At 42.8% G+C, this 60,948-nt stretch overlaps 2 protein-coding genes across 2 annotated transcripts; one reads left to right on the top strand and one right to left on the bottom strand.

Annotated features, from left to right (window-relative positions):
• Window positions 1-1,289: 1,289 nt before the first annotated feature.
• ABCC6 (ATP binding cassette subfamily C member 6) lies at window positions 1,290-21,754 on the bottom strand. Its single transcript, XM_058035823.1, is given in 32 exon segments — window positions 1,290-1,398; window positions 1,936-2,130; window positions 2,599-2,765; window positions 3,001-3,159; window positions 3,614-3,760; window positions 4,530-4,631; window positions 5,190-5,316; window positions 5,414-5,613; window positions 6,286-6,596; window positions 7,300-7,507; window positions 8,086-8,203; window positions 8,673-8,753; window positions 8,755-8,791; window positions 9,112-9,298; window positions 10,236-10,403; window positions 10,863-11,039; window positions 11,508-11,634; window positions 12,313-12,382; window positions 12,680-12,767; window positions 13,463-13,609; window positions 13,939-14,142; window positions 14,537-14,629; window positions 16,124-16,285; window positions 16,727-16,904; window positions 17,702-17,914; window positions 18,232-18,363; window positions 19,030-19,091; window positions 19,667-19,792; window positions 20,041-20,178; window positions 20,767-20,892; window positions 21,252-21,428; window positions 21,656-21,754. Coding segments are annotated over 32 exon segments (4,635 nt in total).
• Window positions 21,755-22,599: 845 nt separating this feature from the next.
• LOC131090106 (BOS complex subunit NOMO1) lies at window positions 22,600-46,602 on the top strand. Its single transcript, XM_058035235.1, has 31 exons — window positions 22,600-22,751; window positions 23,016-23,105; window positions 24,380-24,425; window positions 24,861-24,961; window positions 25,085-25,191; window positions 25,382-25,454; window positions 25,984-26,136; window positions 26,774-26,911; window positions 27,431-27,520; window positions 28,127-28,232; window positions 28,638-28,788; window positions 29,914-30,091; window positions 30,313-30,454; window positions 31,297-31,428; window positions 32,193-32,329; window positions 32,602-32,689; window positions 33,112-33,175; window positions 33,954-34,049; window positions 36,059-36,268; window positions 36,404-36,486; window positions 37,072-37,231; window positions 37,354-37,480; window positions 38,047-38,160; window positions 38,806-38,933; window positions 39,534-39,675; window positions 40,494-40,577; window positions 41,499-41,609; window positions 42,959-43,060; window positions 43,272-43,391; window positions 43,955-44,047; window positions 44,780-46,602. Exons 1-31 carry the CDS (start codon window positions 22,620-22,622, stop codon window positions 44,909-44,911), a joined length of 3,630 nt encoding a protein of 1,209 aa, XP_057891218.1. The 5' UTR covers window positions 22,600-22,619; the 3' UTR covers window positions 44,912-46,602.
• The last annotated feature ends 14,346 nt before the right edge of the window (window positions 46,603-60,948 follow it).

The following is a 60,948-nucleotide window of genomic DNA, read 5'->3' as shown; positions in this document are numbered from 1 at the left end:
ACTGAGCAGCTGCTGGAGAAGGAACTGCTGGGTTTTGCCAGTCTGGGTTGATTCTTGCAGCTAGATCTCTCCCATCCCCTCCCCACTGCCCCTTTCTGTGTTATATTTGCTTTAGTTTACTGAAGAGACACATTTAAATACTTGATTCTGTTTTTATTTCAGCTCTCTAGAAAATGGGTGCTTTAACAAGTCACAGTAAAGAGCAGTATCTGTGTGTTCATTGGACTGTCACATTGTCATCCTGTGATTCCTGAGGAGAGACCTGGGCACAGCTCTGCCACAGACACTGTGGGAAGCCCAGGAAGCTTTTGCTTCTGTTTTGGTTTGCTAAAGCAGCACCTGACTGGTGACCATGCCAGAGGCTCTGCAGCACCAGGGTGGCACATGCAGGACTTGCACTCAAGAGGAAAACCAGGAATGAACCATCAGGTCAACAGGTGAGATCCTGCTGCTTTCATCATGTGCTGCAGGGATCAGAGAGGTGAGCACTTCCAACCTTGCAAATTCCTCATGGCCAAATTCAGTTTGGAAATGCTGGTGTCAATGTTTGGACATGCCCTGCTGTGAGCACCTGTTCAGGAGTGATGGATGCTCTGCTGCCATTCCCAGCCAGGGTCCTGTCCTGTCCTGCAGTGCTGAGCCCCTGCTGGAGCTGGCTCTGCTCTGCAGAGGGAGGGGTGGATCTGATCCCCAGGGTGACAAAGGCAGCCTGTGCTCTCCTGCCCCAGTGTTTGTGCACTTTGGATGATGAGCTCCAGCTGCCTTGGAGTCCACAGCTGTGTAGGAACAGTGCCTGGCTGAGCAGTCCTTAAGACATTGGCAAAACACAACACTTGTTCTGCCTGGAGCTTAGCATCAACTGCAAACAGTTAAGTTTCCTTGCTACCAGTTAAATTCTTCCTTGCTGTCCATAAAATCTTTTTGGCTTTTAAAAATAATCTGTGTAATCTTGAAGTATGATAGATATTTGGGCTCCATTTACAGTATAAATCAGGAATGCTGTGGTCTTTCTCTTTTGACTTGTTTGCTTTTATACCAGAAAAGTATTTAAGTCCTGACTGGCTTGTTTTCAGCAATCAAGTGAGGTTTTGGTATCTGGAAACATAATGGAAGTGGAATTGCTGAGTTTCCTATGGAAATTAAATGTGTCCCAAGTTACCCCTTTCCATCTACTCACTGCAGTTCTGGCTCAAACAAGCTCTGGTTGAATGTCAGGCATTTTTGAGAGAAACCAAAATAACTCAATTATGAGGTCAATTATTCCTGCTGGTGGTGGTGCTATGGGTGAGTCATGCAAGGCCTGATTCTTCCATCAGTCTGTAGAACAGTCCCTTCTGAGCTATTAAGTGTTCTGGAGTATCAAATTCTGCTATCCGGCCATTTTCCAAGACTAAAATCCTGTGAACATTAAAAGAAGTGTAAGTTTGGGATTACACCAGCACCTATAATAAATTTACTAATTTCTACTTAGTTTTAAAATAAATTCCAGTACTTGCTGGTTATTCAGCCAAGCTTTCCAACAGCTTTTCTAGCTGGGAAACAGTGCTGGAATGGAAAGGGTTTCTCATGAGTGACTGTTCAAGTGCTGAGTTTGGGAGGAGGGGTTTTTGCAGCTGAGACTGGAGTGAGATTTGTGAAGGGGTATTGGGTGTTTTAGTGTCACATCTTTCAGGTGACCAAGGAGCTGCAGTCATGGTTTTGCTGTCAGTGGGGGGAGAGGGCTGTGACACAGCAGGAAAGGCTCTGTGTGGGAGTAAAGGATCTCTGATTGACCTGCTGCTGCCCTGCTGGTTTAACAGAGATCCTCCAAATGCCAAAGCAAAGCTTGGAGGTTTAAACACCAAGAGGACAGAAATGGAGTTGCTGTTCAGCAGCACGGTAGGGTGTCAGTCACAGCAGCTGCCCAAGGGCTCCCCTGCTCAGAGGTGTCCTCACCTGTCACAGTCCAGGACAGTGTTCACCCTGTGAGCCACTGTCAGCACGGTGCTGTCCCTGAGCTGAGCCCTCAGCATGGACTGAATCTGGGCATCAGTCTCTACATCCACTGCTGCTGTGGCCTCATCCAGAACCAGGATTTTGGCTTTCTGCAGGAGTGCTCTGGCCAGGCAAAGCAGCTGTTTCTGACCAGTGCTGCAAGTAGGAAGAGAGATGGTAAACTGAGGCCAGTAGTCACTTTTCCTTGGGATCAGAACAGATGATTCATTTGAAATCAGCAATGAAAAGGTGATTGTTCCCTTTCTCTGAAAGGGTGATTGAGCTGGTGGCACTGCAGGTAGGGAACAGCATGAAAGAGCCTCAGGGAGGGAGGGGAAGGTATTGCTATGGCACCCAGAAGAGCTGCACTTGGAACAGATTGTAGGGTTTTAGATACTGCACAAATGCAAACCAGCACAATTACTGGGTCTGAAAGGTCTTCCTAAGTGTCTTAGGATTTGATTTCATGCTGCTAAACAGGACAGTAAAGCAGCAGTTTTCAGTCTGGACATCGTTAATGATTTTTTTTTTTTTTAGGAATTAGCCTCCTTATCCAACCAGCTCTGTTCTCCTAGCCCAGGGGCTGGCACTGCCCTGCCACTGTCCTTCTGCAGAGAAAGGTACCTTAGGTTTTCCCCTTGGTCAGTGCACTTATATTCCAGCTGCTCTGGCAAATCTGCAACAAAGTTCTTGAGCTGAGTCAGTTCCAAAGCTGTCCAGATGTCTGCATCAGTGTATTGGTTTAATGGGTCAAGATTCATTCTTAGGGAGCCAGAAAACAAAACTGGATCCTGAGCACAGAGACAGTACAAACAACTCCTGAAATGAATTATAAAAATGAGCTTTTGGGTCCTGCCTCCTGGGTGGGAATCTGTGGCTGATGTTATATTGAATAGCAGATGAACATGGCATAGAGGTTATTTCCAACTTGGGAATTGCTCAATGTCCCTCTTCTCACAGAATCTTTATAAACCCTCCCCAGGTGTTCAAGACACTGTTCAAATATTTTGGAAATGAGTTTCATACCTGAGGAATGACAGTGATCTTGGTCCTGAGGTCATGCAGACCTAGCTGGGCAATGTCCTGTCCATCAATGAGGATGGCTCCTTCTGCAGCTTCCACCAACCTCAGCAAGCCCACAGCAAGGCTGGATTTCCCTGCTCCTGTTCTGCCAGTGATGCCAATCTGAAAGTGCAATGGGAGGACTTTGGTTTGGATGTTGATTGCTTTCTCACAGGTGGACAGATATGTTGTGTAGCTCCTCTTCGCCTTCTGATGGGAGAGAGCTTTGCACAGATCAGATCTTTAGGGCTGTTTGTGATTCACAATCTGGCAATACTTTCTTTAAATGGAATCATTTATAGCTCACAATTGTTTGGTAAGAAAAGGAATCACAAAAGCCTTTGAAGGGAAGAATAATTACAAGACTTAGCAGTTTGAACAGGGTCTTGATGTGGAACTAGACTGAAAAAGTAGAATTCCTTTGCTGTAATAAGCTGGACCAGGTGTGCAGTGTGGGAGATGGGCTCCTGCTTCCCTGCAGCTGGCAGGCTGCTGTAGCTGGGTGCAGGCAGGGGCTGGATGCCTGGATCTGGTCAGAGCCCAGCTCTGCTCACACTGCTCCAGGAGTGGTTTTTACCTTCTCGTGCCCGTTGATGGTCACACTGACATGCCTCAGTGCTAACTCCAAACCTGGCCTGTAGCACAGGCTGTAGTTCCTAAATTCAATCCTCCCCTCAGTGGGCCAATCTTGCCCTTGAAGTTTGCCATTCCGAGTCCAGGGTGCCTGAAGAGATGGAAGAAAACAGCAGTGTTGAAGGCTGATTTAAATTACCCCATCAAGGTGTCTTCATGAACTTCCCATTCCAGCATTGCCCATCAAGTGTCAATATTGGAATGGGAAGTTCATGAAGACACCTGTGCCAACTGCCCCCCAATCTCTTTGCAGCTTCCAAACCAAAAAAAGGCCTCTAACTTTCATCCTGCAGATGTTGTTTGTACTTTATACCAAGTTGCTGGTTGGATTTTCTTTACTGAAAATGGGGATGAACGTTTGCTTGCATGTCAGAGTTCTGAAACTGAGTGGTTCAATAAAAAAAATTTATATGCCCCTATAAACAGGGCTGTGGAAGCCTCCTCTCTCAGGGCAGCATATGGAGATATAATTTTAATGATTACAGAACAAAAATTATTGCACTGGAGACTTTTAGCAGTTAAAAGGCTATCTAGGAGCCATTACTTATCAGTGAGTTGCATCTGAAGTCAATAAATACTCCAAATATGGGCAGGAAATGTCTCATTCCATGAGTGTTAACAAGTGAAGCTATTTTAATGGCAATCCAGTGCATAACTGTCTTAAGGAAATAATGATCTGAGGTTATAAAACAAGTCCAGTCAGTTGGATAAACCCCAAATGCTGCAGTTCTCCAAAGGAAACATGACTGGCCTTTTAGAAGGGGAAAACTGGAGGTTTTTCAGGTGGAACAGAAAAGTTACTCATGAGTTTGCAGAGATTTTTCAGCCCCTTCTGGTAAGGTCAGCAGTGGATTAGGTACCTCCTTAGGAGTCCTCAGGTATTCCCTCACTCTCTCCACAGCAACAGAGTTGTTCTCTACTTCTGTCCAGGAGCGAACCATCCAGTTCAGAACACCAGTTATCTGCCACAGAGGAACACAAGCATTAGGAAGACAAAATGAGCCCTGACCTGTGCTCAGGAGATACCTGGTACTTTGTCTTAGTGTTTATTTCTAAAGATCTCCTCATCAGATAATTATATCAGCAATTAAATTACGTCAGAAAGCCTTAAAATGCTAAAGTGAAAGCCAGGTCCTGCCATAGCCCTTTCAGCATGTTTATAGAGAATGAAATGCTACTGACTTGGATGCTCAAAGATGGTGTAGCTATTTCTTAGGCTCTTGTGCAACTAGTCTGCAAGCAGGTAAGACAGGTTCTGAAGACCTTGCTTCAGCTGCCCAGGGCTTGCTTTGACTTATATTGTGAGTTCAGGTGTAGGAGGAGGAAGATGGCCCATATATGTGTGTATGAGGTTCTTTCCCTAAGGGGCCATGTGCTCCAGATGCTCTGGATTTCAGCTATGACAGCAGGATTTGGTAGGAAAAGGCATCTAAAAAGGCACAGAAATAGTTCATAACAGAAATTAAAATGCAGTTGCTTTTGATAAAGGCAAGCAGGGTATTATTTCCCCACTGGGTTACCTGGAGAGCAGAGGAAAGGGAGAAGCCAGCAGTTCCTGGGCTGAGCTGTGTCCTGCCCATGGCTGCAAACAGGGCTGCAAACAGCACAATGCCATTGCCCAGGAACTCCAGGTTTGTAGCAAGCCACCTGCAGGAGGAGGGAGCACAGAGCTGTTGCTGGGTGCCCTCTCCCTTTCTCCCAAAACAGGATTTCTTTACAGAATACTCACAGAGCAGATTTGTACCTGTCAGCAACAGCTCCAGGGAAGCAAATTCGCTGGCTCTCATCCACTAGGAAATTGCTCTTTGAAATAAACCTGTGCTGGTCTCTGTGAGCACGGATCACACTGCTGCCTTGGAAGGTTTCTGAGATGTGGGAGTAGATGGGTGACCTGCTGGCAGCCTCCAGGCGCCTCAGCTGGCAGGAGGTGCTGACATAGAAGTGCTGGGACAAGGGGAAAGGAAGGGACAGTCATTAGAAGGTTTGTGTTTCTATGGAGGTACTCCAGAGGAAATTTGGGAAGGCCTCAACAAGTGCAATAGTACTGTCCTTGTGTTACAAAACCTTATGTGCATGCAGGATGTGCCCCTAAAAGATGAGTCAGTGTTCCTACCTCTGTTATGTCCTGCCTTTATTAGGAATAATCCTAACTATTCCTAATTCCTAATATTCCTAATCTGGTTGGGGCAAAGGAGCCCCAGGGCTCCCACAAAACCTCTACTCTGAGTTCCTCCTGCAGCTGAGCCCTTTGCCCCATGGAGAACAGAGATGCACTTGCCCTTCCCTAATGCTCAGTCTTGGCTGGCAAATGTGGATATATTCAAAAGTAGTGTAAGAATTCTGCAGGAAAGGAAGAATGCTTTTGGTCTTCATGTGATTCATATTAATGGAGATGAGGGATATAGCCTAGGTAGGATTTGTTTTAGACATCAGAAAAGCACAAGCCTGTTTTTGAGGGCTCTGAGGTGATGTGGGAAAGGGACTGACATTAATCTTGTTCAGATGCAACTTGAGACTATGAAACTGATTTCTGCATGCCTTCCCTCCTAAGAAAAGGAGGCTTTCTGCAGGGCTGTGCTGCTTCAGCCTCTCCTGTGTGTACCTGTGAGCTCCTACCTGGAATGCTGCATAAAGAACAGTCAAGGCTACTATGGCCATTGCTGCCCATGGTGTAGCCACCACAATCACCAGGTAGATCTCCAATAAGTTGAACAAGAATCCCAGCACAGACTTGAGCTTGTCAGGGATGACAGAATCAACAGCATCCATGTCCCTGGAGAAGCGGTTCAGCAGCTGTCCAGTGGGTGTTTGCTCAAAGAAGAGCATTGGGGATCTCATGACATTGCTCAGCAGCTGCAGGAAGAGCTGGTGTGAGGCCAGCACACCCCCCAGCAGCACTGCTGCTGTGCAGGCAAACCTGCCAAGGGCTGTAAGAGAAAAGAAATTATTATTACTAGGTCTGAACAAACCCACCTTGGAGTTCTTAGAAGGATGGTGATTTCCCATTACTCCTGTGAGTGTGCATTCAGGAAGGTGCAACAGGAATGAAACCTCTCTTTAGCAGGAATTAAACCAAGCCTCAGAGTTGCAGGGTAAGCTGCCCTTTCTGTAGGGTAGTTACAGAGTGGCCTTCTAAGACCTTCAAAGACCTTCTAAGCCAGCTTGATGGGGGGCATGGATTCAGGAACTTAAAACATGCAGGACAAATTATTCATTCATCACAAAATAAGCTTGACTGGGATTACTTTAAATTACTCAGTGATATTTTTTTCTTTGTAAATAGAGTGACCAAAAGAATGGTGGCTATTTAAAAAGAAAAAGATAAATGTAGAAGTCCAGAAGTTTCTCTTCTCTCTCTTTTATGTGACCTAAGCCAAGATTTATTTTATTCAGCTTAGCAGTGTGAGGGGCAACAATTCAGCATGAAGAAGAGCCCCACTTGAACTTTGATATTATTAATTTATGCTGGAAGGATGAAAAGAGATAAAAAAGAAAAACCTTTAGGGTTGGGACTAAAAGCCCAGGAAGCTGAAAGCCCAAGGGTATGCACTTGTTTATATTCTGAGAACACATCCTGGATATGGGACAGGGAGCTGGGAATACAGAATTAGCTGAGCAACTTCAACACACCTTGAACCACTCCTAAAGCACCAAAGACTCCAAGTCTGAGCTCTGTGAGCTGCTGTGTCCCATTGTGCACGGGGTCATCTGCCCAGAGGCTGAGCCAGTAGCCCCTGGAGAAGGCCACAGCCTGCTGGCAGGTGAAGGACAGCAGCACATACACACACAGCACCCGGCCTGCTGCCTGCAGGTAGGCTCCATACACCCCAGCCCTGACCTGCAGAGACACGTGGGCAGACAGAGGAGAGGAGGTTGTTAGCTAAAATAGCAGCTCTGAAGCAAGGAGTGATTTATAATGGGATTTCTCAGTGATATGTCACAGTCACAGCAACCGTGTTGATTCTTGTTTTGTTTTCCTCATGGATGAGTAATGAAGGCATAAAGAAATCACTGATGAATGATTGTTATCAACTGATCAATGTTATGCAATGGGCTCATGTTACTTCTGGAGTACATGCAAGGCTTTCTTTATGTCAGGCAGTGGTTTTCCTGTGTGCTGGTGTGAGAGAGAACTGCCATGTTCACACTGGGTGCTGGTGTGGGGAGAGGAGATCCCAGACTGGCTAGTGCTGGGGCTCCCTGAAAAAAAACTGCCTACTTTGGGGTTTCTGAATTCTTGCTCTCATTTCTTCTCAGTATGATATGTCCTTGTCTCCATTACAGGGCACTCTGGAACAGCCCAGCTGCCTGCCCTGGCTGTGTTTAGCTGAGGCAGGGAGCTGGCCTGCCTGCCCTGGGTGTGTTATCCCCATGGAATGTGTCCTTGCCTCTGCAGGAAGGTGCTGCTGTGCTTACCCTGCCGTGCTGAGTTCTCTCTGCCTTGGTTAATCCTCCACTGCTGGCTGCAGCACTGGTGCAGGCTGAGCTCACAGGAGTGCTCTCCCTTCCCACAGCAGATTTTACTGAATCACCACTTGATGAAGAAAACAAAAATCCTTTTATATTTTAGCCACCCATCCACCCTTAAATCCATGCCTATTTTGAGGGCTGCAGTTTTCAGGCTCCTCCAGAGTGTCCCCAGCCACGGTCCATGTTTGTCACAAGGACTGGGCTCTGTCAAGCCACTGAGGAGCAGAAAAAAGCATTCACTCTGAGGCTGGTGTGGGATCAGTCTGGCCTTACAGCCCCACAGGGAACCAAATGTATCAAGGAGCCTGTACCTGAGCTCTGTTGTGCCTCCTTGTGAAATACAGAAGAAATGTCAGTCAACTCCTACACTCAAGAGCAGGTTTTTAGCTATTCTTGAGTTTTGCTTGTTTGCTCTTGTTATTTATTTACAGATCAATCCCAAACCTCTATCATACTCAGTAAGACCCTCCTATGTAGGCTTTTATGGGCTTTTGGAGTAAGTTCTTCAGTATCTGAGATTGCTTTAAGCTTACCTGAGGGGTTTCTGCTGAGATGGACCATTCCCAGTGGTGACAGTGCCTTTGGTGTCTCCCACAGCTGTGAAATAAATGTATTTCTAAATGCTTTATAATCCTGTTTTGTCCTCTACAGCCTTTGAAAGACTCATAATATATGGAGGAAAGATTCATTTAAAAATTGTTTCTAAAGGTAGAAATATCAAGGTGAGGCTCAAAGAATAGCACACACAGTGGGTAATAGTTTACTGCTTAATTATTGTCTACTAATATGGATTCATAATCAATTTTGAGGTGATGAGTCAGCTGATTTGACAGGCATGTTTTTCCCCACACAAAGCAAAACCTTACTGTGATTGGATCTCTGTTTTAAATGTCCATAATAAAACAGATGTGATATGAAGGGAACAATTGATTGATAGACCTAGGAAGAATGATTCCAACCCATCTGGGTTACCTGGAAAACCAGCAGGTGCCTTCTCTTCTGCAGTAATGTGTGAACGAAGAAAATCTGCAAAGGCTCCATTTTTCTGTAGAAGTTCTTGGTAGGAACCAGATTCTGAGATCATTCCATCCACCAGAAAAACAATATTGTCCACTTGAGGCAAAATGTTAATTGTGTGAGTCACCAGCACACGAGTCTGCTTGGATAAAGAGGAAGCAGTTACAATTGTTCTGCTGTCAGTACTGGTATTAGTATTTCAGGATCAAATTTAGGCCTCAAAAATTCATCAGCCTGAATGGATTTAAAGGGTATTTCCTTTTGTTTACATTTCTGAGCATATTTGCACACATAATTGGAGGAAAGGATATAAGAAAAGTAATTTTTTCCTAGATAAATTGGCATATTTTGCATTTCTAATATACAGTCAAACCCTTTGAGTACACCTTATGTCTGCTACATTGTTCTTAGAAAGTCATTCTGTTTCAATACAATAATTATTTTCTGATACTTGCAACTAATCTCATGGAGAGAAAGGTATTTATAATTATATATGTTTGTTTTAATTGGACTTTGTAATGCCATAAATTGCCTTCTTCCTGTTTCCCTTCCATAATAAGCACTGAATCAAGTGTTTCTAGGCAATTTATAGTATGAATCCAAAAGAGCTGCCCTAGCATTCCTTCTCAAGTAACCATGTTTTGTTTTCCAGATACTTTGACAGCAGAGGAATACCAAGGAAAAACAAAACACAACCAGTGCAAAAAGAACGTAGAAGTGTTTAAGTGATGAGAACTGTAAAGGTGCCACTGAACTATTCAAAAATAATGAGATTAGACATGATGGTGATAGAACTTGGAAGAGATCAGGTACTCCTCTAAACTGTGCTAGAGGTAAATCTCATAAAGGAGGGAGGATGTGGACAGAAGACCAAAGAACTGTAAACCTGCAGTGAAAGTAAGGCTGGCACTAGGCATGTGGTTTGCATGAGGATAAAGACAGCCTTCCTCCTCCTAGATGAGATTGCCTGCAGAGAGGTTCCCCAGTCCCCTACAAAACAGTGTTTGTGAGCCTTGATAACCTGGAAACATTTTATGAGAGACACTGTGCAAGTGTTTACAGTTCAGGTTCATACACACCTTGTCCTTCAGTAAGCCATTGGGTCCAAGAACGTGTTCAAAAATGTGCTGCCCAACGTGGGCATCCACAGCTGCCAGGGGATCATCGAGCAGGTAAATGGCAGCCTGCTGGTACACGGCCCGAGCAAGGCTCACTCTCTGCTTCTGCCCCCCAGACAGATTGATTCCCTGGAAAAGACATTGACTCTGCTCATTTCAAAGCTACAGCATGTTTCCCAACTGCTGACTTCCTTTTACACTGATGTTTTATGACTTATTTTTAAATCAGTGCACCTCCCTCCCTCTCTCCCTCCTTCCCTCCCAACAGGGCTCTTGCAGAGGCAGAGTCTCTTGAACAACTCTTTCCTGCAAAACAGCACCCAAGAATGACCTGGATGTGTTGATTTTTCTCTTAAACATCTCTTATGTCTCTTCCTAGGCTGTCAGAAGGTGGGCTTAAATTAAATTAAATCATGGCCTAATTTTCCAGAAATTCCTGGGCACCTGCCTCTTGTGAGTTGAGGTTTTTTGTGCTTTCATCACAGCTCCCAAAGTTGTAGCTACTCAGGGGTAGATGTTTTAAGCAGGACACCTGAAGTTGTAGCTACTCAGGGAAAAGTTGGCCAAAACATAAAGCCAAGGCAGTACCTTTTCTCCTATTTCACTCTTCTGCCCTGCAGGGAAGGTCTCCAAATCAGGGTGCAGTGCACAAGCCTCTGTCACTCTACTGAACCAGGTTTCATCCATCTCTTTCCCAAACAGAATGTTATCTTCCACTGAAGCATTTAGAACCCAAGCTTGCTGGGGCACATAAGCTGCAGTGTCCTATAAAAGTGGAAGAATGTTAAGCAAACTTTTCCATAAGCTCAACTTGACACTGTGAGAACCCATCTTTGAAGAAAAGCTCTCTCAGTTGTGAAATCTGGAATGATCATCAGCACTGACAATTCTCAGAAGGCTTTGCAAAATATGAGTCTGCACTGTTATTACCTTACAGGGGAGGGAACAGAGGTGCAAGTACAGGATGCAATTTACCAGGATGACACTTCAGCTCACTGTCAGAGGGAGAAATAGAACTGGATCTTTGAAGTGTTGTTCCAGTTCCTATTCACAAAGTTCAGGCTCATCTGAGAAGTCTGAAGTGCGTTCAGATAACTAAATGTGGACTGATACATACAGCCTGTGTTAAAATTCAGCAGTAAATGGGTTTTCCTGGTAAGTGATGCTGTGGTTCACACCTTCCACTTCCTGAGAACAGCCTGATTAGAAGCAAATGCTGAGGGGAAAATTCACCTTGATGGTCACGCAGCCCTCGGTGGCCTCCAGCTCGCCCAGCAGCGCTGCCAGCAGGGAGGATTTGCCAGCACCCACCTGGCCAACCACAGCCAGCAGAGAGCCCTGGGGCACACTCAGCTCTATGCTGGGGGAAAAGATAATCTCTTACCACATTAAAGATACACTTTCTGAAAGCAAATAATTATCAAAATTCGTGCTGTTGTCAGGTATGTATCGAGTAAATCCCCTGATTTCATCCCTTCAGACACCTCCAACCACAAAGTCTTCATCCACATCCCCATCTGAGTTTCATACCCGGATCCTCACTCTGGAGACAGGCTAGCCCAAAGCCCTGGATGTAGAACACTCCTGAACATCAGAACATTTCAAAGCTTTTCTTTCACAAAATATCAATGCCTTTAGAAATAAGCATGTAGTGATGTCATATACATCTGCATTCCATTTGTTCACTAAGCATGTAGTGATGTCATATATAATATCTGCATTCCATCTGTTCTACTTTTTTTGCCTTAAATCACTGTAATTGCATATTTGGACAAGAAAGCTGTATAAAGAAAACAGTCTCCATAAAAATAAGGCAACAGCCACATACAGGTACTTTCCCATTTATGTGCTCCTCAACATAAAAGCAAAATTATGTTTTATCTGATTTTATAATTTTCAGAATTCAACACTGAATGTGAAGCAAACTCAGAAGCCTCTGGATATTCCACCCTGGTTTCACTTAGGCCCTGAGGACTTAGTTCATCCAGGATCCACCCTGACCTACAGTATTGAGGGATGACTAAGGGTAAGTCTGTACCTTCTAAGACAAGGAGAAGTTTCTTTGCTCCAGGAAAAAGTTCCATTTCTTATGGTGATACTTGCCTGTACTAAAACATGAAGAGAGATAGACCACTTGTAAATGCAGAGATAGCTACAGAAATGTCCCAATTTATGTGATTTTATGTTTCAGTGTGTATTTATGTTACAGAAAATCAACTTTTATTATGAAAAGAAGGGGTAAATCACCAGATTACATTTCATTGTTAGAAATAATGAGGCCAGAGAGATAAAGTGATAGTAAAGGGCAAATATTTTTCTCTTGACTATGGTAGACACCCTGAGTAGAAGCTGAATAATGGAAATTACTCCTCTTATAAGACAAAAGTGCTAACATAAAAGCTCACCACAGCCAGAAGTGTTTCTGCTTGAGCTCTCAGGATTCAGTTCTTCCAGATTCAGAAAAGCTGCTAAACGGTTTAACGAAACTTTGGCCTGAAATGAAGCAGCACACAGAAGAAAATAAGATTTAAAGTAGAAAGGGAGCAAAAACCCAAAGTAAAGACTCAGTCTGAAGACCCACTTAGAATATTGACTAGTGCTATGCTGCAGATGGCCAAAGGCAGCTCTTCCTGTTACGTGCCTTTATTTCCACTTAGTTTAGCAAAACCTCCATACCTTTCCCTGTGCTTCTGGTTCAGTGAAATTGGCACTTTTTCTTCCAATTCTTCCTGCAATCTTTCCAGTGATTGCTTTTGTACATGAAAATCTGTGACAGTCTTAGAGTGTAAGAGGGAAATGAATTTCCTAATTTCTTACTGAACAGTGAATTGCTTTTCTCTCTGGCCTGGACTAGCAGGGTCTCCCCTATGGAGATTTTGTTCCACCTGTTCTGATTTCTGTGATTAAAAACAGAACTGGAAGCCCCTCTGAGATCTAATGGTGCTTGTGCTGAACTACTAAAGACGTAGGAATAATTCTTGTTGACTATTTTGTCAATATAAAGGAGACTTTCTGAAAAGCAATGCTACAAAGTACCTTTAGCTGCAAGCCCTTGCACATCACTGTTTCACAGTGGCAATTACACAGCTGATGTGCAGAGCCCTAAGAAATCCCTACCTTTACCTGATAAGGGGGATATGTAAAAACCCCTTATGGCCAAAGGAAGAGGAACAGGGCCTGCAGTTAACCTGGACAGCAGCGTTGATGGAGAAGGGCAGGAAGGAGTGGGCAGTGTTGAGGATGTTGATCAGTGTCAAGGACACAAAGGCCTTCTCAGCATCCAGCACGTGTGTGTTGTCCACCAGGGTGTAGACAGCAAACATGACAAATGTGATCTGAAAGGGAGCAAAGGACAAGCAAAGCATTTGCTTCAGAATGGTTCAGGGGTGACAGGCCCTTCAAGACTCTGGGACCCATCTGGTTAAATCCAGGTTATCCCCTCGAGGGATAAGGTGTGGTCTGGTGTGTTGGTGACAGAGCCAAGTTGGATCACTGGATGTTTGTTCTGCTTTAAGGAGGTTTTGGTGCAGCAGCCACAGCAACTCCTGTGACCTCCAGGCAGATATAATCTTTAGCTGTCCATAGGAAAAGTCTGTCCAGGCAGGAGTACAAAGGAAAAGGGAAGTTACAGCATATGTTTTATGTAGGAAGGTGATTCACTCACCAGGAAAGTTGATGAATGGAAAGAAACTAGGGATGCTGAGAAGAGAATCTGAGATCTTTTTAAGGCCTGAAGTTCTTGCTTTCGGATTCCAAATAATTTCTCCATGAAGGTTTTCTCCCAACCATACAGTTTGATTACTTTAATGTTACTGAGAATTTCATTGGTGAGTTTGGCCCTCTCATCTTTATGCTTCATCTGGATTTCCTGTAATAAATGTTTGAGTTTTATCATTTAATAGGTTAAATGTTTAATGGTGCAATTATTCTGAAAAAAATACCTTATTCCTGCCTCCAAGTCCTGAATAAATTTCCCTGCAGTTGAGCTGTGTATGCTGTTTTGCTTATGAGTCTTCTAAGCTGGGAAATATTTTACTTATCATCTTCAGAGCTTTGTTTTTACTGGCAGTACATAAAAACAACAGAAAAGTAGGGCAAACATAGTAAAAAGGCTGAACATGGAGGAGCTTATTTTAAATTTCAAGAAATTTTGCAGGCTTCAAATCCTCCTATGTTACTTCAGGCAGTTGTGGTAAGTGTGAATAAATATAAGTCATCTTATAACTCAGTAAACCACTTCATTTTTATGAAGCAAAATATACCTGAAACTGACTCCTCTTCTTGGTGATCACGAAATTCAGAGGCAAAAGAAAAAGAAATACAGCAATTGCAGTCAAGGCAGATGGCCCTAGAAGCTGCCAGGAGAGAAAAAAGAGAAGGAACTTCTGGTGATGACTAGGCAAGATTGCTTTTTGTTCCCTTGCTTACCTTCCCTCCTATTTGAACTTGTGCATAACATCCCTCTGGCTAAGCCTCGACTGTAACCTTGCCTTTGCCTTTCCAGGGAGTTGTGCTCCTAAGCACTGTGGATTGTTAACTCTCCAAGGCGGATAACTCCTGTCATCAGGCTGTGCTGAATTTATTCGCTCCCTTGTTAGGAGCTGGATCGGTGCTGAAGGCGATCCAGAGGCACGCTGGCAATTCAAGCCATGCCTGGCTCTTCTCGTCCCTCCCTGGATGCGCTCAGAAGGACATCGTGTGGCTGCCCTGAGTAAGTGACCCCACACAACACCAGGTTCTGCTTAAAAACAAACCCAAACCCTCAACCAAGTATTCCTGCAGCATAAATAGCCCAGCTTGTCTGCATGAGATGAAATGGTGGCATTTTGCTGTGCCATTATCTTGGGACAGCTCTTGGATCCCAGGGTTCATAACAATTCTGTATCAGCACTTGTTTTTTATGGGTTAGTTACATCTCCCTAGGGATGGCTGGAGAGGGGAGTAACACACAGAGTTACAAGTATTGTCTGCACCAATGATCTGTGAACACCAGCAAAGAAAGTGTAATTATGCTACAAACACATTCAACTTGGCATTAGAAAAGGGATGATGACTTCACCACAGTCTGTACCAGGGCTACTGACTTTCACATTCACAGCATCCTGCCAGGCATGAGGCACAGTCCAGCCTGGGTAGTAAAGGAAGGCCTCAAAGGCCTCTGGAAAGCTCCTGTGAATCACCTGTCTCTGTACTGCTCGTGCTTCCATTGGCCAAGAACAGGGACTAAACAACAGGGCTCTGTACTGCTGAGAAAATACCATACATTGATTAAAAATGGATCTTTTACATTACCATCCATTATTTCTAATTCAGGTTTTGCTCTCTCCTTGCTGAACTCAATACCTATGAAATTCAAAGTATCCAATAGTCTCTCTGAATGGCATGCAACTTTGCTTCAAGCTGTTTCACTGATCTTGTGGTAACCAGGCTTCAGGATGAAGTATGTCAAGTTACTATTTCAGACCATTCCCCATTATGTTCTGGGACTGTGCCAAGGGGCTGGAACTGGACTTTCAGGCTTCACTGGGCTACCACCCAGTGGTTGTAAAGAGAAGTGACAGGAAAATCTGAAGCAGAAGTTTATCAGTCAGCTCACAATAACCATACTCACAGACTCCTAAAAGGGACTGAATGCTGAATACACAGCGGAGAAGATGAACTGAAGGATCAGACAAGGATTCTGTAGCAATGAAAATATCTTTCAGAAAGAAAAGTGAATCCACTGTGCTACAGAGCTAAGAAAAATATGGCAATTTCATGTAATTCAAACTAGTAAGTATAATTTTGAAACCTCATTTTCCTTTGATATTTAGACTAGAAAGGGAATGATAAATACTGTCATATATTACCTGCCACAAGAAGACAAAGCAGATGATAATCCGAATAGGAGCCAGCCAGGTCCCATTAAAATAGATAATCAGATCCATTAGCTTTTGCACATCAACAGATACCAGATTAACAATTTCACCTGTGGTTGCTGCTTTCCTTGACGCATTTGTCATAACCAGGATCTAAACAGGGCAGAGAAGAAAGAAAAGGCATTATCAAACAACAGCTTTGGTCCAAAAGTCAAACAACATTCTTTTCCTCACAGAGAACAAAATGTCAAATCCCAGGTATTGACACCATGCTGCTACCTGGGCCATGTGACTTCACTTCAAGATGAAGTATTTACTCCTTTTCCCCAGGCATCACAAGAAATACATGTTTTTTATACATGTACATACAGCATAAGAAAGTCCATGTTGATTTTTGCTCCTTCCTTTTCTTGGCTTTTCCTTCATAGGGAAGCTCTAAACAATGTACCTGCCATGTACTGCTCAGAGATGAATCTACATCCTAAAATGAGTTTCTAATGACATCTCCCCTGATACTGCTATGGACAATGTACATCATTACTGCTAAGGTAGGGCTAGAAAAAAGCAAAGCTACAGAAGGAGCTGCAGGCTCACCTTCCTGTACACAAGGCCTGTCAGGGCAGTTCTGAGCCTCAGCCCCAGCACAAGGCACATGTACATGTAGCGCTGCTCAAACAGAGTCTGCAGACAGCCCAGCAGGAACATGCTGAAGGCATAGAGGTAGCCGAGCCAGCCTGGGGCTGCCTCATCTTCAATGAACTTCAGGAAAAGGCTGCAAGACAGGAGGCAAATGTTGCAGGATCTACACAGTACTGATGAAATATCAGACACAAAAATAAACTGGCAGAAATACTGGTGATTTTTCTGTATTCTCTCTGGCTGAGGTTTATCAGTGAATAGCAGAAGAATTGGAATATATAACATCTTGATTTTTGAAATCTAGCCACTCATGTTTTTGAGGCAATCTCTGATCTCAGCATCATCTCTGGGTAGACCTCATTTTCAGTGTTAAGGATGGCTCCTGATTTTCATGAATTTGTCAGAAATATGCAAAGTGGTAGCTGTAACCTAAGGGAGTCATTGGCATTTCCAAAACTTCTAATCTGGACCAGGAAGGGATTTTGCCCATGAAAATATAATATAATGCAGAACCCACAAAGCATTTCATCAACTAACAAAGTTATTTAAGATGTGCAGGATGCACAGGTGTTCTCTTTATTAGCCAGGGAACATGGAGCCTTAAGACTACAGCAAGTGGCAAGTGGTGTGATATACAGAACCATCAAATAACTCCTGTTCTAGTGAAGTTGTCCAAGGGCTTGGTGCATCCTGTCCTTCCCACTGCGGGAGCACAGCAGTGCAGACAGTGTGCACAGCTTCACACAGGGGCTTTGTGTCTTTTCCTCCTGACCTGACAGTGGGTTTAGCACAAATGACACCCGAGCTCCCTTCATCAGCAAGAGAGAACTTCAAAATGTCATTGTTTTTATGTTGACATACACATTTCTGGGCTCATGCACACAGCAATCTTGTTCATGTGACAGAAATACATCTTATATGTGCACATACCTCAGTACCTTTGGGGTGGAGAACAAGAAGACATCACAGATAACTAAGCAAACAGTGCTGAGAAGGAAATAAGTTCCAAACATGCTCCAGAACATTCTCAGTAAGGGCCCACTCTGACTGTGCTTGGATTGTAGTAGAGCCTCTGTCTCTCCAGCTTCTGCTATACCAGTTTTAGTTTTCTGACCCATTTTAAATGTGGCAGACTCCATTTTCCTGAAGGAAGAAACAATGAGAAAGTTACCTACAAGTGGAGAAAGCTTGGGAATTTTGTATCTTCAAAAAATCACTAAATATCTCACACTGGATCTCATACCATGTCCAGTATAAAAGCTCATCAAAAACTGACCCCTCTCACAGAAAGTTAGTTCTGTGCTTCCAGGAGGGCAAGGATGTTCTCCAGCAGATTTTAACATTTAAAATCAGATTTTGCACAAAGGGACTCACACAGCAGTACCTGTGAGTGTATTTGCTTAGATCATCTAGAACTGCCCAGCTTAGCTCATGATGTGCTCTCCAGATCAAATACTCACTGCTGGCTTCTGCTGTGACACTTCTTCCACTCTCTTTCTGCCCAGGCAACAATATCTTCAGAGCAGTCCTGTTTCCTCACTGGCCACAAGTCATCCACCCCCAGGGCCTGCTGAGAGCCCTTCCAGAGGAGCCTGGAGGACACAGAGTGCAGTCAGGGGAGCAGAGCAGGATCTGTGCTGTGTGTGACTCTTTCAGAACACAGGGGCAGCAGGCAGTGCACCACAGAGAGCACTGACATCACACCACCACTCAGGACTGTCCTGTCCCACAATGAATGCCCAGGAACAGCAGCTTTGCTTTAATCCCTAGGCTATCTTCTGTCAGCACAATGGGCATTTGCAAGTCAGCCCTAATTTCTAATCTATACTCAGAGTCTTGGGTAGTGGAGTAGAAAGTTCATTTAACTTTCTCTGGGCTCCATGAGAGGCAGATGAGACTAAGGTCTGGCAGGAAGAGAGGGCTGTGGCTGGTGTACAGTGATCTTCTGAGATTGATGAGATCTATTTCAAGATTGGGAGGGCACTGGAGGGGTAGTTGGGAGGCAGAAGAGAATTATCTAGAATCACAAATTTGTGTTTTAAACTATTTGGAGAAAATTAAATTAAATTTTTATAATTTGATCTTGTGAGAATACCTCACAAGAGAAATAATTCAAAGAAATAATTTAAATCCTCACTCCATGAGCTAATTCAGGGGCTGAGATATTTCTTACTGGCTGCCATCTACACCCTCTCTGATCTCTGATGCTGCTGCTTTTTTCTGCTATTGTAGCAAAAGCACATCTTCTGTTTTCTTACCCAGAGAACCACCAGTATGTGATTTTGGAAAGAAAAGAGCTGCTGGCTTCTGGGCACTGATTCTGATGGGAGAGAAAACACGTGTGATATTTATATGTAGAAAAGGGCATGTGTCAGATGAATGCAGTTCCCTTCTGTGCTTCCCCAGGAAAAGCAAGCAGAGTTATCCCCCTCTCCATCCATTGAACCAGAGTAAGTAATTGTGGAGGCTCAATGGGATTGGAAGATTTTTGAGAATTTGACTTTGCATAATGTCTCAGATGAAAAACAAAGAATATAATTCTTCATACCCAAAGACATTTATTTTCTTAAGCACTGAGTTTTTCATACTCAATATCACCAACAGAGTACTGCAGCACAGGAGAGCAGCACCAGGGGAAGCAATAGAAGCCCTATCCACTGGTTTCAGTGACAAGAAACATGAGTATGGATAGGCTTTTAGTTTTGAAAAGCTTACATAGAGAGACAGAGCAATGTTATCCCAAATTCTGCCAGTTACTTTTTAAAACTGTCACCTTTTTTACAGAATGATGTATCTTACATCACCCAGATACTCATGTGCCTGTGGATCCCCATATATTTAAAATCCTGTTTTAGCAATGAAGCAAAGCATTAGGAAAAGCTACCTTGTACTTACAGGATTGTTGTCAGCTTTAGAGAAGAAGGGAGGGTGATCAACTAAGCAGAATAACACAAGCTCTCCTAGCACCAGGCCAGCATAAAGGTAAGTTGTAACATGGTGGAAATGGTCTTCCAGGAAGCCCTAAGGAACAGAGCACTGGTGAAAATGAGGTAAGAACCTCCATGTTTAACCAGCAGAGAAAAAGCTTCTCATGTTCTACCCATGCAAATAAACATCCACCACAAATATAAAGTGTCATGAACCATTTTTCTCAGCACAAATTTTAAAAGAAGAATTTGATTCTCCCCCTTGCAGTCAATGAGACAAAATCATCCCTGTTGTTAAGAGACTTTGCAGTCTGCACATTAAAGGTATGGGATCTCACTTACTCTTTCCAGGGCATGCTGAATTTTGGAACTAAACATCACAAGTGCAGCCACAAATGAGAGCAGCCAGTAAATCAATAGGACCCCTGAAGACTGGATGCCCATCATTCTTTCTGCTTGGGTAAGGAACAAGGCAAGGACCTGTGAGGAAGCACAAATTTGTCCAAATAAATACCTGGTAATGGAATGCCAAACATTGTTATCAAATTAATGAATACAATAGAGAAAAACCACATCTTGCCCAAACATTTCAAGATGTTCAGACTTGCAGTATTGTTCCTAAGAGGCTAACACTGAAAAGCTTTGTGTGCAATTTTGCACTCAAGAATGTCTACAGAGAAGGCAAGTAATAAAATTACAATTGGGCCAACAGGCTGGAAGGACTGAGGCTATGAGGATGCAATAACAGAAGGGGAGAATAGGCACTGATTTATTGAACAGAAATCACATTTCATTCTAAACCATACTAAATCACATACTGTGGTTATGAGAAATGAAATCTTGTCTCATTGTTGTGAGACCTCTTTCTAAACCTTACTGAAACCTCAGCTCCTGCCAGGTGTGCTCTGCCCCAACTCCAACCCCCTGATGTGTCACACAGCAGAGAGGAACAAAGTGCATCCCACCAGCCAAATTTGTGCTCAGAGACAGCAACAACCATGGGAAACACAAGCTCTGTCCCAGGAGGGCTAAGCTTGGCCATCTGCAGACAAACAAGGGAGGAATTACCGTTGTGATTCCCACCACAGCAGGGCTAATGAAGAGTGCTGGGGTCCGTGGGATTCCTTGGCTTTTCTCCCACACCATGAAGAAGACATTAGAAAAAGACAGTATTACCAGGATGAATCCAAGGACCTGGGGCAGAGACAAGAAACACACACTGGGATGAACTGAAATGCTGGGACAATCTACCAAACTGATCCAAGCTGCCTGGGAAGTAAGACTGGAGGGGTGGAAGATCAAGTCTGGGATGGAGAATGTTATAGAAGTGTCAGGGAATCAAATGGAAATACAGGAGAGAAGATCTTATGACATGTCTTCCTAAAACTTTACTTGATTTATACTGGGTATTGATTTATACTGACCTGAGCTGGTAAATGTCAAAAACCCCAGCAGAGATGTATCATCAGGACAGAATTAATAATTTAGGAAAGTTAAGCTCTGCATCAAAGTTGAAACAATTATAGGACCAAACCCCGTGGTTTACCCCTCACCATTTTGGCTTTGAAGATGTGGGACATCCTAATGTAGCCTTTGTTTCTGTGCCGAAGGTACCAGTAGTAGAAAGGAAAACAGATCCAAAGATAGGCACAAGGGATCCAGGCAATGATGGAGCTCTCGAAGCACCAGGGCAGTCCTGGGATGTTTGTATGCCATGTCTGGTTCCAGTCCTGAAACAGAAACAGTGCAGAAGTGAAGGACGTGATGGAAGGCTGGGGACAGGAATCCCATGTCGGAAAGAGGAAGCAGATACTGACTCGCAAACTATTAGGGGAGTTTATCAGCTTTGGGGATGGAAATCTACGCGAGTCCGGACTGATGGACTCGCTGGAGCCCTTTTAAAGGTAAATCTGTGGTGGGTCCGGGCTGGTCCTCACTCGCAGCTCAGCACATTTACTGTACTGAATGGTCTGCGCGGTCTGTCCGGGCGAGCACCGTCCCGGGGAGGCAAAGTTCGCTCCGCGGCCGCCCCTGGCGGAGACAGCGCTGCCCTCATGGCGGAGTGCGGGCCGCGTTCCCTCAGCGCCGCACCCGCTCCGGCCCCGCGGGGCTGCCCGGTGCCGCGGCCTCATCCCTTCACTCCTTCATCCCCCTATCCCCTACCGCTCACTCACCCGGGGCGCGGCGGGGCCGTCCCGGGGCCCGCACAGCGCAGTGTCCGCACCCATGGGCGCTCCTCCCGGGACCCTCGGCCGGTGCCCGGCGCCGTTCCCTCGCTGGGCAGAGCTCCGGTCCCGGCGGGCGTGGGAGCGGCTGCTCAGAGCCCCGTCCGGCCGCGTTTGCCCCGTCCCGCTGCGGCCAAAGTCCGGCGGCAGCAGCAGCGGCAGCAGCAGCGCGCTCTCGGAGCCCCCGGGATCGTCGCTTATAGGAGCTCTCTAAGCACAGACGCAGCGTGAATTTTATAAAAGATTTCGTTTATTCTTTCCACAAATTCAGCACGCCAAGGGGGTAACACCAATATTTTTAACACAGTAAAATTTACATGAACACGCCCACCTAAGACATATTCTCCTCCTACCTGATGCATATTTATATTAATGAGATACAACTTTACGCAGTGCTTGAAACACAAATTATTTTCTTTATTGAAAAGAATTTATTTTGTCGAAGTGACCTGGCACCAGCTACGCCTACAAAGGGTGCGAAGGGGCAGCTGGGGACGGATAATCCCGATTGGAGGTATCACCGGGACGGGACCGGGATGGGGCCGGGATTGGGGCCAGGCCAGGGCGGGTCCAGCGGGGCGTCCCCGGGCAGCGCCCGGAGCCCTCCGGACCGGCAGGAGGCGCTGTGGCGGCCCAGCCCGGCCCGGCCCGGCCCTTCCGGCAGCGCTGGCTGCGGGCGGTGGCGGCGCTGAGGGGATGCGGCCCCGGGCTGCGGCCGCGCTGCTCTGCGCGCTGTGCTGCGCCCTGGCGCGGGGCTCCGAGGACATCGTCGTGGGCTGCGGCGGCTTCGTCAAGTCCGACGTGGAGATCAACTACTCCCTGATCGAGGTGGGCGCCGCCGCCCCGCCGGTCCCGGCTGCCTGCCGGGCGTGCCGGACGCTGCCGCCCGGGCCGCGGTCACCGGTGGCGGTGGAGCTGCGGCTCTTCCTCACCCTGGCACTCTGCAGCCTGCGTGCCATAAACCGTGTCCTGCTGCCCCCTGGCACGGCTGCTGCTGCTGTGTTACAGCGCTGGGTTAGAAAGTGCCTGGTTCCAGCACTCCTCGCCTTTTTTAAAATATATCTTTGTGTCTGTTTTGTTTGTTTCTTTTAGATTAAGTTATATACAAAACATGGTACTCTGAAATACCAGACAGACTGTGCTCCGAACAATGGGTATTTCATGATTCCCCTCTATGACAAGGTAAGACACAAATACCCCACAAATATTGCACTGTCCCCTCTGAGCTGGAGGCAGCAGCTGCCTCCACCTCGATCTGCCGGCAGATTCAATCTCAGAGCAACACCCACCCATGAAACATTTGAATCAGGACATCACTTAGTTTGGTTTGGATCAAAGTTTCAGCTGTTTCTTTTTTGTAAAGCAACGACTTCGTTTCCCAGTGCTAATTTTGAAGAGAAAAGGCTAACTGTGGCTGCAGTATTGGGTTTTTACTGTTTATTGGAATGACTGCAACATTGGGAGCCTGAATTCCTGCCAGCAGCTGTGTGCTGTAACTGTACAAATACTGCACAAAAAGTACAGGTTCCTGCAGAGTACAGATAAAGCTTTCAGATTTTATACCTATAGAAATGGAAAAAAATGTATATGAGAAGGTGTTTTGGTATGACTGAATTGAAAATAACCTGAATGGTTAATTACAGATATTAAAAATGTTTAATGGAAATAATGATCCAGGAGACTCAGAACGTGTCAGTAATTTGATGTCCGCTTAGATGGGAAAGGTGTTTACATTCAAATTAAATAAAATACAAGCCAAGGTGTTTTTGCTCTTTTAAGGAGTTAACTTAGGCTTCAGAGATAGAAACACAAAACAGTTTGGGTTGGAAGGCACCTTTGAAGGTTATGTAGTCCAGCCAACAAATAATTCCTTCCCTTCCCAATCTAAGAATGTAACATGCTTTCTGATCCTGGTGATTTCATTCTTGGGCCTTTGAGCCTTTCCAGGGATGAACTTCAGAATATGTGTGGCAGAACACATGTGGTGCTCTGTGATATGAATAGGATCCCTGTATTGATCAATACCCTTTTGGATCAGAGCTTTTAAGAGGATTGGAATGTTGATATCCCATGTTTGGGCAGAATGGTCGAGGATGACCCAATGGAAATATCAAAGGCTGATTTAGAGCACATCTGTTGGGGCAGGTGGAGGTAGATTTGAACCCTTTCTAGCCCTGAGCTGCTTGACTGTGAGCCAGGTTTGTGCTGGAAGCAGGATAAACACGGTGATACTTAATTTCTGCTCTTGGCTGGATGTGAGCCCAGCATCCCAGCCTGTCTGGGTAGATATGGCAGCTGCTTTGAACATAAGCAGGAGGAAAGGAGAATGGTGGATATTGGTGCACCCGAGTCTTGTGTTCCTCTCTGCAGCATGATGCTTGTGTTCTTTCTTTCTCATTTGTTAGCTAAATTAAATTTAGATCAATAAAGACAGTTATTGCTTTTTATTTTTTCAGGGGGATTTCATTCTTAAGATTGAGCCTCCCCTAGGGTGGAGTTTTGGTAAGTGGTTGTATGTCTTCTTACAATAGGACTCTGTATCTGCAGTGTGGGACTTATCTCTAACGTGCAGCTGGCAGGAAAAACGGAGCACTTTTCCTAACCTCTAAACCATACTGCATGGTTCAATAACTGACATGTGCTTACTGTACCTGGGGAAGGTAAAGCTGGGTGGTAGACACTGACAAAGTAACCCTTGAACTGATTTGAAGGAATGTGGGCTTTTGACAGAAATGGCTGCAATGGGAGGAGGGAAGGAGGATTTTCAGAGTCGGGATTTGGGGCTGCTTTACCTGTGCTGAAGAAAGGCTTCTAGAGCAACACTTGCCATGCTGGAATGAATAAACTTCTGTGGCAGTTGTGGAAAGCTGAAGCAGAGTTTCTTTGTGGTTGCTCTCTCACTAACTCTCATGCTGTTTCATCGTTCTTCTCTTCCAGAACCAACCAGTGTAGACATCCATGTGGATGGCATTAATGACATTTGCACAAAGGGAGGTGATATTAACTTTGTGTTCACAGGATTTTCTGTGAATGGAAAGGTGAGACTCCTTAATCTTCATTTATTCCACTTTATGCTAATTCAACCTTCATAAACACATTCAAATTCAGCTCTACATGTTATTTTCATTCATTTATACTTCTGTTTCTTTTTATTTTGACAGGTTCTCAGCAAAGGTCAGACATTAGGTCCTGCTGGAGTTCAGGTTGTACTGAGAAATGCTGGCAGTGACATAAACATACAAACAACTATTACACAACCTGGAGGAAAGTGAGTGTGGGTGGTGCATACTTAATTCATCTGTTCATTTGCACAGAATCCTTTCAATTCTGCCATACTGGCTGGGACTGTAAGAATTCTGAAGTATTTTTTCTAACATGTGAATAGAGTCTGAATTGTTTTTCTGTGAACAGATGTTTGTGGCTGTTTCTGAAGAGATAATCCCTTTCTTGCCTTGCAGGTTTGCTTTCTTTAAAGTGCTTCCTGGCGAATATGAAATCTTTGCATCACATCCTACCTGGATGCTGAAAGAGGTGAGAACCTACACAAGTTCTGGTTTGCCTGCATAGAGAGGATGGATCTGCTAGACCTTGTCTGGATCAGTTAGAGTGAGGAGGGGGCTTTGTGGGTGGACAGGATTACTGCAGTTTTTCTACATCTAATTCAGGTAGTCAAGAAACTGCCTCGTACAGACCCAGTTTGGAGATAGCGAAGCCAGCCAGGGAAGGACAAAAGGAGCTTTTGCTTTTGCTTTCCATCTTCTATCCCATACATTTTGCCAGAATATTGTAGCTCAAATCCTTCCCTCCCACACTTCTTGTTTTTTGAGGAGCTCTGATATCCTGACCATTTCCTAAATCAGTGATGCAGGAAAAACAATGTTTTAGAAAGTATCTTTGCTTTAGTTTCTTGAGTGTCTTGAGTAGCCTGGAGACCCTCTTTGAGTTCTGCTGCTCTGGCTTCTGTTCCTGTTGTTGAATGTGCAGTCTCTGATTGTTTTTAGGTGCTGCAAATGAGACCTGGTGCCTGCTTTTGATGAAAATGTTTGTTTCTGTATTTCAGGCCAGGACAGTGGTGCGGGTGACAAGTTCCAATGCCTACGCTGCCAGCCCCCTGATTGTTGCAGGCTACAACGTCTCTGGGTCTGTGAGGAGTGATGGAGAACCCATGAAAGGGGTCATGTTTCTCCTTTTCTCCTCTTCAGTCTCCAAAGAGGTAATGGTTGATCAGTACCTTTTCAACATGAGTATGGCTATAAATAAGAAGAACCAAATAGCTTTTAGATTCATATTGCCCTGATACTCATCTGTCCTTCACTGGCTTGTACGGTCTCTTAAACTGTATTTTTGTGTTTGGTTCTTTTGTGTGATTTCTTTTTTTTCCCTAACAAGGCCCTTGTAATCCAACATGACCTCCGTGGAATTATTTCATAATTCATTGTACAGTAGCTGTAATTTGTCTTCAGAATGACATCTTTATTACTCTTTGCCCTTTTGATGGGAAGACAAAGTTCCACAGCTTCTATTGCCACCTTACAAATGCATTAAGAAATGAGTGTGAAACATTTGGCCATGTAGAGCTGAGCTCTCTTCTGCAATGTTAACCCTGTCCACAGCACTGAAGTCACTTAAGACACATAGTACTGTTTTGGGGATGTTGAATTTTCCAGTTGTCTGTCCTTGTTACCATAAAGTTGATTATTTGCTGTTTTTTCCTGTTTTACCTATACATTATACTTCCCATCAGTCTTTCACAGTTGAGTGTTTTGAACCCTCCTGTATCCCTCTTCCTCCCCAATTACTTTCTGTATTCTTCTTTGAGACAGAAAGTTGTATTGCATTTATTACTACAGGATGTTGTGGGCTGCAGTATTTCTCCTGTGGATGGGTTCCAATCAAGAGATGAGTCTTTATCCTATTTGTGCAATGTTGTATCAAAAGAAGATGGATCTTTCAGCTTCCTTTCTCTGCCAAGTGGGAAATACACTGTGGTAAGTGACTAGAAATTCACTGCTTTTCTATTGAGTGGGTTGTTAACTTTAATTTTCTAAACCAGAATGTGCTATTGGTACCTCCTCCCCTTTAAATTGTTTCCTTTTGTTCCCATTCTCACATCTGGATGTGGTGGGAGCATGTTCTCTGCGCACTGCCTGGAGTGATGCTCCTGCATTCTCAGTCTGTGCTCTACAAATGGGATTCAGGCTTCTCTCATTCCTTTAATCCTTCTAGCAATCATACAGTCTCCTGTCTGTAAGCTCTTGCACATCCAAGTATGCTGCATTCTGACTAGAGAGTTACTTTTCCTTCTTTTCTGATAATTTCATGGTTTCCATCAGTCTTGAAATATTGCCCATATTTGTGTCTCCATGCCTCTGAGTAATTTCCAGGAGGTCTACAGCTCATTTGACCCTTGGTAGAGGTGCCTGATGTCAGTAAGAACATGAAGCATTGTAGAGGAAAACCATTCTGTCATCACAGCTTGGGAGTCAAAGCCATGTGTCTTCTTTCAGATCCCATTCTACAGGGGAGAGAGAATCACCTTTGATGTTGCTCCATCCAGATTGGACTTCCTTGTAGAGCATGACAGTTTACAGATTGAGGTAAGGCCTCCAGAGGGAATAATCCTTTTGTGCCACTCATTCCTGTAAAAGCCTAACTGATTTTAGCAGAAAGCAGCTGAATTGTGGAAAAACTTTGTAAGAAGTTGAAGGCACTTGTTTATGCACAGCGGGTAGAAGACAGTTTCTAGTACTGTGCTGTGTTTCTGTACTTTGGTCTCTTTTAGCAGGAAGAAACAAAATAGGGCAGAGCTGTCTGCTATGTTCACTCTCATGTCAGTGTTGCAAACAGGCAGTAATCTTCCAGGCTGCCTGTATTTCCTTGTTGAGATTGTCATATCTCTGGAGAAGGGCCTGTAGGTTTTCCTGGTTTCCAGAGTGCCTTGTGTAATGGCATTATGATCTGTGACTGTGGCCCTCTGGGCTGTACCAGTGCAGATAAATTGAGAATGTGTGTTTTGTACTTAGGGGAGCAGTTTGCCTGGAGATCACTTTGTACTTTCACAGTGATTATCCTGGTACATTTTTTTCCTAGAGCTGTAAATAAGTTTCCTTTATATGTGTGTGGGGAGAAAACGGTGTTGATTGCTGTAGGTGTGTGTTTGCATTTCCTGAGTAAAGAATGATGTTGATTTTTTCCCATTTCAGCCTGTTTTCCATGTGATGGGTTTCTCTGTCACAGGCAGGGTGTTGAATGGTCCTGAAGGAGAAGGAGTTGCTGATGCCACTGTCACTCTGAACAATCAGATTAAAGGTATGCAGTGCTCTTTGTTACTACAGGGAAGCCTTTATAAGACTCAAGTACAGGACTAGTGTATGATGTGGAATTAACCCTTCAAGACAATACACTGCTTTTGTTGCAATTTATTTGAAATATTGAAGTGCATTTCATGCAGTTGATAAATTTTGCATTTTCTGGTTTAGATGAGAGCATTAAATATTCATTTGTTTGGCAGTTGAAAATTTCTTAATTGCTTTCAACCATATGCCAGATTGTACTTTAAAATACAGAAATGAAGGTTCATCTAGTAAAAAAGCATAAAACTATTTTATGTGTAATATGAATTACAAATAGCCTAAAGCAGTGCATGTCCTCTGGATCTGTTGATACACAAGGTTAACATATGCTCTGGTTTTTAACTCTTGTTGTTTGTTACAGTGAAGACAAAAGCTGATGGCTCTTTCCGCCTTGAGAACATCACAACAGGTACATACACAATTCATGCCAGGAAGGAACACCTGTTTTTTGATACCATTACTGTGAAGATTGCACCAAATACACCTCAGCTGGCAAACATCATTGCAACAGGGTAAGGATTGGTGTCAGGATGAAAATGCAGTTTGATGTGTGGATGAGGCTGTGAAGATGGGTGATCATTTCCATGCCATGCCCAGAATTGTGTTGTCAGGAGCTAAATGTTGCTGAAGAAATTAAAGGTAAATAGGGCAGCATGAGTGCATGTTTTGTATGCAGTATTTTGCTCAATAATAGGTCAGGTTTAGAGCATCCTCTTAATAAGCTCTTCCTTGCAAGTGAAGACACTAAGGCATGGGTAAATTAGGAATTTTAGAATGTTATGTGAACCAAGAAAGCAACAGAGAAGATTTCTGCCACTTGACTCTTGCACAGAAGGAGGGTATCTGGAGTCACACAGCTGTCTGGTGCAGTGCTGTACCAAACCTCTGCGTTTTACTGCTCACTCTCAAGGTCATTGTTGCCTTACCTGAATTGTTTTTTTTCTTGTTTGATGCCTTGACTGTGTGTCTAAGGCTGTGCGGTGGTGAGAGATACAGCCTGAGCTGAGGAAGATGAAAGGGCTGTGGTTCTGTGTCCAGGACTTCAGAGGAGGAAATAGTGGCAGTGTTCTGGAGAAGTGAAAACTTGGAATTTACTGAGTCAAATAGCTGTCAGCTCGTACAGACATAGTCAGCCAATTAGAAAAAACCCTGTGTGCTGCTAAATGATGGGGTACAATTTATTCAGTAACTAAATATGTTGTGCTGTTGAAGGCAATGAACAAAACTTACCAGCTTCTAATTTGTCATCTTGTCTTGTGCTTTCACAAGTGTAGGTGTACCAAGGTTGTGTTCCAGTGGATTACCTATCATATTTTAAGTTTTTGTCACAGAACATTTGAAACTATTTAAAACCTGAGGGGAGAAATCTGTTGCCTGCCTAACACAAAATCCTAAATGCGTTGCCTGCTTAGCACAAAACAAAAAAAAAAAGGAAAAAGGGCTTGGGTTGGGGGCAGGGAAGATTGAAGCAAGTTGCTTGCAAATCTCTCTTTCAGGAGAAATCCTTTCCAATTCAGGTGTTATTACCTCAACATAGTGAGGTTTACTTTTAAGGAAGTTCTAAAACAAGGGGTTTTTTTTTTATCATCTTTGTCAAATCAAGATACTTGTTCTGATGAGTGGCTTTTATGTAACAGGTTCAGTGTGTGTGGCCGCATCTCAGTTACTCGATTCCCTGACACAGTCAAACAGATCAGTAAATACAAGGTGACCATGACACCTGAAGACAAAGACAAAGCATCACTGGTTACAACAGAAACTGACTCTCATGGAGCATTTTGTTTCAAGGCAAAATCGGGTGCATACAATGTTCAGGTGAGAATGAGCTTTCATTTCTTCATTGTAGGACTGTCATGGTGTTTTAGAAGATTTTGAAATTTTGGAAAGCATGTTGGAGAGGCTGGTTTTGCTTTGCCTGGGATTTACAGTAGATTTCCATTTTTTAATTTCTGATAAATGCATTGAAGACAGCAGAGTGGGTGTTTTTGGACTGATGTCTGCAAGGTGGTGATGCCTTGATGTCATGTACTCCACAGGTAATTATTCCAGAGGCTGAGACCAGAGCAGGGTTGGCTTTGAAACCCAAAATGTTCCCTGTCACTGTTACTGACAGACCAGTGATGGATGTGACCTTCTCTCAGTTTCTGGCATCTGTCTCAGGGAAGATCTCTTGTTTAGGTAAGTCCATTGTGAAAGTGAAATGGCAATGGAATGGAGAACTTCAGCACTGCATGTGTGAGTGAGTGTTGTTGACATCAAGACCCTTACTATGGTTGGTCCCATCAGCAGATAAGTAAATGTAACTTGCAGCACATAGAAAAAGCAGCTCTCCTTGGGAGATGTTGTGGCCTAGTAAGTTTGGAGTAAAGTTATGTACTTCCTTTTGATACTTGCTAGGGATAAGCAAGTCTTCCTTCCTCAGAAGATGGGTGAGTTCTGGAAGGAAATGGTCCTGACTGCTGCTTGGGATACATCAATCAGGGAAATACTGGAGGGGAAAAAGAAGTTTACAAGAAAAAGAAAAAAGCAGTGCACGTAAAAACTGTAGGATAGATGCTGAAGCTGTTGGTAGAAGCTTTCAACCTCTGTTTCTTTCATAAGCTTTTTGTCTTATTTTAGTCTAAGGTTCCTCTCTCCTGCTATTTTCCTTGATTACCCACTGATTTTAGCAGATGATGATTGGAGCCTGATTTTTGTCATTTTTACCCTTCCTTTTTCCTCTCTGAATCCTCCTGCACTTTGTGTTCTGCCTCTCAGGTGTTTACTCAGCTCTTAAGTCTCTGCAGAGTGAGGTGAACCCAGGGATTTCATGTTGCTCTCAGGTTCATTTTTTCCATTAGATAAAAGAATATGATTAACAGTCTCAAAATCTACAGAATGCAAAAACCCATGATATATGGATATATGCCTAAGAAACAAGTTTTAACAGGAAGCATGCTGTGCTGGGAGGGGGCTGACATTTCCTTTAGGTGTGGCTGGCAGTGTTTGGGGTGCCCCTGACGGGCTGTGTTCCCTGGCAGACGCGTGCGGGGACCTGACGGTGACGCTGCAGGCCGTGAGCCGCCAGGGGGAGAAGCGCAGCCTGCAGCTGCAGGGCAGCAAGGACTCGGTGCCCTTCACCTTCGAGGGGGTGCTCCCGGGCAAGTACAAAGGTAGGAGCAGGGGAACTGCTTGGGGGCACCTTGGCAGCTCAATTTGTGACCTAATCTGAGCACTTCTGTTGTCACGGACACCTTTTGCAGCATGCCCAACACAGTTGTGAGACTTGAGAGAATCTGGAAAAATACCTTACAACAGTGCATCAGGTTTTCTTAATGTTGGATGTTTAACACTTTGTGAGCCCAAAGGTTACTGCTCTCCTGAGTTTTAGGGTCTGCATGGCTGGTGTGGGGGAAGTGGGCATTATCATGAACTAGCTTGTCCCAAGCCTAAGAACAGGGACAGACTCTAATTCTGCTTCCAGAGTGCTGCTCCTGAGAACAATCTGTATTTTGGCCAGCCTGCCTTTGCCTGTGAAAATAAATTGTTTTCCAGGGAAATGTGTAGAAGGAGTATATAGATTGCACTCTTTGTACAGGAGTGGGAACATCTTTCCACCAGATTAAATTTGAGTTAGGTTGTGATGTCCTCTAGGCTGCTTTGCCTGTCAGAATGGTAGTGCCCATTGAGGAGCCTTCCAGGGTGGCCAGGCTTCATTATTCCTTTTCATAGCACAGCTTTCCTGATAAATGTGTTGGGTTCCTGGTGATGCTGCAGTGCTGAGAGCCAGGTCTGTTACTACAGGCATTGTTGTGTATTTACCTTTGCAGATTATTGCCAGGGAAGCTAGAGAGACACAAATTTCTCATATCCCAAAACCTGCCCCTATTTACTCGGTTTTACATTTCTGAAAGGCTTTGTGTGGTGTATATTCCAGTAAGCATTGCACATGAAGACTGGTGCTGGAAGAATAAATCTTTGGAACTGGAAGTGTTGGAGGAAGATGTGTCAGGAGTAGAATTCAGGCAGACTGGATATATGCTGAGGTGTTCTCTTTCTCATGCAATCACACTGGTATGTAGGAAACAAATGTTCTTGTATGTTTTTAATGACCTTCTGAAGGCAGGTTGGGTTATGTTTGGAATCAAGGCTTTCTCCTGTCTCTAGAGGGTCACAGAGCATGGAACATTGATGTTTAGAGTGCTTCAAGATTTGTCTTTTAAGTAAAACAATCTTGAGATGTTACGTGTTACAAAAGAGATGGCATTGATGTATCTTTAGGCAAATAGTGTTTTCATTTTGTTGTTTGGTAGTTGTTAATAGTGAATTGTGCTGTGGCTTCACAGGAATTTTATCAGGATGGAAATGGACCAGAGAATGTTGGTGTTTATAACCTGTCCAAAGGAGTTAATAGATTCTGTCTTTCAAAGCCAGGTAAAAGCTTAAAAATATTAGTTTTAAAATGAAAAATAACCAGTTAGCTAATACTACTGGGAACTAAACAGAAAATTTGTTGTGGTTTCTGAAAGGCATTGTTTTAATTACATCTGTATATAAATAATCTGTTCTAAGTTTTTAGAATTCTCCATTTCTTCTGCTATTTAGTCCTTCACCAAATCTAGATTCCAGAAATAAAATGTTACTATTTTTTTTTCTTGGTGATGGAAGTATTTAATCTTTGATAAATGAAGGTCTTGTTAAAATAATCTCATTCATATAGGTTCTGTTTGTCAGACACATTATAAGGTGTCTGTGTGAAAGGCAGCAGATACACAGTCAAATTTTGCAGTTGTTTCTATATCTCTGCTCTAAAAATTGACTTTTTCAGTGGTCATTGTTTGCCTTGCTGTTTGTAGGTGTGTATGAGGTGACCCCACGCTCCTGCCACCAGTTTGAGCACGAGTATTACACCTATGACACGTGAGTGTGACTGTTCCTCCCCTTCACCTACAGCATGATTCTCCATAAAGCTCCCTTCTCCTGCCTGCTTTCAGCAGGGCAGCATGTGTAGAGGGAAGCTCTGGCAAGGTGTCTCACTCATGTTCTCTTGCCCTTCCTATCTTAAACGTAACAAAAATCAACTAATGAGAGAGTTTAAAGAGGCTTTAGTTATTTTAGATGGGTATTTTTGTCAGCTTTCTGTCTGTTTAGTGTTGGGTTTGCTTTGTAACACAGAAGAGTTATTTCAGTGAAAATTGTTGCTCACTTCTGAGAGCTAAAAGGCAAAAGATAGGACAGTAAGATTCTAAGAGGCCCTTGCACTCTTGCATGTCACTGGTGCCATGACCTTCTGTTGGTGAGATTCTGCTCACCCCATTTTTTGCAAGCTGAATAAATGTTCACCCTTATCACAAGTAAGCAGTGCTAATCTTCCTTGGTCAGGCAAATTTATTAGTTATTTATAGATTATGGTCTGGTAATGTGTTTGATGACAGTTCGACATATGAAATCAATCAAATCAGCTTTAGCTTGAGAGGAAGCAGAAGGCTCAAGGGAAGGGATTGCTTTGTGGCTCAAATTAGGAAATGCTCCCTTTCCAAGACATGACCATCCCAGCACTAGAGCTTTGCTGTGTCATCTGTATCATCTTTTATAAAGCATTTCAGTCTCAGGGGTGAGAGCACAGACTCTGCTAAGTAAGATTTGTTTATTTGGGAAGGAGATTTTGAATTCATGTCTTTGTTCCTTCGATGTGCAGGTCCTCTCCCAGTATCCTGACGCTCACTGCAGTTCGCCACCATGTCCTTGGCACGATTGTAACTGATAAACTGATGGATGTGACTGTCACCATTAAGTAAGGACAAAGAAATCATGGGGCTATAAAAAGTGGAAGAAAAAGACATTTCTCTCATAAAACTTTACTCCAGTTTTAGTGCTGCAGTGGCTGCTTTCTAAGGGGATGGCATCCTAGCCTAGGCTGCAAGAGGTTTTTAATGCTAAGATGTGCTTTGAGTTCTTTGGAGAGAGATAAGTCCAGCCTCATTTTGAGCATTTTCTCATCATTTGAACATTGCTCCTCCCTACATTTGTGTCTTGGTTAAAAGGAATGATTTTTTGAGTTTTTATATACTTTAATGAACTGATGTTTCAGAATTCTGGGAGTATTGTTTTAGCTTAGGTCTGAGCTCTTTAAGACACTGGCATATATTTGTTCCCTTTTTTCTTTACTCAGAATGAGAGTCTGCTGCTTTAGAGCATTGTAACTGGTGTGAGGAGGGTTATAAAAGGAAAAACATGCAGAGTGATTGCACACTAATGCACCAATTTATGTTTAGCTGAACAGACAGCTCACTAGGGAGCACTGATTTGTGAACAGCTTTAATTGTATGAGGTGCCAGATCTGCCTGAAAGTGTCTGGTAATGATGAGTGTTTTTATTGATACTCTGCTGGTGTCTACTTGTTCTAGGCTATGGATTCTCAAGCTTTTTTGAGTGCAGAAAACATCTTTTCAGAGAACATTACTTGCAGAGCCTCGAGTTCTCCAACATTAATGACCCCATCACTGCAACTGCTGGGCAACTCCAGCAGCTGCAAAGGAGACAGTGAGACAGCAGAGAGCCATTAGGATTCTAAAAACAACTCAGTGAGGAGGTGAATATTGTACCAACCTTCTCAGCTTGTTGGCTTTTTGGAGACTATTGGCCAGTGCTTTGAAGGCAGCTTAGTTGCCACAGATATCTCTGATCAATCCTGCCTCAAGCTTTTCAGCTGAATTCCAGTTTGTGAAGTGCCATCAACATAAAGGGAACAGCTCTGGGTTTAAAAGCAAGCCATGTTTTTACAAGTCTGTGTACCAGATCCATGGCTGTGACCCTTTAACTTTGAGTTAACAAAAAAACCCCAACCAACCTCAACCAAAAGCAAAGCTGATTCTCCTCAGTTCTTGATAATGGCTTGGTATGTTTTAAAAATAAGACTATAGTAATGTATTATGTGTGTCTTGAGATTGTGTGTGCCTGTACAAATTTTTAATAGGCTTTCAGACAAAAAAAAAAAAATTACATCTTTCTGTATTGTGTCTGGACTGCAGAGAAAGAATATAAAGCCTTGATGAAACTTAGTGTGATAGAGCAATAATAACTATGTCTCTTAAAAAGAAACACTGGAATATGGGTGAAGGCTGAAGCAGGAGACAGACCTATCCTGGTAATCTAAAGTGGCTGTAGGAAAAGTGATTGTGGTCATTTAGGTTCAGTCCTGACTGAGAATTCAGACTGTTGAAGAGTGTTGATAAGATACAAAGAATGATTGGAGTCTAGAAGAAAGTGCTAGAAAAGAGAGGATGCAAGATCAGAGAGAGTGAAATAAAATGCATTATTCTGAGCTGATTCTGAGAGCTTAGTTGAATTTATCTAGTAATCTGTTCAGTGGACAGTGACAAAATAGCTGGGTAGTTCAAATGAATAGGGCAGATAGGTGATTTTCCTGGGAATTTCTGGCTCTTGGAAGTATTTATGTGTGATAGAAGTTATTGTCTCCTTGTATTCTCTGCTCGTGAGAGGTAGGTTCTGAGACAGAAGTTCCTAGTTCTGGAAAAAAACCAAGCTTAGTAGTATTTTTATTTATTTTGTACTTTCTGTATTAAGCTTTTTCTCAGATTTGACATTCCAGCCTTTCTCTTTTAGTGTAAGTCTTGGTTAAAGGCACTGTTGCAAACTGATCCTTTTGCCTAAAAATTTACCATAGGTTAAATAAACACCCTGGGACTTGTCTGTAGTGGTGTAAAGGCAGTAATTAACAGATACAACAAGCTCTTTTCTCATACAGGACAGGAGATGATTTTGTTTTCTCCATATTTTCAGGTCCTCCATTGACAGCGAGCCTGCCTTGGTGCTGGGGCCCCTGAGGTCTGTCCAGGAGCTGCGCCGGGAGCAGCAGCTGGCGGAAATCGAGAGCCGCCGGCAGGAGAGGGAAAAGAAGGGGCAGGAGGAGGAGGGAACAAAGCCACCAGTGCAAGAGATGGTGGAGGAGCTCCAAGGACCTTTCTTATATGAATTTTCATATTGGGCAAGGTAATACCAAGCTCCAGTAATGGACAAGGTGTGTTCTTAGTACTGTTGCGTGGTGTTTCTGTCAAACAGGACAGTGACACAATGAGTGCTGCTAATTCAATTTTCCTCTAATTATATCTTATTTGTGTTTTACAGGTCTGGAGAGAAAATTACTGTAACACCATCATCAAAAGAGCTGCTCTTCTACCCACCTTATGTGGAAGCAGTTGTTAGTGGAGGTAAATAATTTATTGTTTGAAAAGATTGGATTTTTATGATTGAAATGTATGTAGATAAACATATGAATAACTCGAAAAGTAATGTTAGGGAAGTTTCAGTTGCAGCTGTTTCTTTGAGCCAGTTTAATTCTGGAATTTGGAAGTTATTTAATAGAGGATGCAAGTACAGTTTTTATCAGCAGAATATTCTTCCAAGTGCTGAAAAACCACCTAGCACTAGAGGAAGGCCAGGATTCTGAGTATTACACCAGATTCTTAGAATTGTTCATAGTACTGCCACTTAGAAAAAGAGTTGTGCAAAAACAAGCTTCCTATTTTGAATTTGTTAGCAAATTCAAGTTCCTCTTAAAGTTTTTTTTTTCCCCTCACTAGATTACAGTAAAAAAATATTCACAAAAAAAGATAAACTTCAAAATTGTCAGGGTTATCATCAGTTATTTATGCTGCTTGTTAGGTCAGTGTCCATCATGTCCTCAGGTTCTTAAGTGAACATATTTTGTTTGAAATCACAAGGAAATGTTAAGTGTCTCTTTTCATGTGACTCAACCTTTTTTTTTGTCTTAAATCCCTTTCACAATGACCAAGAGAGTTGTCCTGGGAAGCTGATAGAGATTCATGGAAAAGCAGGCCTATTTCTGGAAGGGCAAATTCATCCTGAATTGGAAGGTGTTGAGATTGCCATTAGTGAGAAGGGAGCAACTTCTGCACTTATCACAGTTTTCACTGATGACAAAGGCACTTACAGGTAATGTGCAGATTGGTTTTGAACCTTGGATTCTTTAGTTAAAATGCAGTGTTACTTGCCAATGTGTATGTGATATCCAAGTGTTCTTTCTGAAACAAGTTCTGTTCTCCTTTTATTTGAAGTGTTGGGCCACTCCACAGTGACCTGGAATACACAATCACTGCTCAGAAGGAAGGTTTTGTTTTGACTGCAGTAGAGGGAACAGTTGGAGACTTCAAAGCTTTTGCTCTTGCTGGGGTGACATTTGAGGTAATGTTCTGAACATTTTGGGTTCTAAATGAATAGTGTGTGCGGTTGGAGCTGGACAGGCAAAAAGTTAATCCATGTCTTCCAAATATAAATAGGTGTGGGATTTTGGGATAATTTATTATTATTTGGATAATAATTTTTGTCATGAGGAGACAAATCTCAGTGGATGAGCTCAGTTGTAGACCATGAGTTGCCATGCAGAAGATACTTTACAAGATTTATAAATTCCAAATTTGCTTTTATAGAGTTGTACCACCCTGTTTTAATGAGTTTTATCCCTCAAGGTGTAGTCTAGTCCAGCTAGGGCTTGGCTCCAGTGTTTGGGGTGCTTTGTTGTGGCCTCCCTGTGTGTTCTGTGGAGTGGTAGAGAATGGCTGCACATGGTGTGCCATGGGCTGTGAGTGCCCAGGGCTTGGGAGCAGGGGGCTCTGCAGCCCTGTGGTCTGGCAGGAGGGGCAGCACAGATGTGGTGAGTTCTGCTCACAGCTGAGTACTCAGAGCCAGCCCACTCTGTGTGCACTCTGCAAGGGGCTTTACACTTAAAATTACTGGTTTTTCAAAAACAGATCAAATCAGAGGATGACCAGGCTCTTGCTGGAGTTCTCTTGTCCCTCAGTGGAGGGGTGTTTCGCTCCAACCTCCTCACACAGGACGATGGCATGCTGACATTTTCCAATCTGGTGAGTTGAAATGATTCTTCTGCCCATGGCTGTGTGTGGGGCTGTGTCACTCTGCCCTCCCAAACAGGGCTCTCCTGAGTGCCAGGTGTCCTTTGAAACTCTAACCACCATGAGAGATGCAGATCCCTGAGAATAAACAGCGCTTAAAATCTTAGCAAGTGAAAGATGTGAAATCTAACATGGCAGGAGGTTTCTCCCCAACAGGTTGTAGATGATGTTGATTGATCTCAGTTACTAATTTGCAGTCTGTAAACATGAAACAAGCCAATTTGTTGAGAATCATTGGAGAGTCTTTAGGGGGAAGGAAATCTAATTAAATTATTGATCTATATGTGCATAGACATGCTTGAATGGTTTCTTTGCAGACATCCTTCTTTTGTGGTCACTTCCCTGTCCTTGAGGTCTTGTGGTAACGTTTTAGGGCTGTAGTTTCTCTCTTTACACTTTGTCACCAGGTGGAATTCCATCAGTTTATTGTCCAATGTGCTCCCTGTTTTTGCCTGCTCACATTTTGTGACAGGTTTAACCTGTGGTTGGAGCAGAGCACTTCATCTCTCCAGAGAGCTCTTGCAAAGCATATTTGTTTGGAGTTTGTGAGTTTTTGCATCACTGTGAGTAAACAGATTGCTTTGTGTCTCTTTGCAGAGCCCAGGGCAATATTACTTTAAACCCATGATGAAAGAATTTCGGTTTGAACCATCATCACAAATGATTGAAGTGCAGGAAGGACAAAATCTCAAAATCCAGATAACTGGTTACAGAACAGCTTACAGGTCAGTGGAGCTGGAATCCATGGAAAATCCTATGGGCTGTATCAGGATGTGTTATGCCACATGTGTTTCCTCCCAGCACACCTCTGTTCTTGCAGGTTTGGAGGAGACTTTCCAAGTCTCAATTTATCTTAAGTATGCTGTGTATAAGTACTTTTTTGGCCTTTTTTCATGGTTGTGGATATATAGCTAAGCCCAGATGGCAGAGCTATAGGAGGAACTATGGCTATGAAAGCATTGTCTCAGTGGCACTGGGAGTGGTTTGTGCTGCCTCCAGTGGGAGAAGAGAGGACTATTCTGGATATGGTAGACCAATTCAGATATCTGAATCAGGATCCCTGCTTTCCTTACCCTCAGGGGTAAGAAACAACTGCTGTTGATGGAGTCCAGGAAACTTGGATTCTTAAAGTTGTGTTCTGAACTGCAGCAGATTCTGATGATTTAAACTGTTTTACACATACATTATAAATACCCCTTTTCTTCTTCATGCTGTGGTAAATACATAAGTACTTTTACCATCAATTATAACACTAAAATGTCTTTAAAATATTTATTTAAACCACATCTGCATATCTGTAGCAACTGTTCTCTTTATACCTCCAGCTGTTATGGCACAGTTTCCTCCTTAAATGGAGAGCCTGAGCAGGGAGTGTCAGTGGAAGCTGTGGGACAGGAGGACTGCAGCATCTATGGAGAGGACACAATAACTGATGAGGAGGGCAAATTCAGGCTCCGTGGCCTTCGGGTAAGGAGGAGGAGGAGGAGGGTCTGTCATTTCTTTGTCACTGTGACCATGGAGCAGTGAAATGGGTTCTGTTCAGTAGCCACTGGGTTCTGTTTTCCCGTCATGTTTGCCAACTCAGACTGCCCTGAGTCTCTCTGTGTGAAGAAACACCGTCAAGTAGTGAACATTGAGCCTGAGAAAAGGGGAAGAGAAAAGCTTCTGGTGTAAGTCTGTGAACTTGCTGGCAGCATACTGTGCTGGGCTCCACAAACACTGAGCATTTGGTGTGACAGGACACAATCCCCTGGTCAGGGCTTGGGTGACCAGCAGGGAATTTTCATAGGCGAAAGAATTTGGGGAGGTGTTTAGTTTCTCCTGTGAAGATACCAACAACCTGTTTTTAGCAGGACTTTGGGTGTGTGTGTGTGATGTTGGTTGCACAGCATGTATGTGAAGTAAGCTGTTCTTCAGGGAATGGGGAAGCTGAATTTATGGCACTATTATGGAAAGAACCAACAATTTCCTAAAGTAAAAGGCAATGTTTGATCAGATTTTAATCCTGTGTTTTCCTTCATCACAGCAGATGATTTAAAACTGTGATGCAACAAAGCAATGAAAGTTCTGTAGAGCATTTTCTTATTTTCTGACAGTAAACACTCCTAATAGTGTTATTGAGCTGAATTTTCTATTTGAGATAAGGAAAACTTTAACTGCATAGAGTAAAATCTGTTTGGGTGGTGTATCTTAAATGGAGTGTCAGAAAATCCTCTTTACTGCTCTCTAAAATTAAAGTATGTATTATTCAGTGTGGGGATTTATCATCTGAATTTTGCTTTCAGCCTGGCTGTGTGTATCATGTCCAACTCAAAGCTGAAGGCAATGATCACATTGAAAGAGCTTTACCACAGCATCGAGCAATTGAGGTAATTTTTTCTCGTTTTTTGTAGCATCACTTAAATATGAAATGGGTCTGTCTAAGGCATTCTGTCTGTTCTGTCAGCAGCAGTGTAGTGAAGGCATTCTGTTTAGACAAGTGCTTTTCAGCAAGTTAGCTGCCTAAAAACAGACCCCATATTGTGTGTCAGCACCATAGCTCAAAACTGAAGTGAGATAAAGCCCAAACAGTAAACAAGTGAAAAGGATTCTTTCACAGCCATGAAAACTGTGCATCCAGAAACAAGAGAATAAATGTATGGAATTCCTTTCAACATTTCTTTTTGATGTGGAACAAAGCAGTGGTAGCTTGAGGATGTCATAAATTGTCATATTGTCCTACAGTTGTATTTAGTTATGGACAGAGAAATATTGTTATGTTTTATTTGGTCCAAATCATGCAGTCTTGATGTAGGTGAAATTATAATTTGGACTAGCACTTTTATCTTTATAAAATGTAGTAGTAACTTTGCATTGAAAACTGGTGGAATCTTGTTAAATACTCCACATGAATCAACTGTATAAACATCTCTGTGCATTTCTCAGCACAGGTACAAAATACTGAGACCAATGTTCTGAGATCAGGCAGTCCTGTGGATGTACCTCAGCCTTTTCCAGAATAGTTTGTGCTTTTGAGACTTCCATTTTTAGTTTAGCTTAATGTCATGAGCCTCATGCTGCTAATGCCCAAGTCTGCAATTGCAGGCTGTGCACTCTGGAGAGCAGGGACTTGCAGTGAAAAAGCTTTGAGCTTCCATGTGGTTAGTATAGAACAAAATCCACTTTTTGTTTAAAATGATCAGCAATGTTTGTGCTGTGTTAACAGTTGTGTTGCTGTCCTTTGTTAACTGTCCTTCTTTTGGTGAAAACCAAAGTTTTTGGTGAAAACCTGAGTGTGTTTTCTGTTGCAGGTTGGGAACAGTGACATTGATGACGTTAATATTATTGCGTTCCGGCAAATTAATCAGTTTGATTTAAGTGGAAATGTAATTACAGCCTCTGAATATCTCTCCACTTTATGTGTAAGTTCAAGCCTTTCATCTTTGTCAAGTGTATTTGTTACTGCTTTCACAATGATTTTTGTTTTGCAGGGTCACTGGAAATGGTTCAGTAGCCAGAGCACACATTTAATTCAAATTAGAACTAATAGTTTAATGAAGGTGAATTTGAATTCCACACTGAATGAAGATTGCAGTGTTTCTGATGTTTTGCTTTAATGTTTCCATTTTTCATGGGAATATATTTAAGAAATACCTTCTCTGGTTGGCCTGTACATTTTGGGATATATTTCCCTGATTAGGGATGCTTTGTCTGTAGGGGCATCAAAACAGCAAGGGTTAAATGAGTCCCTTGTATCAGAGAACTGCATTAATTCCTGAAATACCTGAAATTTTTGACCTGTATGTCAAAACCTGAAGATACCATGTGAATTCAGTGATACCACAAGACATGTGAATTTAAAAGTACATTATAATAGACAGTATGAGACAGATAGGAAAACTGAAATTTTCAAAATTCAGACACTGTGCTGTGGTCTGAAAAAGCTTGCTAATACCTCTGATCCTTTTGGCTTAGGGCACAAATGCTGGAAGTGTCTGCAAGAGGTGTTAGTGGGGTAGGAGTTACAGTATCATTTCTCAGGTTTAAAAGCTCCATAAAATGTTACCTACTAATATAAATGCAGTGCTCAGATTTCTTTCACACTAGTTTGTTATGCATCTCACCTGCCAAGATCTCATTGCTAAGCTGTTGGGTTTTTTGGGAGACATCCAAAGGATCCAACACTCAGAGCAGGTGTGAAGGGAAAATGTGTCACCTTACTGAAAGCCCCTGAGCTTGTGTCCCATCTTCCTGGGGAAATTTAAAACCTTGCAATTCAGCCTAAGCAAGAGGAATTGATGTTAAAATCTGATTATATGGAAGTTATCCAAGCCTGTGCCTTCTTCATATTAGGTGGGGTTTTGTGTTGCATGTACTGCATGTGTGCTGTCGAAGGGTGCATGTCATCACCCTGGCCTCCAGTGCAGGCATTCTTGTCTCTGAAAGTTGTGCTAACACTGGGTCCAGACACAAGTGAGTGAGAGCAGTTTTGTGCTCCACAGCACAGACTGCTTCTCATACACTGGCTGTGTGAAAATGTCAGACAGCAGCTGTTCCGAAATTATTTCAAGTTCTATAAAAAGACTCTTTTGTGACTTTTCACATCCCAGATTAGAACATTTCCAGGTGTTCTTACTTGACAACTTTCTGTTTATAAAAACACATGAAGAATTTGGAAATGCTTTTATCCCTGAAAGTGTGGGATGTCTGAAATATCTATTATGGTGCAGGCTTGGAAATGCTTTGTTTGTGCTTCTTCCTTCACTTACAGGTGAAGCTCTATAAAAGTGAAAATCTTGACAACCCAATTCATACAGTCAACTTAGGCCTATCCCTGTTTTTTCACTTCCCACCACTACTCCGAGATGGAGAGGTAAGAATGTTGCTGGAAAATTAGCTGAGATCACTTTATTCTTTTCCCTAAGGACACTGAAGTGTAATTTGTGTCTGCAGAGCTGTATTCATGCTGCACTAATCAGTGTCTTGGAAGATTTGAAGCCTGTTTAACTGTCCTTTGCCTTTAAATGTGATTTTATCTTGGACTGCTCCTGATGCTGTAGCCTGAGTGTATTTTTTACCCACAGAATTATGTGGTGCTCCTGGATTCTACATTGTCTAAATCACAGTATGACTACACTCTGCCTCAGGTTTCTTTCACTGCCATTGGATATCATAAACACATTACACTGGTCTTCAGTCCCACTGTAAGTACTAAATATTTTCATGTTCCAATGTTCACCTTGGGAGCAGTATTTGGTGTTATAACCTGCATGTATTTTGTGCTCTTGGCCAAGCTTACTGTTAGTGTAACTATAAAGAGGTTTATGAGTGGCACTAATTTAGATTTGCTGTGTGTTCAGTTGCCAGTGGAATGGGAGAGGGATGTGAAACAGCAGCAGGAAATGAAGGGTGCAGATGTGCCTGAAAGGTTCTGTGCTGGCATGGCTGCTGTAGTGGGGTCACAGAGGTGTGGGCAGCATGGGACAGGTAAACCAAAGCACACCAGGCTGACTGTCAGTGCAGACTGACCATCAGTGAACTGGCTTTACAAAGCAGACACCTCAGAAGGGGTAATACATGAGTGACTGATCCAGCGGTGGTTTTGAAGTGGGAAGTAAAGCAAATCCTAGAACAGCACTTGGAAGGAGGTGAGATAAGAAGGGCTGGATGTGCTTCATGATCCTATTGCTGATGTTTCTTAGAGCTGAGAGATTTCACAGTCAACTTAAAAAAAAAAAATAAAATCCATGATTTGCACTGTTTGCAGAGAAAGCTGCCTGAACAAGACATTGCCCAAGGGTCTTACATCGCGTTACCGCTGACGCTGCTGCTGCTGCTGGCTGGGTACAACCACGATAAGGTGGGTCAGGGCTGCTCCTGCCCAAATGTTACTGTCCTGTCCATGGATACATGTGCTCAGTGAGGTTTGTTATCCAGACAGAGGTGCAGTCACAGCCCCCTTATGGGATATAAGAAAAGCTGCAATGTAGATTTGGTCCATATTTTTGGACAATTACCTTCCTTTAAAAAAGCTTAGTGTGAAGGTGAGTTCCTGTGTTATGGCTGAATTTTGGTTTCCTATTTGATCACTCTGAGAAAAAAACAATACAGCATCATTAAAATTCAGATAACCAGACTCAGTGATAATAGGAATGAAAATAATTGTTTTATTGGCTTCAGGCACAATCAGACTGGAAGAGGTCTTGCAAGTCTTCAGGTCTGGTCTGTTTAGCTTTATACCCTCCCTGGTTCAAGAGCTCTCAAGAGGAATACAAATACCTGCTATACAACCCCTCTGTCTTTGTTATCAAGCTATCGTTGTCTAGTCTTTTCTGATATGACTGGATTTCTGTTGTACCAAAAAGAGAAATAAAATTTGTCTGTGCACTTTGATTTCCTCTCACTAAGAACCTAAAGTGATTGTTTATCTGAAATTCCCAGAAGTTTGGTTTGATTCCTCCCCAGATTTGCTGCCATAGATGTGCCATTGATGCAATAGAGTCTGGTTGGGGCTACGAGTCTAGAGAGCCACACCATTCAGCCCTTACATACCACTGTAACCACAACTTGCTTGCCTTTTTGTGTTCCCCAGCTGATTCCCTTGCTGCTGCAGCTGACAGCCAGGCTGCAGGGGGTGCGTGCCCTGGGCCAGGCAGGCTCTGACACCGGCGGCTCCGAGGACGCAAAGCGACAAACCAAGAAACAGAAAACGCGACGGACGTGAGCTGACAGGAGGGACTGGCTGAATGGTGCTCTGCCAGACTGGAGCCTGAGGAGGCAAAGCCACTAAAACACATCTTTGTTGAATTTGCAGACTTGACGTTTTCTGGTTTTGCTACACGAGCACCATTTGTCACATTAGCTCCATTTTGGCTGTAAATTTTCTATGGAGTCTATAGATGTCCGTGTTGTAAAGTGATTAAATGAATGCCTCTGCTGTCACTGTGAGTGCATCTCTCATACTTGAAGACAATTAATGTTGTTTTTTTTCTTTTCATTGGAACAGGTCATGCTGTCCTTATTAATGATTTATAAAAACAGTGGTAATAGATAATACTTGATTTCAATTTCAGTCTCTAGGTTTTGGAATGATTTTTCCTTACCTGTTCAAATACTCACTTTACAGAAGCAGCACACAGGGATTCTGCTAAATCAGTGTTGCTTGAAACAGAATTTTAGGGGACATAGGTGGGCTGGTGACTTATGTCATTGTCACTTCCAGTTCAGCAGCTTGATTGAAGAGTCTGTCTGATTTCAGTTCTTGTCCAGTGATTATGTTATCTTTGATTAAGTTTTTGCCCAATGAAGACAAATTCTCCATGTCAGGTAAGGTTAGTTGTTAATATCAGGTAAGTTCTGATGTTCCTACTGCAAAAGCAGTGTTTCAGTTTTAGTTTCCTGTCCAGTGTGATCTCTTTACTCCTCCAGTGTTCCTGAGGTGGCTCCAGCTGGCTGCACTACTCTTGCCAAAGCTGCACTACCCTTCCCAAAGCTGTACTGTGTTCTCTGTGTTGCCATTCACCCTTGGTGGTCACATCTCCTGCTCAGGCCATGCTCAGCCTTTTCCCAATTAATGATTGATATTTTTTTAACCTTTTTTTACCTTTTGGGTTTTTTAACTGTAAGGAATGTGACTTTCTTTGAAATCTCCAATGTGTACAGTCCCAATAATGTAGTCTGTAATAAATAACCTGTTTCTTACAGGTTCTCTTTTGATTCCTGCTTGAAGACATACACAGTTTAAATGTTAATGGGGCTTTTTATTGACAAATACTATAAAGGTTAACAGAGCATTTGAAGATGCACATAAATGCCTACAAATAGTGCAAAGGCATTGGTACTGCCAGTAAGTGGCAATGTTTCTCTTTTGCAGTACTTGAAATAAAAGTCCCCTTACATTTAAATGTTTAAGCTTACAAACCCTACCTTTCTTAGAAATTTGGATGCTGAAGGTTTTACCCTGATTTTTTTTTGCACTTTGTGAGAGTTTAGGGCTAAATAATTAAAACTTCATTTGGTGATGATTCTGTCTCTCAGAGGGAAATTTGTCAGGACCATAACAAGAATGTAGAAGGTTGAAAAAGCATTATGTATAGAGCTTGAGATGAAGCTCTAATAAATTGTCATGCTCTCCTTAAAGACTTTGAATTTCATATTGCTGTGATGAAATATATGGGGAAAAGACAAGGTGTTCTAAGACTTATGATAAATTGTACGTTTTCAGTACATTTCTATTTTGAGCTGGTGAATGTTAAGAAAGTTATTGCTACTTTGGGGAATGTATGAGGAAGAAATGCACATATCCATGTGCCTCAAATGAGTTCCAGGTATTCTGATCTCTGAACTGTGAGACTGACTGATGATTGAACTTAAACATTGGAACTGCTGTTAATAAAAAGAAAATAAGAAAAGTGACAGTTCTTGCTAATTTAATGTGTGATTCTAAATGTAGAATTTGCCCAGTGTCTCTTCTCAAAATTGTCTGTTCTTTGCCTTCTGCATCACACTTGTGGCTGACTATGAGTCCCATGTTTTGGGGTTTAATCTGCTGTTGAAATGTTAATTCCTACAAAAACTGTATCTTGAATTTCCTCATTTGGCAGAGAAGTTGTGCTCTGAGAAAACAGGGAAAACTAAAATATGAGATAATTTTCTAAAACAAAACTAAATGCCAAGGAATCAGTATCTTCAATTATTTGTAGAAACCAATAATCAGACGCACAGGCCCAAGCAGAAAGATGAGCGTGGTCTCTGCAATGCCCAGAGGCAGGAGCATGAAGCAGGACAGACAGACAGGTCTGTGTCCGTGGGCAGTGCCAGACACTGGGGGTGCAGGGGCTGTACCTGGCCCCTCTGCAGTGCCCCCAGCCCCTCACCAAGCCCTGGGAGAGCTCTGGAGCACAGGCAGGATCTGCTGTGGGCAGCAGCACTCAGAGCAGCAATGGGGCATTGGGGTCAGCACTGCCTGCTGTCCTCTGCTGCCTGCAGTGCCCAGGTTTGACTCACTCTGCACATCAAGGTTCCAGCTTGTGCTCTTAAGACTCCACTACTTGGCTGCACTGGCCCTGTCCAAATTACTGAAAACATCAGTTAAAGCTGCTTGTTGCGTCTTTGATTAATTTATGTGAATGCAAAGAATAAATGCAGGCTGGGACTAACATGGTATGTTGATTTACTGGAAATCTTTCAAGACTTAGTGTTTATTATTCTTTTTTGCAGGAACAGTAGTGAAAAAATGATTAATTTATTTGCTTGGTGAGCTAAATATGGGCAAATGGCTGAATTCTGTGGGAAATGAGAGAAAGGCCCTCTGGATAGAGATTGCATATTACTTGTTTTTTCTGTCAAAAGTAACAATGAATATTACATGTATTTGACTGATTCATCAGTGATGCATAAAAATCTATTGTTTAAGATTGAAACGGATCATTAATATTGAATTTTTATAGAATTTCTTTATAGATGGTTCAGCCTAATTTCTATATTTCTTTATTAGATGTCTGTCACACTCCAAGAACAAGTGTTTTTGATTAGCATGAGCATTGCCGGTGTTAAAGATACAGCAATTAAAAAAAAAAACAACAATGTGCTTTAAAGGCAAGAAAACAAATACTTAAAATAGAGCTCAGTGCTTCTCTTCCCACTGAGGGCAGAATTTCAGGAGGAAATCTCTCAAATCTGTGTTGCTTCTTTATGTGCTGATAAAGTGACCAAGGCTTCCCCCTTTCTACCAGGTTACTTTTTACTCAGCAGAATAGGAACATTGCCAGCTTCTCTAATCTACCAAGGAGAGAGAGAGATGAAATTTCAGCAAACAGGCCATCCTCTGCCATGGCACTTCAGTGCTGTGGTGTTACCCTTTTGTATTTTCCTTTGTTAGCAGAAAATGTCCATACTGGGAAAATAAGTAGGCAAATCTGTGAGCCTTCAACATTGTCCATCTGAGGCAGCACTTTGGTTCCTGCTGCTGTTCATCTTCATGTGAATTTTGTTCCTCAGACAAAGACACTTGAAGTGCAATTGTAGAATTAGCAATTCTATTAAATAATGAGTACCCCTGTGCTGAGGAAATGTGCACTAAGCAGTGAGGCTTTTGAAGGTGAGATGGCTTTAGAAACTCTGCCAGAAATCTGAGTAACTGACTTGTCTAGAAAAGCTGAGTGTGGAATTGAACCCTGAGATTACTGGTGTCTAATTTTCCTGCTATTGAGTATTCCTTGTTTTGTACAGCATCTGTAGTTCTATTTTTGTCCACTCTGAAAGTAATTTAAATTTGGCTTCTTGCAAAGGTAAATGCAGTAAAATGGGTGATGTAGAAAAGGCCTGAAAAGGCAGCAAATTTCCTGAGCTGAGCACAACAGCACTGGCCCACATCACACCCTGTGGTGGGTTCACTTTATGTGTGGTAAGTCATGTTTTCCTTGCAGATAGATTAGTGGCTTTAGAAAAATCTCTGAAACTCCAGTAAATCTATTTCTGGTGCATTATTGACTGATGCCAGAATTCTCTTTTTTTTTTTTTCCTTTGAAAAGAACGTCAATGAGTTTAATCTCTGTCATTCAGTCATTTATTTAAACCTGGAATTGGCCCATATGTCCTTGTACAAATGAAGAACAGCTCAAGGATGATTAGTATTCCCTGAGCTTTCATGGATTATTATTAACAACTTTTCCCCCTTGAATGTTTACAGAGCTTTTGTGAGCTTTTTACATCAGTTAGCTTGTCCTTTCAATTTTCTATTATACCTTTTGTAATTGCTTTCTGTCTATATTTGATATGTTGTTGCTTTACTCCAGTAACTTCCATTATCACTTTCAGCTTTGCTGTTGCTGGGATCAACCTGATTGCATTATTTACTCTGTTTGCTTTAAATATCACTTCTTCCTTGTTCTCCCCCCTCCTCTCCCACCATCTTTCTGGGAATATTTGAGCTTAGCAACATAATGCTGTCTGAAGTCTAATTTGTTAGCTTCATAGCCTAAGACTGTGGTGGCTTGAAGCCAAATGATATGTTATCATAAAGCACTAAACACCCACAGACCATTATTGAATTTATCATAGCTACCAGCTCAATACACAGTGAAAGATAAACTTGTTTTTTACTGCCTGTGGAAGTCGCCAGGTTGATTCCTCCTTTAATTCTCATCTTTGTCAATACCAGAATAATTAAACCCCCATCAGTAAGACCAGTTTATTCACAGCTCTCTCACCACAGTGAGTCCAACTACTTTTTTTGAGGATAGGGTTGTGGTAAAACACAACAATCCCCACTCCAAGCCTTCCCATTGTCATAACCATGGAATGAGAGTGATGGTGGAGAATAAACCAGGTCAAGGCACGTTCCCAGCAGTCCCATCCCATTTGTGATTTGTACAGAGACCCTGGCTGGGGATACTCCTGGACAAAGGCTCTGCACGCTCCTTCAAGGAGACAGCCTGGTGCTCCTTGGAAAAAGGGACTGACAGAACGCATTTCCAGCACTGAAATCCTCAGTTCTGGATCTTCTCCTAAGGCCAGGAGCATGAGCTTTATTGACTGAAGATAGATCAGAGAGGCTTGGTCTTTAAGACACTGTGGCAATGCAGCTCCTGAGCACCTGACAACTTTCTCCGTTTCCTCTCCCCTCTCGTGACCCTTTTTAGGTGTATTGGATCAGTTTTGTTCACACCACAAGAGATCATTGAATTACAGAATCACAAGGTTGGAAGAGACCTTCAAGATCATTGAGTCCAGCCCAGCCCTAGCACCTCAACTAAACCCTGGCACCCAGTGCCACATCCAGTTTTGTGCCACATCCAGTCTTTATTTAAACACATCCAGGGGTGGTGGCTCCACCACCTCCCTGGGCAGACCATTCCAGTACATCTTCCAGAAGAAGAGCAACAGATGTGCTTCTCCATTTTCTTCAGGGTCTTGCAGACCTTGCCTGGGGATATTTGTTAGTTTCTGGTTCCTTCTAATTTCCTTCTGCTTGAAAGAATAAGACGTAATAGGCCATCTGCATATTTGTACTTCTCAGATGAGGATTATTTCATTTGCAAGGAGCTTAAGAGAATTCTGAAGAGTCAGCTTTGTTTATCATTTTAGGGAATGGGACAACAGTTCTGCTTAAAAATTAATTACTAGGACATAACTCAGTTGTGAGACCTTGTCGGGATTGAGAAAAATCCCACATCCTCAGGAGAGCTATTGGCCCTTTTGTCATTTGTAAAAGTGACTTTAAAATGATAGCATTAGTGATTAAAGACTGAGAGAAAGAAGTCTCAGAATAACCAATGGATTCTCAGGCATATGTTAATATATTCTGTTGGAAAGGTTACTTCCATTTATATTCCAGATGAAAATACTTGGTGACTTTATTGCATGTAATCACATTTTTTCCTACAGAAGCTGAGTACTCTGGTTAGCACTGGGAATAATAACCCCAAAAATGGTGATGAATTAAATTAATAAAGAAGCATTGATTTCAATAAAAACACATTTAAAAAGATTAGAAATAGACATACTGATATATTTATTTTTTCTTATGTATAATTTTCTTTTGATTATATATTTATTAATGTAATAATTTAATTTATATATTAATATAAATTAATTTATATTTGTAAACCAATTATATTATATTTATCTATATATAATTTATATTACTGTATATATATTATTTGTATATATTTATAGATAATTATATTTATAAATTAATATACACTAATATATTAATATAAATTAAATAATATTAAATAAGTAAATTTAATACTATAATGTTTTAAAAGGAATAAGAAGTTCCAATTTAATTTAAAAAGTCTGTAAATTGCTGATCTAAACTATTTTGATTTTTATGGTTATTTCATTTAATTTGGTGACATTCAAAAAATAAAAAATAAACAGGAAAGACAGGGATCTGTTGAAATGGGCTGGAGCACCTCCCTTTGGAGGACAGCCTGAGAGAGCTGGGGGGCTCAGCCTAGAGAAAAGAAGGCTCTGGGCTGAGCTTGTAGCATCTTCCACTGCCTAAAGGGGCTACAAGAATCCTGGAGAGGGACTTTTGGCAGGGGCATGTAGTGGACAGGCCAAGGAATGACTTTAAACACACAAAGGGTAGATTTAGATTAAATATTAGGAAAAATATTTCTTCCCTGTGACCTTGGGGACGCCCTGGCACGGTTGCTCAGAGAACCTGTGGCTGCCCCATCCCTGGAATTTTCTAAATCTCTAGAGTGGTTTGAAGCTTAGAATTTTTTCCTCCTTTTTAAGGTTAGGAAATAAATGAGACCTTTCTCAGTTTTCCCTGAAATCTTCTCCACTTCTTTACACTCAGTGTCACCTTTGTCACTTGAAGCCCTCATTTGGAGATAGGACATCATTCAGATTCCAGTCACTCCTCCCTGCTAGACTGGGTGAAGGGATCTCAGCATCTCAAGAAGGTGTTTTAAATATAGAGATAGGAGATCTGGGCTGTGAATCAGCTGCTGCAGCGTTTAACTCAGCACAGAGAAACCTGAATAAATAAACTGAGGGTGGCAACTTCAAAACACCCTGCTGAAAAGCTGCCAGCACTGGAGGGAAGCAGATTTAGGGAGCTCAGGTGGCTGTGATCCTCCCCAGCTGGCAGCAATAACATCTCCTGCAGGTAACAACAATCCCAGCACTATTTGCACCTAGGGGTGGGACCAGCAAAACCCAAATCTCTCAACAGCCCAACTAGCTGGGGCCACAAGGATGTCTTAGCCAGGGAAAGAAATCAGTGGCCAGATGGATTTATTGCATTTCAGAACATGTAAGTACCTGCCAGGCTGCCCCTGAGAAACTGTGACAGGCATTGCAAGGACAGTGCACCTTCCCTGCTGCAGGAAAGTTTCCCTGATTATTGATAAATATCTCAGACAGCCATCACCTGTACCCTCCTCTTTCTCACTTTTAAAAAAACCTGTTTTTCATGGCTTCTCAGCTTAAACTGGTGCTGGCAGCAGCAGCTTTGCTGGACTGCTGAGGTTTGAGCAGGAGGCTCCCAGGCCTGGCTCATCAGTGGGATGGAGAGCAGGGATAAAAGGGTCAGCTGCTGAGAGGAGCCTGCAGGGGAAGGGCTGATGGGAGGTGTTGGAGGTTTACAGCAGTGGAGGGACCCAGCCATGACCAAAGTCCCTGCAGAAAGAGGTGCTGAGGAGTTCCCCTGTTATGGCAGGAGACTGCTTAAACCCCCAGGAATATAAAGCTATGATCAAAAAACCCCTTACAGCCCAGCTGCTAAATGTTGTGAGATGAGATGAGATGTTTTCCATTTGTGTCTCCCAAAGAAAGGCTTCACCCTGGAAGGCTGCAGTGCACCCTGAGTTTCCAGTGAGGACACAACCTACAAACCTTTCTCCTGCTCAACCAGGTAAGCTCTCCCATGAGGAGCTTGCTCATTTTTGGGATAGCCCTGAGCCTCAGAGCTCCTGTGTGGCCTCCAGCTGCTGGGATGGTGTTCACTGGTGTTGGTTCTGCCTGCTGTGGCCAGGCAATTACAGACTTGCAGCCTTGCATGTCTTGCCCAGTTCCAGGAGTGTGCTGTGTCTGCCTGAAGGTTTGTTGGAAAGCAGGGAAGAGCCTGCAGCAACCTCCTGGGCTTTGTGAGCCTGGGGAAGCTTGCTCAGTGCTTGCTCAGATGTGTTCTGAGGGCCCCTCTGCTCAGCCTGGGCTCTTCTGGTGCTGTTTGGCACTGTGTTACAGGTGCTGTAAATGAGTGCTGCTCTGACCACTGCTGCTTCTGACTGGGGATCTAATTATTGCTAAACTGAAAATGCACTTGCAAGAGAAGTGTTTGAGCTTGTAGACTGCTTTGGAGTTTGAAAAATCCCTTTTCTCCCCTGATATTTTTTTTATTTTAATATTCTTGTTCCTCTCCAAGTCTTTGTGCTCCTGGGAGGACTGAGGAATAGATTGTTTTCATTATCATTATTTCAGAATGGGGGGCAGGAGTGGATAATGATCCTATTTCACACTTCCATGAGTTGCCATGTGGTGATGACATATGCCCTCCAGCAGGAAGTACTAACAAGTGGCTCTTAATTTGCATTGAGCCATACTGCCATTCCCAAAACTCAGTGTGTTTTCTGCAGTATGTATAACCTGGTGCTCCCTAGACCTTTATAGATATTGCTATGCATGAACTTTTTAGTGGATTTTTAGTGACATCTCTCAGGTTTTCTGCCTTCTACTTCCTCCTTCTTCTTTTGGTCTCAAAGCAGAAGAGGTATTCTAATAGACATCCCCAAACAGAAACAAAACTAGGTCTACTTGGTAGTTTAGAGGACTCTTAGCAGGATATAATTATGGATGGATCTCAGGCAGCACACAAGAATTGAAATGTAACTTGGAAATGAAAGTTAATATTTCACCTTGACCTGCTGTGATCTAAAGGAAGATCATCTCCTGTGTGTCATGTGTGATCCAGAGCAACTTTTGCCTCTGCTGTTGCTTTGGATGATCCTCAGTGTGCCCATGTCCCTCTCAGGACTGCAGTCTGAGAAGGTGTGAGCCAAGCAGGATATTTGGGGTTGGATGCTTGCAAGGAAGGAGAGCAAAGCCTTGATGATAGAATGGGAACACAAGTATTAGAGCACATCTGAACCTTCCTGAAGCAGGAGGAGGAGCTGTGGGATATTGGAGTGGGACTGTGCTGGAGCACACATTGCTGCTGTGCAGACTGTGGAGGGTGTTATGTGTGCAGAGCAGAAAGATGAAGAGCAGTAGATCATGTAATGAGCTACAGTGAAGAGCCAGAGAATGGATTAATTTGGAGGCAAAACCAAAGGTGCATCACCAAATTCCTGTTTAAGGCATCCATTGCAGCAGTAACATCTCTGCAGATAGCTCTGGAAGTGACATGTACAAATGTTATGTCACACATAAAACAGACTCAGTGTGTGTCCTGGGCATGGGCCAAAGATTTTTCTCTTTCCTTTGTAGTAAGGAGAAAAGGTACCATAAATAAATCAAACCTGAGAGGAGTAATTCCTACTCCTCAAGTGGCTCATCAGATCTGAATATGATAAACATAAAATGACAGCAATTTCAGTATAAATTCAATTATCTATGCACAGCAAATTAAAATTAGACACATCCTTTAGTCTGGAAATTCATCCTAATGGAGATACAATTCTCTTTCTCGTGAGGAGTGGAGTCCCTTGGGTACAGCATCAGCTCAGGAGGAGCATTGACATGGGAGGCCCTGGCTCTCCCCTCCCTGATTCTGCTGCAGAACTTTTAAAGGAGTGAGACACCAAGACCTCATTACTCTGGATGTTGACTGAAAGCTCTGAACCTTTACAGGATGATCAATGTGGCTTTTTATTTTTTTTCAGAACTGTTAGAATTTCTCTTACTCATGCACTTTTCAACAAATAGTGCAACCAGAAATAATGCAGAATTACTGGAATGCCTCCTTTTAAATAATGGAAACAAACAGGAAAAGAGTTCAGAACTGCCAGCTGGTGGTGTTTTCCTCCTCTCCTAGAAGCAGAGGAAGGAGTTGGCTTGAAAAAAGGGAGGCAGGTTCATTAAGAGTTCAGAATAGGGACACAGATTTTTGAAAAGATCTTTGGTAATATTTCTGCTCTCCCATATAACCTGAACTGGCACCTTCACTTCTCTCTGCTGTTTTCCCTTGTGCTTTACCTTCTCTGAGTTTTGCGTCACTATGTTGTATAATGTTATTTTTGCTTTATTTTTTTTTTTACTGCTCTGAGGCACTTGAATATTGCAGTCTTACATCAAAAGCATAAACAAAAATGTCTTCAGTTTATTAAAAATAAATTATTAATTGTACAGAAAATTTATGAGAAACCTGGAAATTTGGATGTCCAGTCTATTCCCCCACTCATCATGACCTTCATAATCAGCTGGAAATAAAGTTTGAACCATTTTGAGGATGGGGAATGCTGTGTGGATCAGGTTTTACTAAGACATATTCTGGCTCAGAGTGTGAGAACTCCTTCAGAGGTCCCTGCTTGTGATCCTTTGGCTCTAGGTCACTTTTATTTTCAGCTGCTGGTGAGGATGTGGTTTCCATGGCAGGGCCTGGGCAGCAGTGCCTCTGCATGGCTGAGCAGCCCCTCTCTGTGAAAACTGGGAAAAAATATAAATCTGTCTTGCAGGAGTGGAGCTAATGTGCAAAATTACTGTATTAGTTCACTGATGGATTTGCCTCTGCAGAATGAATAACTGGAAACTAACATCCAATTTGTTTAATGGGAACATAGGAAGAGGATAAATCTTGAAGTGGGATCTTAATGACTGTAATAATTAATGGTTCAATCTAAAGCCCTTGGAGGGTGCTCTGTGAATGTCCCAGTGTCACACACTGGGGGTGGCAGCAGGGTGGGGACTGTGGGGACGCACGGGGCAGGATGAGCAGAAGGACAGCCTGGTCTGGCTCCGTGTGAGGTTTGCAGGGAGAGGTGAAACCTCTCACTGGATCAACAGGTGAAGCTGGCAGCAGGCTGCAGGGTGTGTGAGCTTTCCCCTCATGAAAACACAGAATATTCTGAGCTGGAGGGACCCACAGGGAACACAGAGCTCTCAGCCCTCCAGAGAACATCCCCAAGCACATTTTCCTCAGGTTTGCACCTTCCCCTGTGTGGGGGCTGCTGCTTCCCATGAGATGCTGGGATGTCTCCTGTTGTCCTTGGGGAGGTGTGGCTGCCACCCTCCTGCACAGTGTACACCCCTGTTAAGGCATTTGGTGACCCTTCAGGCTTTGCAAATACAGCTAGTTATATATTTGTGTGATATTTTCCTTAACCCATTCCCAAAACTATGCTTTTATTGCTAAGAATATTTAAATTGTTTGGGGAATTCCTGTTCTATCCTGACATTTATTCTTCAGCATCCAGTGGCTCCTGCCATTCTCTAAACATTTACCTCAGGTATTGCTTTGCCTGGTGAGTGTTGGTGCTCCTGGGTAACCCACATCCCTCCAAGTGTTTCTATCACATGGATTTTTGCTTAGGATGGGCTGTTCTGCTTGCTGCAAGTTTGTGGTGTTTTTCCTTCCATTCCTTCCCAGTGCAATCTGGTCCCAGCCAGGTTTTCTGTGCTTGCCCACCAAACCTATTCATTATTGAGCAAAACCCTGTAACAAAATGTTTGGTTTTCCTCCCTGCTGCAGGAAGAAAGCTCCTCCAGTGAGCTGAACCTGGGAATCTTGTTCCTGAAAGGTTTCCTGTGCTGGTAGTTCAAAGGGTGCTTGAACAAGGTCATGTCTCCTTTCTGGTGGAGCTCTCCTAGAAGGAAATGCTGCTCAAAACCCAAGGACTTCACCTATGTAAATCTATTTTACTATTGCACATTAAGGAAGCAGTTAACCTTAAGTTGTCCTCCTATTTGGAGAGAGCTGCTGTTAAGCTTTTCTGACCCGTGGGCTTTTAGAAGTTTTAAGCACATTTTAACAAAATGTGCTCTCAAGAGGAATGCGAGTCACCTGCCAGGCTGACAGGGCCCTGTCACTGAGTGACACTTGCTTTGGGAGGGGAGAGGCAGAGATCAGCAGAGCCTTTCTCCTCCCTGAAGGAGCCCTGCCAGCTGGCAGGGGCTGCTCAGCAATGGGAGGCTTTGGCAGGCAGCAGGGTGAGCTGTGGTTAGTGAAAAACAGGCTGAAGTGGCAGCAGCTGGCAGCTTGAAGAATCCCTGACAGTGTGATGATAACCTGTCTAGTACTGTCATCATCTGAGCTCAGCAGGACCAGAAAAAATCCCGATGGTCTAGGGGGGATATGGAAAAACTGTGAGTTTTTTCCTATTTTATCAAGGAGTGGTTGTTTTTTTTTTTTTTTTTTACAGCATGAAGGATTGTTTTAGCATTTGCAGAAATAAAGCTGGAGCATCTTAACTGGCCTCTAAGGCCCACCTGACCTAAGCTTTACAGTTCCATTTTTAGTGGGAAAATAAAAATGAGTTTGAGCATCAAGTTTCTTTTCTTATTGCTGCAGCAAACACCTTTTCCCTTGAAGGGGATGGAGTGGGTGTTGTCCCTCTCCCATTTATTCAGTGATTTCAGCAGTTTCAGCTTGGTAAAGTGGGTAGGGGATCTGCAGTGTGACTGGGAGAAGAATAGATGAAATTCTAAATGTCAGTGGATGATTTTCCATGATTTCCAGAGGCAGGCAGTGCTCCCCAGTGACAGGGAGGTCTGGAGCTCTGGAGGCACAGCAGGGACAGCATTTCCCCATGAGCCCACTGCAGGTGCCCAATTGCTGTTTGAAGGAGCACATTAAGAGCCCAGCAGTGAAGAAATCAGTGTTTTGGTCTGGGCTGAAGGCCTTTCCTCCTGTCTCTGAGAGTGTTTGGCTGACATTTGAGAGAGCAGCATTACCAACTGTCCAAATGAATTATTCCACACAGCCAGACTGAAGCGAAATAGGCCCCAGTTGTCCCTTCTGGAAAGGATTTGTGCTGAAATGAGGGCTGCTGTGGTGGTCATGGAGAGAGGAGGATGCCAGACAAACTCATTCCAGCATTTAGTCTGGAGAGAAGGAACAAATTTGTATTGAAAAATGAATGAAGCCTGTCTGTTCCTGGTGAGTGGAAAAGGTGGACCAGAGAGATTGGTATATCCATACACAGAGCACTGATGTGTTTGTGGGGCTAATCCCAAGACAGGGTATTGTCCTAAAAAACCCCCATGTGTATGGCAGAGCTCTTGTATCATGAGAACCTTGACAATCTGCACAAGGTATGGGCTGGAGTGAAAAACACTCCTGGGAATCATGGGCAGCTCTTGAATTCTGGAACAAAGCATTGGATTTCAGCTCAGCCCAATGCTTTGCTCAGGCAACCATTATTTCTCATTAGCAGGTACCTAAAATTGCTCTGGAAGCTGTCTTGTGCAAATGTAATAAAGTATGTTCTGAGTATTTATACAGTGCCAAGTATTAATTAACATGAAAGATACCAGCAATTGACTGAACCCTCCGCAAGTAATTTTATTAATGTTTAATCCTTATTAATGACTTATTATAATTATTTGGGTACATGTTTTCCTAGCACATTTAGCACTCTCAGGCTCCATCGTTTCCTTCACAACAGAGATAAGCTGAAGCTCAGGAACAAAGCTGAGCTCCAGATTTCCAGCCTGCAGCTCAGCCTGCAAGCACTCTACTCAGTGAAGGGATGGCAGCACAGAATCCATCCCTGGGGAGCTTCAGAGTGCAGGTATGGATTTGGTGCTGGGGAGGGAGCCCAGTGCTTTCTAATAAAACCAAATCCTGTCTGAAGGTGTGTGCCTGACTCCTTGGAGCTCTTGAAAATCTCACTGGGAAATCTGCCTCGGGGTGTCTGTAGCCAGATTTGGTGTTCCCAGCAACACGCTTGATTAAATTGTGTGATGGAATGAAAGGATTCTCAGCGCCCGATGAAAGCTGTGATTGTCTCAGTAAATACCTGAGCTAAAGGGCTGAGATCTGTGGCATACAGGCCAGGCTGGCAATGAATTATGTTTTCAAATGGCACAATTCCTTTTCCAGCCCCTCTCTGCCCCCCAGCCCTGAGATGGAAGCTTCACTGAGGCTGTTATCAGCAGCCTGGCATGCTCTGAATGGTGGATGATAACGATGTGATGACCTTCCAGTGATAAGAGTTGCAAAGAAAAAAACCAAGGGGCAAAGAAGGTAATTTACACTTGCAAGGACAAAATGTACAAATCACACCAGAGATAAAGAAATGCTCAGGTTTCTGATGATGCTGTTTGCCGTATGTGATATTATCACATTATGCTGTAGCTACTTTATCTTGCATCTAATAGGCAGACTAGATGTGACAATTAAAAGAAAATTTCAAATCAAATCAATGGAGCTTGTGGGAATTAGTTTTGCTGTGGGCTTTCTTCTTTTCTTAAATGAAAACAGTAAGGGCCAAATCAGAGTAGTGAATCTCTGTAGCCTGGTGGCAGCTGGTGCCTTCCTGGTGGCTTTTTCTCCTTCCTGGTGGTTGATGCAGGAGCAGAGAATTTCAAGCAGTTATTAGCAATAAATGCCTTTGAAAGTGTGCAGCTCTACAAATGCCTGTTTATCATTTCAGTAAGGGTAAGAGCTGCACACTGATAGAATAATGTTTTGGTTCTAGAATAATGGCTTGTTAATCTGTGGAGTGAATAGGAGTGGAGAAAAGAAATGAGCAATGAGTTTGGTTCCTGAAGCAATATTTCATTAACTGGGGGAAAACCTAACCCTGCATAGCTGCAAAGTTTGCCAGTGCAAGCAAATTATTACTTTGCTTTCTACCAAATACATTTTGATTTTCAATAATTACAGAAAACACAGAAATATTTCTTCTAGGAATTGGTTTTTTTCCCCCCATTGCTGTGTTAGTTGAAAATATTTACTAATGGCTAAATATAATGAACATTACTTTTGACTGTCTTAATTTTCTTTAAATGGAGCTTGCTGAAGGCACTTCTAATTCATCCCAATTACTGCATCACACAGTTCCTGTAAAATTCATAATTAGACATGATGCTTTTCTGAGTGCAGAGCAAGGAGCTTGCTTTGCTAATAAGGTGTGATTTCCCCAGCCACCTTTTTAGTGACAGATGTTTATTAGCACAAGTTGTGAGAGCATGCAGCACGAGAGTTGAAGGAGTTATTTCTGTGGTGCAGGGGGCCCCTGGCAGAGCCCTGATGGGAGGAACTCCTTGGCTGATGCACCAGGGGTGGCTTCTCAATGAAGAATATCAAGGGTGTAAAGCAGTGGATACTGATCTAAATGAAATTAGCTTAACAACCTGAAGTAGTTAGAATAACAAATATCTCCAGCCACAAGAGGCTCATAGTGCTTAATTCAGAAATATTAAGCAGTTTGGGTAACTGTACTTGGAGCACATTACAAAGAATGCATATGGAAATGAGAATAACACCCCTCCTAATCTGCTGAATTAGAGTTAGAAGTGTACATCAATACCTCATATCTGGGTTTTTTTATTAAAAACTGCAGCCTTTTGCTGTCTTCAGCTGGAAATTATATTGACCACAAAATGGAATAAGGCACCTAAGTCTGTCAATAAAAGCAAAAGACATAAAATAAATAAAATGAGATATATGAGGATAAAATGAGGATAAAATGAGATATAATGATGAGGGGTATAAAAGAGCCTTTCCTGGCTGTGCAGCCATAAATCCACTCCTGCTGCTGCCTATGGGATGGTGTAAAGGGAACTCAACAGAATGTGTGCAGTGTCTCTGGACATGGGATGGTGTGAAAGGAGAGCTTTGCTAATGGCTTGGAATTCTGCTTAGTTACCCTTTCAGCTGCTTGCTGTGATGGGGAGGATGTTTCACCTGGGTAGATTACTGGGGCTAGTAGGCTAATTTTGCAAAAAAACCCCATTGTCAAGTATGAGGTGATGACAAAGTTGTTTCTTGCACAAGTTTAATAAAGAATAGATATTCTTCCTACTAAATAAATAGACCAGGTTGGCTCAGTCTTCACATCTACCAATTTTTCCTTTGTTCTAAAAGCTAGAAAAATAACTTGACACTTATAAAATAAGCATTAATATCCTCTTTTCTCATCTTTAGTGCATTTAGATGTCAAACTCTTCTCTTAGCATATAAATAGTCCCTATGGATTGCATTGTAGTTTTTATGGGGGACTTTAAAAGGTATGGATTAACTATTCACTGATCCCAGTTAAATCTGTTATGGGAATTAAAAGAAGACATTAGTAACTATTCAGTGTGTAAAGGCAGGGACAGATAAGATCTTCCTAATTAATTGATCACTCTCAACACATG

The sequence above is a fragment of the Melospiza georgiana genome, chromosome 16 (assembly GCF_028018845.1).
Source record: "Melospiza georgiana isolate bMelGeo1 chromosome 16, bMelGeo1.pri, whole genome shotgun sequence".
Classification (NCBI taxonomy): domain Eukaryota; kingdom Metazoa; phylum Chordata; class Aves; order Passeriformes; family Passerellidae; genus Melospiza; species Melospiza georgiana.
This window is presented reverse-complemented; position numbering and strand designations above follow the sequence as displayed.

Coding starts and splice junctions, on each gene's coding strand:
- LOC131090106 (XM_058035235.1), top strand. CDS start 22,620: ATGCGGCCCCGGGCTGCGGCCGCGCTGCTCTGCGCGCTGTGCTGCGCC. Junction 36,269..36,403: donor GAATTTTCATATTGGGCAAG/GTAATACCAAGC, acceptor TGTGTTTTACAG/GTCTGGAGAGAAAATTACTG. Junction 38,161..38,805: donor TGCTGACATTTTCCAATCTG/GTGAGTTGAAAT, acceptor GTCTCTTTGCAG/AGCCCAGGGCAATATTACTT.